Source organism: Cynocephalus volans, chromosome 1 (genome assembly GCF_027409185.1).
Source record: "Cynocephalus volans isolate mCynVol1 chromosome 1, mCynVol1.pri, whole genome shotgun sequence".
In the NCBI taxonomy this organism is placed as follows: Eukaryota; Metazoa; Chordata; class Mammalia; order Dermoptera; family Cynocephalidae; genus Cynocephalus; species Cynocephalus volans.
The window spans coordinates 124,727,854-124,799,942 of NC_084460.1; the positions used below are offsets into that span (position 1 = coordinate 124,727,854).

The following is a 72,089-nucleotide window of genomic DNA, read 5'->3' on the forward strand; positions in this document are numbered from 1 at the left end:
GTCACAGTTTTGATCAGTTTGTGGATATCAAGAAATTCAATTTTAAAAAGTATATCCTAGGACTATTGTAACAGCTCCAGAAAGAGGCTATCTCCTTCTCCCAGATGGTATAATCCAAGGATATGAGTTTATTACCCTGAGAGCATAGACCCAAGCTCCCAGGTGCCACCCCTTGCAGAATCCAGTGACGGAATGAGACTGCTGAAGTAGAGGCAAGAGATGGTAAGAAACTGGATCATTGGTGATTTTGTTTGAGCTCCAGGATGAAGGCTTACCTAAATCCAGTCCTATTCCTATACTTCTCAGTTGTAAAAGTCAATAAATTCCATTTAGTTGCATAAGCCACTAAAGTTGGTTTCTCTGTCACCTGCAACCGCAAAAATCCCTCACTGATACTGTCAACACCCTCCTGTGGTTTGATTTGGTGTTACTTTTATTTATTTCTTTTATTTTGCTTTGTTTATTGTAGAGAGTTAACGATACTCTGTAGCACAGTATTATCATCAGTACATACACAATCCCTCTATTGAATTATTTTCAAAGTAGCACAAATTAATTCTATGGTCACTATGTATGAGACACTGTTCTAAGTACTTCACATATTGACACATTTAATCTGCACAAAAACCCTATAGAATCAATACTATTATTATCCCCATTTTACAGATGAGGAAACAGATGCAGAGAGGTTAAGTAACTTGCCCAAGTTTACACAGGAAGCAGTAAAGCCAAGATTTACTACCAAAACAATTCTGAGACAAAGAAGGCTGTGTCATAAACCATGCTTTTAATTGCTACAATACACCAGGAAGACCACACTAATCACATATTAACATTTCACATTGTCTGTCTATAATTTTTGCTACTATGATGAGTGTAAAGTGATATTTACCATTTACGTATAACCTTGGACAAATTACTTACACTCTCTTCGTCAGTTTCTTCATTTGTAAAATAGAAGCAATAAAACAATACTAATTTCATAGGGTTGTTGTACAGTTTAAATAATACCACCGACTGAGCATCTTTTCTATGCTTATTGTTCATTTGGGGTTCCCTTTTTGGGAATTGCCTGTTCATACTTTTTGCCCATTTTTCTATTGTATTTCCTGTCTTTTTCTTATTGATTTGTAGAGAGAGAGAGTGTGTGTGTGTGTGTGTGTGTGTGTGTGTGTGTGTTGCAGTTATGAGTTTCATGTCAGTTTTAGATATTGATATCTCCTTCTATCATTTTGTCTATGGTGTCCTTGATTGAACAAGAATCTTTTATTTTGATATAATCAAATTCATTAATTGTGCTCCAACATTTAGATGACAAAGATAAAAAACTTTGTTTTTGCCTTTAGCAACATAAAATTTAGCTGGAGAATTAAGAACAACTATGTGAACAGGTGTTAAACATTATGTAACAGTATGCAATGAAATGACAAGTTGTAAGGCTGTATAACCAACTGTATAACCTTGAAAAAGTATTTCAATTTTTCTGAGCTTCAGTTTTCTTATTTGGAAAATGGAAGCAATAAAAAATACCTTTCAGTTTGTCGTGATAATTAAATAAAATAAGACATGTTGAATGGCTCCCATGGTACATGGCACATAGTATCAACTGCAATTTAGATGCAAAATAGATCAAGGAAACAACAATGGCTACCATTTACAGCAGTCTACTACCTGCCATGCATTTTATATAAAGCATCTGTTTAAATTTCACAAACTTGCAGTGCTGCAAGGTATTAACACTGCCATTTGTCAGATGCAGAAACCTGGGTTCAGAGAGCTTAAGTAATTTGAAGATCACCCAACTAGTAAATGGCTGTGACAGGACTGAAAGCTAAGTTGGTTTGACCTCAAACTTCATGTACTTTGTACTATGCCAAGCTGTTGTCAGAAAAGGTACTAGAGAAGCAATGAAACTTGACTTGGGTCCTGAAAACAAAAGCAAAGCCTGGAATTTCAATAGACAGAAGGAGGAAAGAAGATCATGCCAGATTCTGAGGGGGTGCAGTGCATGTGCTTGGGATGCAAAGTGTTGTGAGTCGTTAGAGGCAGAAGTCAAACTGTACATCACAGCTCCCTTTCATCCTAGCACAGTGACTGGGGCAGAGCAGCTGGCCGGGGGCCTTCTATTCCCCACTCCTCCTGCTGCCCTAACAAGGGAGCAGGAGTAAGTTGTCTTACTGGGAGCCTTGAAAGAACTCAGCAGGTATGGTTCTCTTCCCTCAGGTTTAGGAGAGCAGTCGCACCCCAAGAAGCATGTGGTTTCTGCTTTTCCATGCAGTCGGTTTTATACCAGTAGGTTTTCCAACTCTGCTTGTGACTGGGTGGCTATGTTCAATTTGGGAGCGAAGTAGTAGGATGCCCACTGTCCCTGCACATCTAAAGCCATGGCAGCCATTCCAACTTTTACCAGGGACAAAGCTGACATTTTGCTCTCCATCAGTCTGACTCCTGCGGCTATTTCAGTGGATTAAGAACTGGCATGAAGAACAACACGAGTGGTATTTTGAAGCCCCCTAAAACCACAACAGCAGGCATTCAACAAACCTTGGTAGAAGAATGAATATGACAAGTTCAGAGGACACTGAGAAGACCAGCCCGATTTGAGCAGAGGGAGTGTGTTGAAGAAGGTGAAGCGAGGTTAGGTGGATAGGGTGGACCCAGTAACGGAGGGCTTACAAGAAAAGCAGAGAGCTTGGATCTGATGTGGGAAGAAGAGTGCTGAAAGTTTCTGAGTAGAGCAAGAATGTGAGGAAGACATTGTTTAAAGCGGGTAGTGAGAGAATATGACAATGGGTTGCAGTGGAGACTAGGTGGGGAGAGCCTGGAGCCAGAGGGCAGCCAGAGGTGGTTTCCAGAGTGTCCGGGTGAGAAAGGATGAAGGCCTAGGGAAGTGGACATGTGAATGGGGATAAGGAGATGCACATGAGATCTCAAAGGGAAAAATACCAGGCCACGGTGACAAACCACCTCCGGAAAAAGGAGATAGGTTTTGGAAGCAACCACTTAAAAGAGGTGGATGAGCAGGCCAGGGAGCTGGTGGGAAGTGGGGCTCAGCCTTGGGCATGTTAAATCTGAGGGGCCAAGTGGATTTGTTCTCGGCACCAGCGACACAGGACCCAGGGCAGGAAAGAGACCATAATTAGGAGCATTTTAGGGAGTCGACACCGTCAAAGAGGTAGCACGCATTTGAAGACGGCTGGGCAGAAGTTGGTGGAGACGGGAAGCATGAACATGGAGAATACCTGGGATGACAGGCGTGGGAGCAAGGACACAGGTGAGGAGTGGGCAGAGGAGAGGAGGGGGACACCGCCCTGGACCTGAGGGGGGGACAGGATGAGGCTGTTGGCAGACGCTGGACCCAGGATCTTCTCAGCAAAGCAGGGCTGCCTCCCCCTCTCCCCAGGAAAGCCACAGTTGGACCCAAAGCAGCCTTCCCCGCACCAGCCGGTCATCGACCCCTGCGCCCACTTCCCTGCGCTGCGGTGCAGTGACACCTTGACCCCTCTGCATCCCCGGCCCTCTCCCTTTCAGCTGGGGGGGAGGGGCCGGCTTCGGCTCCTCAGGCCGCGAGGCGCCTTTTCCTCCAGGTTCTCGTCCCAGCCCGGGCCGGGGGCCCCCCGGGGCACCGCCCACCTGGCCACCGCCGCAGCCCGCGCCCGCTGCCAGCCGGGGCCGCCGCAAGCCAGTCGCCCCTCCCGGGGGTGGGGTTTCGGCTCTCTCCCCTTTCCCCCTCCCCTTTGTCGCGGCGCCCCGCGGGACACCCGGCTCGGCCCCCGCCTCCACGTCCAGGGGTCGGAGGGGTGCCGGGCGAGGGGCCGGGCGGGGAGCGGGCTCCCCGGAGCGGGGCCGGGAGGAGGGCGGGGAGCCGGAGCCGCGGGGGCCGCTGCTGCAGAAGGGGAGGAGAATGGGGAGGAGCTGGGGGGCCGGCCGGCGGGAAGGAGGGGTCTGCAGGGCGGCGAGCGCAGGTCGGATTTCCTCCGAGGCCGGCGGTCGGCAGAGCTCCCACCTTCGCTCAGAGCTCGCTGCGGCCGCCCTGCCCCGCGCCCTCCCGAGACCCGGACCCGACCAAGGTGAGCGCGCGGCGCGGGGCAGGGCGCGGTGGCCGGAGGTGCCCGGGCCGAGAGGGCGAGCCCGCGGGACCCGAAGTTTCCCGGGTCGGCGCGGGGCCCGGCGCCTTCAGTCTCGCTCTCCTCTCTTCCGCAGATGTGGAAACGCTGGCTGGCGCTCGCGCTGGTGGCCGTCGCCTGGGTCCACGGCGAGGTAGGACGGGGGCTGGGGAGCTCCGAGCTCGGGCCCCGGGGCCACTCGGTGGGCGGGCCGGGCGGGCCGGGCGTGCGTCCCGGGGATGCTCGTCCCGGGTGGGAAGGGAGTTTCCGTACTTGGGGAGGGGCGGAGCTGGGGGGACTCTCCGAGCAGAAAGGCGACTTCAGAAACTTAAATCCCCACATCCGAAGAAGTAGTTTGGGGCGTAAGCGGGAGCCCCACCGCGGCTAATATGGAGGGAGAGTGGGGAGGGGAGAGAGGACTCGCTGGGCCGATTGGGACGGAGGCGGCGACAAGAGCCGCAGCCGAGTTCAGAAAGGCGCCTGAGTTCTGTCCTTCACTTTGGAGGAAATTGAGAAGAGTTGGGGACTTTTCCCTTCCAAGTCTGTCTTCGGGGGCAGTGGGAGGGAGAGGAGGGAATCTCAAGGGATTCTTCTTTTGGGGCAAAATAAAATTTCCTTTCTTTTTTATAAAGTGAAACTGTGGTTCCCTGAAATTAAATTTTTTCTTTGTAAAGTGCCCTCGGGCTTTGTGCTATGATCTGGGCCACATAACGGCCTTTTAAAATCTCAGCTTCCCCCTAAACTAACGCAGCGCCTGTGTGAGATCCATTACCCTGCTCTTTGGGGGCTCCGCGTTTCCAGTTAGAGCAGTTCAGCGCTTATTTTGTAATGTTTTCTTTTCAACTCCGCTGACCTCCCTGAGACACTACAAACAAACCAACAAACCCTTCGCTCTCAAGCCCCTCCATTAACTCAAAGGTTTATGGACAGAAAATAAACAATTCTAAATTCCCTGGGCTCTAGTCTCCAGAAAAGTGAGGTCAGAAACTAAACATTTGATAATTATGGCAGGAAATGTGGAAGGAATTAGAAAGCATGAGGGAGAAGAAATGGAATGCACATTACAAAAGAAATAGCTCCCTGGTGGGTGGTTTATACTCCGTCTTTGAATTTTTTTTTTTCTTTCCTGTTACAGTTTAGCCCCACCCTGAGCATCACAGTTTGACTCTGCCCCCCCAAATCATAAATGCATACAAGGTCTTCACGATTTTTTTAGATACACACATTATGTTATACTGAACTTTCATTTAAGTCACTACTACATTGTTGGTTGAAGTGGAAACACAAGCTGTTTTTATTCCCGATGAAATGAAAATAGCTGGTATTTATTAGATATTTATTACGTGTTATAATAAATTTCCATTTTAGTGATAGAGAAACTGAGTCAGGGAAGGCTACATACCTGAGGCACTCAGCTATTAAATGCTAGGGGCGGGATTTGAACCACAGCAGTGTTGGCTCCAGACCCCAGGCTGGTAATCGCTGGCCTGGGCCACTTCCAAGCACAAAGACATTTACCAGGTACTTTTGTATGCCAGACATTGGGCTGTGTGCATTACCTGCATCATTTCTTTTAAAGCTCCCCAAACCCTGTAAGGTAGGTTTTGTTGTCTCCATTTTACAGAGGAGGAAACAGATTTAAGGAGATTAGGTAACTTGGCTAAGGTCATACAACTAGTTAGTTCTGAAGAAGGATCTGAACCCAGCTCCCTCTACCTTTGGAGCCCACCTTGAATTCCAGGTCTGCTTCTCATCCATTTTGTTTTCCAGCATTTGGATTTGAGAGAGTATCCCCCTTCGCTGGCTGGTTTAGCTCTAGTTAAGGAACACTCCTCTTTCATTCCCTGCTGTGGCTCTCAAAAGACAGCTGCAGTCCCATGATGGATGGGGTGAATCCCTGGTTGGTTTTACAGCAGGCTTAAAAACTGCCAGCTCCTTTGTGAAATGGCTGTGTGAACTGGAATGCAAATATGAGTTGTGAGGAGGGTGTTAGTTCACTCACCGCCAGGCTGTGTGGCCCAAGGTCTGGGGTCTGTTCTAGGCAGCCTGCAATACACACCTTTCTCCTTACCCCCTTGCGTTGCAGGGTGAAGCTTAGCCCTGATTGGAAGTTCCCCCAGCAGCAGTTTCATGCTGGAGGTAGAAGAGTATCCAGTACTCTCCCAGAATTCCCAGGCAAAATCTATAGGGAAAAGGGCAAAATGGAGAAGTACTGAGGCATGAAAACTGAGGGAGTTGGTGCAGAAACGAGGCTGTGAACTCACCGTGTGTGAAAATGATTACGATGAAAAGAGTGAGGGGTAGGTATGAGCTAGGTCACGTTTCATGACTCTAGGTTATTAATTAAGTATTGTTATCTTTTAATCAACCCAAGCTCTTGGTGTCTGGCTCAAGTAGCATTTGGCAAGTTTCTAATCCATGTGTTCATAATATACCTTTCTTAATGAAAAGGTAAAGTAACCCTCTCCATAGGAGATGTGTGATTTGGGTATTATTTTAAGCATTTTATCTTGTAGTTAATGGTGCTTGCAGCAGATATGTTTTTCCTTGTTAACTATGAGGACATTGAGCAAACAGTCAAATAATGGTATTTATAGTCTTCGTTGATATGAATCCATGTTAGTAAACTTTAAATTAGCTAAAGTTATGCAAATATTGCTGGACTTTTAAAAATGAAATTTAGAAAATAAAGTGAGGTTTTCTGGTGCTTTTTGCTTTAAAATGAATAGAAAGATTTAACTCAGCATTTTTTAAATAATGTGATTACCTTACAAGTCATGTTGATATTAGAAGAAGCCAAAGCCTTTGTAGTAAACCTTAAGAATCAGAGGTGTTCCGAGCTTGGAAATAAATGTTTGTCATCATTATTAATGCCAGTCTATGTAAATCCCATTTGGTTAGGTTCGAGGAACTGTTAACAAATCTCATTAAGAAATGTGTTATATTGTTTTGAATGTTTTTCATGGTCTCTTACATACTTTGTCACCTTGGCATTGCTTTTTTGCTTGTTTCCTTTCTTTTTTACCCACTCATTCTCTTACTACTCTATCACCAACAGATTCCTCCAGCCAGCCTCCACCTCTGCCCCATCCACCTGAGCACACACCCATGCACTCCTTAGAGCCTGCTTGAAAGAGGGTGTTGGGGGTTTGGCACATGTCTCTAGATATGCATATATTGACATCTGGATGGGACTAGGCGTGGGGGCCAGCAGCCGAGGGATGCTTCATGTAATTACACAGTTACCCCTTTTCCAGATTCTGTTGGGAGGGGTTCTGTGGGCCTGCTCATTCTCTCTCTCCAACCCCCCAATCCCCCCACCCCACCCCACATCAGGAATTACTAAAGTTGGTCGAGAAGTATTGATGACAGAGGCATGGTTTGGAGACTGGGAAAAGGCTGAGAATCCCAGGCTTTAGTGTGGGTGCCCCCTAAGTCTCAGTGCGTGGACCTCTGAGTCCACTCTAACATGGAGGGGACACTGTGGCCCAATTGCCTGCTCCAGGAAGACAGCCTTGGCAAGTACCCAAGCACACCCCCATTCTCCCTTGGTTGTCGTGTCTGCTGGCACTCTGATTCCCAGCATTCCAGGTCTAGAAATTCATTTTACAAATCATGAGTACAGGGGACTGATTTACAAATCAAAACACTCATTCCAGTTAGGGATCCGTACTTGACCTGTGAACTGTTAAGTGCATCTCCTAAGAAAATAGCAAGGAGAACAACGATACTAGGCACGCAATACTCAAAGATGGTTAGGGCTTTGTCCCTCTGAAGCCGCATTTCTCAACCTCATTTACACTCTATTATCAGCCTATACTCAACCACTGCGGGTTTCATTGGCTGATGTGGGAGCTCTTCCACATTCTTTAGAATTGTTATAGGTAGACTCAGGTAGGCCTAGAGTCTAACCCACTTCCACTGACTGCTTCTTCTTGGAGCTGCAGCTAGTATATAAGCCACCAAAATGATCTCTTGTTTGTTCTTCCTTTGGCAAATAAAGTACTTGTGATTCTAAAGACCATTGCTGGGAATTGGGATGTAAAAATATACATAGCAGGGACTCTGCTGAATAGCTAAACAGATGGGCAAGCACCCATCAAATCAAGGCCCTGGCCACTGAAAATGTCTTTAGGAGGTAAACATGTGACAATTCCTGTAGAAGTCTCTGGATTGTGCGACAGAAAGCAGGAGTCAGTTCCCAGGCTTACAGGAGAGAGTTGGGGAGTAGCCGTGAGGTGGAGAAGATCAGGGGGCATGGACTGGAGTGGATGTAATGACCCCAGAGGAAATGTCCCACAGAAGTAGAAAAGAAAGTCTTCAAGGCCAGTGAGGCAGAATGGCACACCCTTCCATGAGAACAGGAAATAAAGGAAGAGCTGTGAATACCACTGGTCACACATGAGAATTGAAAATGTCACAGTTTCTTTTTTCCTGCTCCTCTTGAAATAACTGGACATCTGGCAGAGCATTTCTAGCAGACATAAATTTTATTAGCTTAATGATATCAGATATTATAGGATCAAAAAACACTTACACTTAGATAGGTTCGTTTTTGTAAGCCAGATGATGAATGTCCTTGGGGGTCAAATGGATACTTTTCTCTAAGGTGCCCTGTTATGACTCTGGTGCCTTTGGCAATGGGTACTTTCTCCATTAGTAAGCCACTAATTCTTGGGCCTTCCCTTCACTGCCCATCAAGCAGCATTCCATGCTGCAGGCTGAGCTCACCCTGCTTGCAGGGCAGAGTCATGGATGAAGTGCAGGACATGGTCTCTGCTCTCAAGTTGCTTACAGTCTAGTCGAAGGCCACCTGCCATTAAACTGTGGCAGCTGCAATGTATATTATAACTACATGGTGAACAAGTAACTTTACATTTATTGTTGTTTTTTACGTTAACGTAGGGCCTCTTTTGATTTTTAAAATTCTTTTTCGTTAGCTTGATGAACTTTGACATCTGAATATACCCATGTAGCCAATCAAGACTGAAAGGAGGCTGCAAGTTCAGCATGTGGAAACAGTTACAATGAAAAGAGTGAGTGATAGGGACGATCGAGGGTACACTTCATGACTCCTTTCACAAAGAACATTATCTTTTAATCAATCCAGTCTCCTGGTGTCTGGCGCTAGTAACATTTGGCAAGCTTTTAATCCACGTTTTAACAATAATAAGCCTTTAGCAATTAATGAAAGGTAAATTAACCCTCTCTATATGAGACTTGCAATTTGTATATTATTTTAAGCGCTTTAACTTGTGGTTAACAGTGCTTATGGTAGAAATTGTTTTCCTTGTTAGGTACCAGCATGTACAGCAAATACAGTTAAATATAGTCTTTATTCATGTGAATCTATTTTAGAAACTTAGATCAGCTTTGGGGGAGTTTACGTGACTGTTTTGTGGATGGGTATTTGAGAGCTCACTATAATCTACACTTAAATACTAAATTAAAGAAAGAAACTCCAATCATTCTATTTGACCACTTTGCCCTGATCATTATTACTTTAAAAAAGACCCTACTTAAGATGCCAATCACGTTATTATGACAGCCAAACACTTAAAACTGACTAAATATCCAACAATAGGAACAAGGACGTAACCATATGTGCCACTAAAAATTTCATTTACAAAAAATTTTAAAGGTCTGGCAAATGATTATGATTTAATTAAAAAAGCAGAACCCCCATCCTACCGCCAATGCTTTATCCTCACAACTGTGTAAAAATTTACAGAGAAGTACAGCAGATGTGTTAGAAATTATTTGTAGGTGGTAGAATTATGGGTAGTTTTGTTCTGTGCTCTAGTCTTCTACATTCTCTAAGCTTTTTATGAGCATATTTTTGTATTTTATCAGAAAACATATTAACTTTTTTACTTTAAAATAATGACATATACTAGGATGGTAAATTCCTCTTGAAAAAGGAGTGGGTCACAAGAATCCCATGATGTCAAGGCACTGGATAGAATATCCAAGGAGCAGGACTTCCCAGGGATTGCTTAAGGAGAAGGAGGTCGGGGGGATGAGTTTCTATAGTGAACCGCTGTTACTTCCCTCCCCATCAGAGAAATTTTCAAAATAAATCAACAGATGTATGTGATGTGCCTGATAGACGTTATAGCCAATAAAAATAAGTATCTCCCAACACTTTAAGATAATGGCCTGCAAGGATGGCACAAACATGGCATACATGTAACCACTATTCTATCCATTACCCGTGACAGACATTGTTAATCAATTGTAGGATTCTTTCCTAGTGAACCTGGAGGAGGTTTGAAAATCCTACCCAGCAATGTTCTAGGTAACCATTAGCAAGTCTATCAAGAGTCTGTACGTGGGATGAAAGCTATTTGCTATTCCTGCTGGAAAGATCAATCCAATTAGACAAATCTTGACATATCTTTAGCCAAAATTAAGATAATTAGAAGGCAGAGTTCAGGACTGTGTGAAACTGATAATAACAACATGGGGTAATAGTTGACAGAACTGCGGTAGCAAATGGATGAAAATGTCAGGAAAACAGCACTTACCAGTTTCTGGCCTAAGCTTCTAAGTTTTTTAGATGAATCTGAACACCTTAAAGAAAGCCAAATGCTGTAATGTGGCCATGAACAAAATATGATAATGAAAATTTTCTTGACTGTTCTGATGAAGTAAACAGTTGCACTTGCTAAGACTCTGAGAGCTGCTGCTGTCATAGATAACAGCTTGTGCATTAGCAGCAGTCTGGCAGTAACTTGCTAATAGATGCTCTTTGGGTCATTGCAGTACAAAATATATCCTATAAATCTGCATTTTCTGCTGTGGTTGGAGGATTTTCATTTAATCTCCTCACAGACTTTTTATATGCTCATTTGGAAACCATCACCAATAAGCTATTCCTAGGATTAAGTCTGAATTTATAACCCTATTTTGTCCCCTGAACACTATTTGTGACCAACCAAGCTGTTGTGAAACACATCACATGATACATGGCAAAAGCCATGGCATGTCACAGACCCAGATGAATACGTGCGTGCGTGCGTGCGTGCGTGCGTGTGCGTGTGTGTGTGTGATGGGAGACTGGCTTGAATTGATGTAGGGAAAGTGCCTCTTTGTCTACCTCCACTTTTTATTGTTTCCAAGATTTAAAATCCTGTGTGTAAGGCAAAGTTTTTCTTTTGCACAGTCTTTCCTTCTATCCATCAGTGGTATCTAATAAGTGTAATTTGTTGATCTCCTACAGTAGTAACAGCATAGTTACAGCAGTGTTGGGCATTACACTAGTCATTCTGCACACATGCTACCACCGAGAGTACCAGGGGCTGGCCGGTTAGCTCAGCTGGTTAGAGCATGGTACCGATAACACCAAGGTCCAGGGTTTGATCCCTGTACCGTTCAGATGCCAAAAAAAAAAGTACAAGTAGTATGGGCCTAAAAAGCTGTGCCTTCCAGTTCCTTGTTCTCCCATCCAAGTACTAACCAGACCCAACCCTGCTTAGCTTCTGAGATCAGGTACTTTCAGGGTATGGCCATAGACCAGGTCCCTATTCTGAAGGAGGTGCTACCACCAGAGCTAGTGGACAGCTCAGAGGGATCTAGCCATTAGAGACCAAATCTATGGCTTTAGCAGAAATTACCATCCCCTTCCTTACCTCTTGCTGCTGGTTCAGAAAATCCTGAAATGCAGCAGTGGGATGGAGCCCCTACCTTCTCAGAATTTGAGAGGCTCCACTTGGGCAGCAGGGGCCATTTTCAGCCTGTCCACCTGATTAGTATGTCCAGTAATGGCAGCTTTTTATGTGGAACTTTGTCTGAGATGGTGTCTGTTCCTGGCGCTCTGTTGTTTTTCTCTTGCTTCCCATTTTCATGTCGCTCAAGCCTTCAACTGAGTTTCTTCCTTCATTGCCTTCTCTGTTCTTATATCTGGGGTCTCCAAGTCTGTCTTTTACATGGACCCTGTTACAGAACCTTTTCATTATTAAGAGCAACATTGTAGAATGATACAAGAATTCTTGACTTAGAAATTCTGCTGTGCACCTTTCTAGCTGGTGTCACCTTTTAGAAGTCACCTAATATCTCTGACTTTCCACTTCAGTTAAGAGCAAGGGCTTTGGGGTAGAGGACTGGGTTTGAATTCGGGCTTTGTCTAGCTGTGAGACCTTGTGCAAGTTCCTTAACCTCCCTGAGCTCACTCTTCTCATCGATAGAACAGGAATCATGCCTGTCTCTCTGCCTCTCTATTCGATTAGACAATGGAAAAAGGTTCCTCTACTCATGGTATATAGTCAACACCAAAAACAAATAACTACAAGAGATGGAGTGCCTCTTACCAGTCCCTCCTGGGCACTGAAAAAAATGTTTTTGACTCTAATGATTTCAATAAGATAATTCTTAATTTACACATAAACATCCACTAGGCATTGTCTATATTTGTACAACCTGCGCGTGACTTAGGTTAACTCCGTTTACTTAATGGTTCAGCAGTCAGGCTGTAAAGCTACATTACTTGAGTTTAAATCCTAGCACTGCCCCTACCAGCCCTGTGATCTCAAGGAAGAGACTTGAAACCTCTCTGGGCCTGTTTCCTCATCTATAAAATGGGCTTAATATAGAATATCTACCCTGTAGGTTAGGTGTGAGAATCAAATAAGCTATTTCATGTAGAGCAGTTAGAAGAATGTTTTGGTAAATGGCTATTATTATCATTCTTGCGACATCTCTATTTATGGGAAGAACTCCAGAAGCCGTGTGTGTGTGTGTACGTGTACACACGCACACACATGATCGTGGCATACAGAACTCTCCTTGCTTCTTTTACTCTCTCCAAAGGTTTAAGTATCACCTTCTCTTTTGAAAGGAGAGCTAGGATATTTATTTCAGGGAACATTTTGACACCCAGAATTTACATCAGAACCCTTCCTTCTGCTGAGCCAGTCTTGCCCTTGAACGTCTACAGAGCTTTTTCTCTGTGAAGCCACAACCCTATCATTCCTCAAGGAAAAGAATTAAGTACTTGTGGAGCACCTGTGCGTAGGCAGCAGGTGTGTAAGCCAGCATAGGTTCTCCCTAGAGACTGAGTAAATAAGGGGAAAGAACTGGAAAAAAGAGCAGTGAGAAAAGGCAACAAGAGTGGTAATAAATCTCCTTTGGAATTTTTGCACATTGAGTCGTTCTCTCTCCTGTGTCTCTCCTTCATATGTATGGAGGTGGCCACCAGATATCTTGGAGGGTCAGTTTCATATATTCTTGCTCTAGTTCCACTAGCACAGCCTGTTACCAGCCTATGAAGTCTAAATTGGGGGTTTGGAAAGTATGATCACACAAAGGAATAGGGCCCTTTGCTTTCATTGTTTTAAAGATAGATACCAACTGCTCTCAAAGACAGGTAGGAAGTGTTCCTGGAGCAAGGTGGGATTTGTCCATTTGGGAGCCACAGCTTCTGGTGCTTTGCACACAAACCTTGAGTCCTGCTCAGAGGCACCACTGCATCTAGCAGCCAGCCTTGACTCCAGCCTCACGTCCCACACCACCCCTGCTGGGCCCCGCAGCCGGGTCTCTTTGTTGCTGCCTGCGTTGCTCTTTGTCCCGTCTTCACCTTTCTCCTCTGCCTTCTTGTCTAACTTTTTCTTTCTCACCTTCCTCCTCCCACCATTAAAAGGAGGTCATCGTGAAGTGTCTGAACTGCCAGAACATCCAGGAACCTCCATGTTCACCTTTTATGTAGAGATAAGACCGCACCAAGTCTTGATACACTATTTTGCATCACTCGAATGGGATAAAGTAAAATTTCTCAAAGTCAATTCAAAGGAGGAAAGTAAAAGGTATCACAGATCTGTTCTCTGTCAGGCATGAGTTAGTGCTGGAGAATAAGACACAGACCCTGTCCCAAGGGGCTCACGGTCCAATGCGGAGGTGGACAGGAACACAGGCTCAGGGTGGTCCAATGTGAGAAGTGTTAGGACAGGGCTAGAACCTCACCCAGCACTGGCAGTCCAGAAAGACCTCCAAAAGGAAGTTACCAGAAGCTGAGCTCTGAGAAATGACTAGTAGTTAGCAGACAACAGGCAGGAAGAGAGAGAATGAGCTTTATCTTACTTAATTCTCACAACCTGACAAGTAGTTATTATAATCTTCATTTTATCAATGAAGAAACCGTAGCTCAGAAAATTCAGTCATTCCTAATCAGCCACCTAGTAGGTAGTACAACCAAGATGCAAACCCAGGACTTAAAATCCCAGGGTAAATGCTCTGTGTTCTAGGTCAACTGTGTCTTATTTCTGAAAGTGACTTTGAAAACAAACCAAAGACACATTTGCTGGGTAACATGGACTCAGCCCTGTATAGGCCAGGCCATTTAACTCTTCAAGTTGCATCAGTTGTTAAATGGCTTAAGTGACTGAATTGACACTTCAGGCCTAGTCGTTCTGGCCACATGGGCATGGTCTTGTTGGAGTATCATTGTTACATTGGAGCATTTGCAGCACAATGGTAGTGACCCAAGAGTTGTTTTAAGGTAATTTCTTTGGCCTGCAGATGTATTCATAACTGTTCCACATTAAATAAGGCCAGATTGCAAGACAGCTCAAAAACTCCAGCTGAATTGTTGGGTATGGTTGTGCAGGTTGTTTGCTGCACAAATGCGCCCAGCTGAGGGGGCAGATGGGGCTGACTGACTCCATCCTACACTCTGCTCACCAAACCAGGTGCCCTGGCACAAGGTGTCAGCCCAGCCAGAGGAAGGGACACATTTTATGTAACTGATGTGCACAGCTCCCCAGACCCAACATTATCTCTGAGTCATGTGATGCTTCTTAGACTGTGGTGGCCATTTCTACATTTGCACACTTTATAAATTGGTTTCATTCAGTGTCTTAGAATTTTCATAACAGGCTTCCGTCAAAAGCCAGTTCTGTGTATTTGTGGATTTTCCTTGTGGATAAGCTAAGAGTGTACAAGTAGAAATTTTTAAAACTTGTTCTTTTGCACCCACAGTGTGCTACTTTCAGTTGTTGCCCAGCTCAATCTAGTTTGGGAACTGCGATTCCCAGGAATTAAGAAAAGCGTTCCCAGCTTCCCTCTGATTGCTGGACTAGCAGAACTTCTCTCAGCCCACAACTGAATTCCAGCCCTTGGGAAGAAATGTCATAGACAGAGTGAACCCCCCGGCCTGGAGCCTGTCAGAGGTTGTGTCATGTGTTTGTACTAGCTGAGCAAAAATTGAGCAGGCTTTCTGGCCTGCTCCCCCTCCTCTCCCAGCACACCCCTCTGCTGGGAGAGGCCAGTGAAAGTCTAGACAGTGTCTGCTTGGCACCGTGCCTGTTCAGCACAATCTGCACAGTTCTGCAGCTCTGACTTTGGTTGCCTCTCCTTTGGTTGTTTCCCCAGTTTTCTTAGCCAATCTTGAACTGTCTCAGGGGACTGGCATGAGCTGCACATAGAAAGCAGTTGAGTGAATTTATGAGACTTGTCAAGATTCAGCTGCCTTGAAAGTTTCAGAGTTGATAAGATAGTGCTGGCTGAAGCTGTGCTGAGTTTACAGAGATCCCTGATGGGAGCTGGCTTCCAACAAGCCTCCATTTAATGGCCAGAGATGGGCTGGGGCAAATAACCTAGGACAGACAGTGGCACCCCAGGTAATGAGTGTCATGCCCTGTGGACTTGGGCAAGTCACCTGACCTCTCATCTGCAAAATATGGGGGTTGGAGTAGGGGAGCTCTAAAATACAGCTCTGAAATCCTATTCCTATAAAAGGAGGCAGACCTTCTAGGTTGGATTGCCAAAATATTCTACTTAATGGAATTAGGATATTTGATCAGCTCTTGTCTTAATTTAGGGCGTAGGGAGGAGCAGTTTGCAAAAAACGCTGGCTCAGGAATGAGAAAACAGAATGAATAAAAGCAGGAGGCATTTTGTGTCCTCTGCTTCCTCCTGCGTGCACCGAGTGCAACATAAACATTGCGGCATGTGGCACCCAAACAGTCTTCATGCCCAGGAATCCCAAGTGCTGTTTACTCTGCAGAAAGGAATCACTTGATTTTCCACTTCAGAAACCAGCTGCTCAACAACACTGGGTGAGAAATGAAGGATGCTGGGTCCCCTTAGGGTTGAGGAAGGAATCTTTAAAAAAAGAAGGAGACCCAAAATCCAAACTGTGCAATTTGAGATTTATATAAAAATAAAAACCAACAAAACTTTCTTCTGACTTTTGTAAATGTTCACATTTTCCTTTAAGGATAATGATGCAGTATAGCACATACCTTACAAAAACAGTTGTCTGAAAGTGTTACACTGCCCTAATTTTGTTTTCTGGAGTCCCTCTTGCCTTCTTATCATGTTGCCTGGTCCATGACCAGGATCCAGAGTCTCTTGAACACGTATTGATGAAGTTCTTGCCCTGGTCCCCTGGCCCTCTGGCATTGATCTCTGAAGGCTCTTATAACAGCCTATAGGTACCGGTCTTTGACCTCAGCAGTTAAATTGAGGGACTTGTTAGGGTGAACTAGGTAGGGAAGCGGAGGCCAGCGTAGATGTTTTAGTCCTGCTGAAATGCTTGTGCCTTGCCTGTCCTCCAGTTTCCAGATCCCACTATATAATCCCAGTGTGCTAACTTGTGCTGTTGGTCCTGAATGAGGGTCCAGCCCAGTGTTGCTTGTGACTTTCCTAATGAGCGTACTTGTATACGTTAGAAGTGGATTAAAATTGTGCCCCAGGCTATACTGTGTATTTTTGTGTTTGTGTATATATGTGTACATGTACAAGGGTACTTCAAAAAGTTCATGGCAAAGTTGAATTAAAAGGTAATATGAATCTTCCCATGAACTTTTTGAAGACCCCTCATACAAATATATAATACATACACATGCACACGCGTGCACGCACACGTGCACACACACACGCGCGCGCACACACACACACACACACACAATCTGACTTAAATTTCACCACTTGGAGAACATGGCCATCTACCTATAGCTCAAATAGTGAGACTTCTCTTACAAAAAACAAATTCCTACAGAAACCAATGAAGAGAAGCAAATATGTTGTTAAATTTGCCTTGATTTGACTGTTTTGTTTTCATTTTGTTTAGTGTTTGACTTCTGTTATACTGCCCTGATTTCTTTCTAAGCCTAAGCACATAGACCATGCTTATTCTTATGGTTGTGAAATTTGCCTGTTAATCAGTTTAATAAATGTATGTTACTCATTCATTCATTCATTCCCTACCTCATTCCAAAAATAAGAGATATGTTTTCCCTCTAAAGTCCCATAGTGGCATGTCCTATTAGCTTCTGTAGGGGTTAGGCTAATTAAATATATTTTCAGTTGTGGAGAGGGACCCAAGTTTGTACCATAACATTTGCAACAGAAAAAAAAAAATGGATGGAGAACCCAGGGGCAGTTGAGAGAAATTCCTGATACCCTCCCAAGCGTGCCTGGCTTGGCTAAACTTTAGGGTGAAATTGATACACATGGAATTTCTTTCAGAGCAGCTAAAAACTATTGAAGCAGAAATACAGATGCCTACATGAGCACAGACTCAGACATACCTGAGCTCTCTTTACTGTCAGGGTCCCTCTCAAGAGTGCCCCATGTGGCTTCTCTATGGCCCAGCCCAGCTCACAAAAGCTGCTGTGAGGTGGAGGCACATGTGTGTGTACCAGTCACTCACAAATGCTTGGACGACCATCTTCACTTCTCCAAGGACACGGCCACCTTTGGGTCTGCACTATGTGCTATAATTATGATGCTGTGATTAATTGGGGAGGGTGAGGCCTCCATCAGAAGCAGGAAGTTCACCTGGCTTTTCCTTAGAGCCCCAGGAATCTTTCGGGAATATGCCCATTTGCTCTCTGTTCCCCCCCGCCTCTAGTCTTTCCTTCTTGGCATTTTCTGTTTTCTTTTCCTTTCTTATCCCGTGTGACCTTTAAGATTTCCTGATTTAGCTGTTTATCTTAAGGGTAAAGCCCTTCACTTTATGCGTTATTGGTGGCTGCATCATGTTCAACAGAAGAGTAATTTTCTGCATAGCACCAAGGGTGGATAATGATCAAAGAAAACCCCAGTTCCCAAAAGGAACACCCACTCGAGGTGTGAGTTCATTTTGGGTTTCTCAGTTTCCTTCCTTGGGGGATGGGACTAGATGGGAGAATAGGACAGGGAAGTGTGTTGAGTAGAGGCCAGATATTCTAGTCTTTGATGAGTGCTGGGTATAATAAATTCAGTACTCATAGCAGACTTATTTCTTAACAAAATTCTCTAAACTACTTGTGGGTCATATTGTTTAAAGGACTGTTACAAAGTTAACAGCTTTCTCTTAGAAGTACATTTGGAAAAGGGTCTTTGTGTTTATTTTCTACCAAAAAAAAAAAAATGTGAGTATAATATAACCTGGATGATAATAAGCTATAAAAATTGGAGTTTTTTTATTGTTTGTTTATTACATGCCCTATTTTAGCACTCTTGTTTTAGACAAAAAGAAAGAAACCAATGGTAGTGACAGGAAATCCTGTAAGAACAACCAACATTTGAGGATTGTTAACCCCACTGTGTTGGTCATTTTACAGTTTAGGTAATTACGTTTTCTCTCTAAATTCCCCTTACACATTTGATCACATGGAAGGCTTTTCATTTCCTGCTTAAGTTGTTCCATAGAACACCGTGCAGATTAGAGAGCAAACGGGGCTCCTCCCCAGTGGCTGTGTTTCAGTTGGTCAATATAGGGTTTTTTTCCAGGTAATGCTATCATTATTTTGCCCACTGTAAATAGCATTGTCATTTGGTGACCATAATTACTCACGTTACACTGGCCTGGAACGTAAAGACCTTATTTCCCAGCGATTTGTTGTTTAACTCCTGGAAAAAAATTTTCTCTCTTCCTAGGCTGGTAAGGCGTGTGTGTGTGTATGTGTTTAGCTCTCAGGTAGGTGAGGGCTATTGTGGGCTCTAGACTGCCACTCTGTGGGCTCAGATATGACAATAGCCATATTCAGAAAGTCATGACATTTTCACTGAGGGAGAGACAAAAGTTAGAGATTCTAAGCCCAAGGGTGTTCAAAGAATGTGATGAACTATCCCAAGATGGTTCTTATCCTAGAAATGGGTGGAGTAAATAGGAAGTGGGAAAACAGTGAGGTGGAGAGCTGGGAGAAGAGGAGAGAGGCAGTGATGTGGGTAGGAAACTGTCCCTGTTAATTGTAGTGGGTTAAGCAAATGAAGATGGGGCGACAAAGTGAAGAATTTCTGGTCTTTATCTTAAATGCTTCATGAGGAAATACTGTGTGTGAACACTGCTGCTGTATATGATCAGAAGAGATATCTGACTGTCTTTAAGAAGTGAACATATGGTCTGTGAGTAAAACTCACAAGAGAAAATGATAATGTAAAAGCTGTAAATTAAAATTGCACCTGTATATAGTGTGTAGTAAGGGAGACGATGTATATCGAGTGCCTTACACAAGGTAAGTGCTCAATAAATAGTATTATTTATTATACTTGTTATTGTTCCTTGAATTCCAGGGGAATTAGAACTACAGGAAGAGACATAAAGAGCCTAGACCTGTATTGCTCAAACTGTATTGAGTAATGTTAATATTATGTGCTAGGTTAAATATTTTAGCTGCAGAATTTTTCAGAGTCTTACAGAGTTTATGTGAATTATTTATGACTCTAGGAAGAAAGTATAATAAGCAATGTTTCCCAAACATTTCACCACAGAACACTATTTCAAAAAAGATCATAAATATTTCAAGGCTAGAGTTCTATGGAACAGTCCGGACAGACTTTCATGAACACAGTCTATTTACATATGATCCCAGGTCTCAATGGTCTTGCTGATCTCACTTCCTAAATTAATTCAGTTTCATCAGGAAGGCATGGGACTCATCTGGACCCCAAGGCCAGCCTGAGGGAAGATCCTTCTGGGAGTCACTCCAGATGGGGCCATCAGCATGGCCATGTCCGTAACTGCCTAGAACTGTCTGGCTTTTTGGATATCACCTTGAAGTACCCAGGAATCTTCTCTTTGGATTTTCACTCGCCCTATCAATACCCACTCTATTGGCATGTCCTGTCAGCTGTACTGTCAGAATATATTGCCTCTCCATTGACTGCTCTCTGTCTCCATCACTATGCCCTAATCCAAGCCATTGTCATGTTGTGCTTGGACTATTGCAGTAGCATCCTAGCTGCTCTCCTCCCCTTTTTCCTTCTTGACACCCTGCTATCTATTTCTCTAGACGGCAGCCTCTAGTAATCTTTGTAAAACACATATCTGATCACGTCACTCCCTGTGTAAAACCTTCCAGTGGCCCCAGTTGCATTAAGAATAAAATGCCAACTTCTTATGGGTCCTTACAAGGCCCTACAGGCTCTAGCCCTTGCCTGCTTTTTCCAACTTACCTCTAGCTGCTGTCCCTGTTGAACCCCATGCAGCAGCCATACTGGCCTGTTTTCTATTCCAGGAACATAACAAATTTCACCCTGCTTCAGAACCTTTGCGCTTTTTTTTCTCTCTGTCTGACCTGCTGTCATCCTTCAGGTCTCTGCTCAAGCAAGTGTTCCTACAGTGCTGACTTTTCTCCCAGATTGTTATATATAGTCTGTTTTCCTCCAAACATATTCATCACAATCTGAAATGAACTTATTTTTGTTTGTTTATTCACTGATCTCCCTCTAGAATGTGACCTCCTCCAGAACAGAGCCTTGGTCTGTCTCATTCTTCACAGGATCTTCAGCATCTAGAACTGTGTTTAGTATATAATAGGTGCTTAGTAAATATTTGTTGAATTAATCCACTGGCCAAGTGAATTAATTAATGAGGATCATATGTAATATAAGGTGCATAGATAGTATCCTGCTTATAATCTTTGTATCCTAGTCATTATCGATGTGCCAGATTCTACAAGTGTTTTGTGCACCTGGGAAGATGATTGACAGCACTTCCCCATCAATGCTTTGCTTAACCTTGGACATGGTAGTAATGCTGGGCTTGCTTAATCAAACACCTGGACTCTAATCCTCTCAGCTCCAGGTGAAGTTGGAATTTAAGCAGAGGCTAGCTGAGTAGTAAAAATTTTTACTTTTTCCTTCTGTGATCAATTCTGAAGTAACTGGACACCATTCTCAGAGGAAGCTAATGTCCCAAGGAATATAAAATAGAGCGTTAAATTCTGTTGGTGATTCTTTGCCCAAAACTACCAGTCACTTTGTCTTCTGACCTCACCATTCATTGAGACCTTTACTTTTGGGGATCTTTCCTACTCCTGCTCTCTCCTGTTTCATTTGAATGGCAACTGGGATGTCTTCAGTGTGGGGAAAACAAAGAAAAAGAAAGGGCATTTAATATTGCTGGATTTGCACATTAAGATCTCAGAGAAGTCTTTTATTCTGGGGAAAGTTCCACTGATAGTACAGTGGCCAGCACTCGGCGGAGTCCCAGGGAGCAGACTACCCACTCTTACCTGCAGCCTTTACTCCCAAACTCTCTTACACTTGACCAATAGACCAAGTTCCCAACTTACCATATATATCACTGTCTTTTTCAGTGGAGTTGGGGGCTCCTTGGGGTACTCAAAACAGTTAAATATGTGGCATTTCTCCAGTGTTCAGTCAGTTAAAAAAAATGAAGGATATCAGAGCTTTGAGAACTATACTGTTGTTACATGACACTTGGGAGTGTTTTTACCGCAAATGAGAATCTGTCCATGGCAACTAAGCTAGTAGGTTTTTGTGTAGAGTTTCTAATACAGTCCTTGAAGGAAAACAAAATGAATAGAAAAGGAGGTTTTTGTGCATGGTTGGTACAGTTTGAGGGTCTCTTGGGATTTTTTTTAATCGTTGCAAAAATAAGGTGTTTTGCTGCAGCGGAACAGAAAACCTGGCAGTGGCTCATTGGTGGACCTCCTGTCAGCTGAGGCCTGATTGGCCAGGACAAGTGGGTTTTACAGCTCTTTCCCCCCAGCTGTGACTTCCCAACTGCTCCAAGGAAAGAATGCAAGCCAAGAATAATGTCTGGGGAAGAATAGAATGTGCATGCTTTCATTGACTTTAATCTCAAGGCACTAAAATTGTGGGGGGGGGGGGCAAGGGGCAGGGTTGTAATACTAAAAGCTGGCTGCAAAAGAGTGTAGCAGTCAAGCCAAGAAAATGAAAAGAAAAAAAAAAGTTTTGAGAACATATATCCACCTCATTGCCAAATTTGTCCATGGATTTTTATGCCCCCAAAAAAGTGTATTTAGTTAGGAGAAGGCCCCAAATATGTACAGTTTAATTAGCCCTTTTTCATTGTTTTTGAGCAAAGCCATACAAAGTCCTTAAAACAGGAGGTGGCAAGCCTTTTATCTGTCTTTTAGAGGAGACTAGAAGGGTGAAGGGACTTTTCCACGGTCATTGAAAGCAGAGCCAGAATTAGGCTGAATAGCCCATGACACCTGCTCACTTTCAAAGGACGAGGAGTTCATTACTTGTGTCGCAAGCCCAGCATGCGACCTTGCCTATCTGTTGACTTCAATTACATATACCACCTCTAAAACATCCCGAGTGAAGGAAAGTCTTACTCTTTCTACCCAAACTCTCCTCCTCTGACTCAGTAAGGTCAGAACTTACTGATCAGAGCTGTACTGTTCAGTACGGAGAGCTACTAGCCACAGTGGCCAGTGAGCACTTGAAATGTGGCCAGTCTGACTAAGATGTGCTGGAACTGTAAAATACACACCAGGTTCCAAAGACTTAGTATGCAGAAAAATGCAGAATATCTCAATAACATTGATTACATGTTAAAATGGTAGTATTTTGGATATATTGGCTTAAAAATAAATTATTAAAATTAATTTTACTCATTTTTTACTTTAAAATGTGGCTACTAGAAAATTTTAAATTATATATGAGACTGGGATTCTATTTCTGTTGGACAGTACTGCTCTAGACAGTCATCACTTAACCATACATTGCATTTAGCCACACATTGTCTTATCTCTTATTATTAGATTGTTTTATCCTGTTATTTAAAATTCCGTGTATTTATACCCCATCTCCTCACCTAAACTATGAGCTCCTTAAAGACATGGCCTGTACTTTATTCTTCTAAACTGGACCAGGAAACCTGCAGGGGGTGCCAGAACTTCCTGACACACATGCGCAGCAGAGAGCAATGGTATTAAAGTTGATGCCTACAGGTTGTAAGAAGCCCCTGTTACCACCCCAGATATCTTGGAGAAGTTCCACATTCAGCTTGGAAATTTATACCCTACTTTCCAGGACCATCTGGGTATAGGTGCAGGTAAATCAAGTATGTTGGCCCTGTGGCTCCCAACTTTAAACCAGGGGTGAGAAGAGGGTCACCACCAGCCATGGTTGCCAAGTAACTGTCAGGAACTCTTACCAGATGGCTGATTCCTAGCCTCTCTGAGAGTGCAGTCTAGGAGATACACCCTGGGTGGGCCATACCCTTTAAATACGCTACAATTTTCTAACTGAGCTTGTGGCTGAACCACATGCTCATAATATCTAGGCTCGCTATACCATGCCTAAAATACAGTCATTTCTGCTGGTCCCTTTGGAGAATCTTACCTTCTCCTGAGTTTCATGACCACAGGATCCTGAGCCACTGTTTTTGGTTCAGTTGTTAAGGAATGTGTAAGAATGCCCCCCTGGGAACCTCCCCTCTTTGGAGCAGATTTATTAGGTCTCACTGTGCTTGGAATGATCCCACTCCACTGACCAGTTTATTGCCCTAAACAATTATAGGGAACCATCTCCCTTTGGTGACAATGTGTGAAATGAGTGATTCTCTCTTTAGAGGAGTAGTTGGGAGGATTTGTAAAGACCAAGTTTTAGAAGCTAAGTGGTCCCACCTGCCCAGGTTCCCTACCTTCCCAGCAGCAGAACCACCTGAAAATCCTCATGTGGCTGTTGAATCAGGGAGATTAAAGCTAAAAAAGGCATTTCATGCCCAGAATAGTACATTCTTCAGGTTTCTCATCTTTCCTAGGTTATTTGGTTTCAGCTTGGGCTTGTGGATATCTAAATAAACAGAACTGCCACCTTGAAAAACTAGTCCTAAAATCTGTGGCTGGGTTTCTGGGGGCCCATAAGATATCAGGTTAGAATTTTCACTCTATAAAATAAAAATAACAATATTTCCCATAGGCAGCCTAATAATTAAGGTGACCATGTGTCACAGTTTATGCCCATTGTCCAGCTGTATCTATTTAAAAGGTCCCCTTTTACTCTCAAATGTCCCAGTTTGGACGATCAACTCTGTGGCTGACATCCATGTTCACTTTCCCCTCCGTGACCTGCAGCACCTATCCTCGAAGGGGAGCTGAGCTCCATAGTGATATGTAGAATAAGCTTGCAGCCTCCCTGAGTGACTCAGACCCAGACAGCCCCTGGAACTGGAGGTTGCCCAGAGAACAATACCATCTGCACAAAGTCTCCTCCAAGAGTTCCTAATTTCTTCCTTTGCATGCTGTCCACAGGGAGCTCTTGATCTGCTCCAGGTGTATGTAGATCTGGGAGGTGGGAATGGGGAATGAGGAGGAACTGGACAGAGAGTCTGGCAGTGGGCAAGCCAGAGGAGCTAGGCATGAAGCCCAAGCACGATGAACACTACCTGTCGCTGATTTCCTTGGGAGACTGTATTCCTCGGACTCCAGGTTCCCCCGCAACTTTTCTCCTAACCAGCAGTTGCCATGACAACACAGTGTCTGAGAACTTCTAATTACATCTGTCTGCTTCTTCTAGAACCCTACTGAGCCACATATATGGAGACTTCATTTAGTCTTGAGTGTCTTGCTGGGTTTTACCCCATTCTGCATCCTTGGGCCAGAGAATAATTGCCAGGATGCTGGAAATTTGACAGTAGCTTTGCAGTCACACTGGTCCAACAAATTCCCAGGGCTTTGTCCCAGTTTTTAAAGTGTACACATATACTGCTCTGCTATGCTGGGTCTGTGGCTCCATGTTGTTCCAGTCAACCCTGACCTCTCTGCTACCCTCCCCCCTCCAGCCCACTGCAAGTTCAGTGTATTAGTATGTTTCTGTTGCTTATAACAGAATACCTGAAACTCAGTAATTTATAAAGAAGTGAAATTTATTTCCCTACAGTTTTGGAGGCTGGGAAGTCCAAAGTCCAGGGGTCTGGTAAGGGCCTTCTTGTGGGTGGTAACTCTTTACAGCAAGGCAGGGTGTGTTACATGGCTAATGGCTGAGCAAGAGAGAGAGCTAACTCTTTACTTGCTCTCCTTTTAAAGGGATCAAACCATGGCTATTTCTCCATGAGTGGATCAATCCATTCACAATCTAATCACCTCTTAAAGGCCCCACCTTTTGATTACCATAATATTTCCCACCCTCTTAACACTGTTACAGTGGCGATTAAGTTTCCAATATGTGAACCTTTGGGGGACACTTTTGACCCCTAGCAGTCAGCCTAGTGGATGAGCCAGAAGGGAGTGGTGGGAGACCCCCAGAACATTCTGGAGTGGGGGAGGGGTAGAACAAGGCAAGAAGCTTCTTTTCCTGGTCTAGGGAGACCAGCCAGCCTGCCTCCCTCCACCTCAGAGGATAGCTTAGGGGTTGGGTTCCTGAGAACAGTTAACACAAAACAGCTGCATTGGATAACAAACCCATTTTCACAGTTTCTCTTGCCTTTTTCTCAATTGGTTCTCTTCATCTCTACTTCTCCCTTGTGTAGGTCACATCAGGCTGCTTTTTTGGCTGCCCTGGCCATACACTCTGAAGTCCCACCCAATTTTGCCTTGCTCCAAGAGGTATCTCATGTTCCCACACTCCCTCATCTTCCACCTTCTTTCCCCCCACCAAATTCCATGCTTGGCATGTCTCAGCTAGGTTATAGGTGCATTAATTGCAGACAAAGGAAATTAATGAAAGCCATTTCAGTCTGCCATTACTCTGCCTTTTACCTCCTCAGCACACCCCACTGTCTTTCTGTGTGTCTAACACAGTGTCCAATTTGTGAGATTCCAGGCTGAATATCTATGGTCTGGTGGAAGAGGGTGGGGTCTTTAGCCTTCTTCCCCAGAAAGACCAGTCCTGGGAGGGAGCAGCCCCAGGAGATGAGTTGGCACGGGTGCTGTACCTTTCTGCCCCCACCCCAAGTCCCTAGAACAGTGTGATTCAGTCTACCCTTTCATGCTTTCAATGAAGGTCAATTGAGTGGCTATGAGTACTATGCGAGGAGCTACAAATAGACTCTAAAGTATAGTCCTTGTCCTCTGGGAGCTTGTAGAGCAGCTGGAAAGACAGAATCTGCACAATTAAATTTTTTTTTTAATGACCAAAATGAATTCATACAAAGAGGAACTGAAGTTCAGAAAAGGAAGGAGGAATTCATACCAATCAAAGGGAAAAGGTCACTGAGGACGGAGTGGTGTGACTCGAGCTGAGCTATGAAGGACAGGAGAAATTGGGAAAGCTAGACAATAAATCAGACTTCCCAGATGGTGACGTTATTTTTTTAGCTGGTCTTGTGGGACATTCTCTATCCATCTGAAGGTTAAAGAAGCATCTAACAATATCTCATAGTGCTGACATTTTCAAAGGGTAATAAGTTCTCATTTCAAAATGTAGAACCTCAGGAGCCCTACACCGTCTTAAGTCTGCTTGTGATTTAAATCTGCTGTGGCTACCTGCTCTACTCACAGGCACCTCCCAAAGCTCTCTGTAGCCACAATCCCTGAGAAGTAGAGAGTAACTCGAGGTGAGGAGGCCAAGAATCTTGAGGCCACATAGACAACAAAGTCACCCAGAAGAGAGGGAAAAGGATGCTGAGGCACATGCCAAAGACCTGTTAAATGTCCCCAAGGGGATGCCAGTAGGTAACGGTGTTGGGCATCTGACTTGGTGTCGGGTTGTGTGAACTACCGTGGAGAACAGTGGCTTAGCTTTCAGGTTTAGGGGAGCCAGGTACAAATCAGGATAATGGAAAAGAGCTGAAAATGTGGTGGGGGACTATTCCCAGCTCAGGGAAGCTACCCATGTTCTCTGCCACAGTGGATTCCTTCTCTAGCAAGTGTGTAGTATCAGGAACCATCCAGCCGTTACCAAAATTCAGTGGCACCCAGGGCAAAGGGACGTAGAGGAGAATTCAGTACCTTTTAGGCTAAATCCATCTTTCATCTGCCTTCCACCAAATCAGGGCAATAAGCCCTACATTCCATTCAGAATTCCAAAGAATGTGTATCCTAATTGGTTCAGGGCTTGGGAAACTTGGGGAGGTGGAGGCTTGGCTTGCTTGGGTTGGAGTTATGGGAATGTGCGGGAATGTTCGTCTGGATGTGGCAGGCACTGCAGGGGACACTTCTCAAACTGGCTGTCTTGGAACTCTCCCACAGCTGCCCTAGAGCTTTATTCCCTCTTTGAGTTGAGGGTATTGGGAATTAGATATGTGGGATTTTTTAAACTTTTGATCAACCATTTTCCTTGAACTACATGTGGAAATAATTAGAGCATGAATGCTGAGTAAATGTGAGCCCTGGCAGCCCCAGACATACTTCAGTGACAGGTTCTTGGCAGGAATGAAGAATTGTGAATCTCATATGAATTTAGTTTAGCCATTCTCTCCTTTTCTTCCCTTTTTTTCTTGCAAGGCAAACACAAGTAGAATAAAAACTTTATTAATAGCATTCTAGGGGAGTAGAAGGTTCCAGCCAATTCGCTAATAGTGAAATCAAGCCACTCAAGTGGGGTCCCATTACTGCTTCCCTGATTTCCTCTGCCATGATCCAAGAGAGAATGATAAGGCATTGCTTGTGAAAATCCTTTGACTATGACAGTCAACTTTAATTCCCCCACCAAAACCCAGCAAAAACCCTGAAACACCCTCAGTGGCCTTATACATAACCATTCTCTTTAGTTTGGGCATTTAGGTTAGCTTCCTTGGGAGATTAAATTTTGATACTCAGAGACATCTGAAATGGTAGAATTCTGAGCTTTCTAGTTAATAAAATTCTAACAATTTAAGGGACTTTAGTATCATCTACAGCCCCTACATTTTATAGATGGGGAAACTGAGGCCCAGAGAGGTCAAGCACTAAGTCACAAAGGGCCTGGTCTGCCCTCTGGGTTACTGAGTCAGATTTCGACAGAGGTTTTAAAGATTTTTTTTGCTGTTTTGTCCCAGCATTTGCCAAATCATTTCTCATACAGTGGCATTCATGATCCATTTCTTGGAATTCTCTAGACTTCCTGGTTTTCCTTTTAGTTTTCTGAAAGCTCCTACTCTGCTTTCTTGGCTGCTTTGCCCTTGGGGCCCTCATATGGTTGTGCAGGCTGCTCACTGCACGAGGAGGGGAGAGGGGCTGAAATCCAAGCTGCACTCTGCTTACCAAACCTTGTGCCCTGGCCCGGTGCTGCATCTGCCCAGAGGGGAACATGCCTTTTCTGGTTTGCATGGAGACCCTGCTTGGGTTGTTGGCAGCCTGTTCTCCTTCCTGCTCTGCCTGTGCTCATCTTCCCCTTCCTCTCCCTGGCTGCCCTCAGCCTCCACTCTCACTCTTTCCTTCTGAGCTGTTTGGTCCCCTGCATCCATCTCTCACTCCTAGTCAGGTGACGTCCAGATGTGCATCTTTAGCTTTTCTTTTCAGCTGTCAGTGAAATGTTTCATAGTCCCCTGAGACCCATGTCCATAACTGACTCATCATTGCCAGCCCCACCCTCACCCAGTCCTCTTCCCAGGGCTCCATCTCTGACAGAGATACACCACCAACCCTCCAGGCCCTCAGAGCCAAAGATCATGGCAGCTCCCCGGTTCTCGCTTTCCTCACCTCTGTCCGGCATGTGGCCGGAACTCGTTGCTCTTTAGAAATTTCTCTTAGATTCCTTCCTTCTGTATCCACCACCTTACATGAGACTCTCATCACTCCAGGCCCTGTCTCATTGGTCTCCTTGTGCCCTAAATTCCTCCTCACCCATTTCTTTCCGTGTACCACTATTCAACTGTTCCTAAAACCCTCCTGCTCGAAAACCTTCAGATTTTTTAATATCCAAATCAGGGCTTGGCTCAAGTCCTATCTCTTCCATGAAGCCCCTTCTCCTGGAGTTGGCGCCATCACTGCAGGACTGCTCTGATCTGTGTGGTAGTTTCATTGCCCCGACTAGGTCAGAACCCCCCGTGAAGGCAGAGGCCACGTCCTCCACTTGTCTTGGATTTATGCCATGGAACTTGTGCTATGCTGGTCACAGACCACTATTATTCTTGTCTTGTTGTTATAGGCATTCATCAGATATGCTTTTTAATTGGTTTAAATTATTTGCCTTGGCTTTTACTAAAGACTGGAGGACTGTCCATACCCCCTATGGTGGCCTTTAAAGTGGACGAGTCTTAGGCAGATGATTGGAAAGCAAAAAATGAATACCATGCTCAAACCTAACAGGCTAACTCAGGGCAGATAAGTGATCTGAATTAGAAGGTTCCACCGAGGCATTTTAAGAAACAGAAGGGTGACATTGTGAAACTAAGGGCCTTACAAAATCACTCTTTAGAAAGACTGACAAGCATCACGCTGAGGACTATAGACAGACGTATCTGGCTTTCATTCTGGGGAGCCTGGTAGAGTCTGTCAGGATGAGTGGAGTCACTGGGTGTTCCTGTGTCAAGGCAACGTGGCTTTTCATGGGGGAGATGGCCCAACTCGTCACTGTGGCCATGACCTGAGGCACAAGAACAAAACACCTTCCTCAGGTGCTGGAGTCAGAGCCTGGGTGACTCTTATGTCAGTCACCACACAGCTCTTACAGTCACAGTCCTCTCACTGCAAACAGGGGTGAATCCTCCAGCCTCATAGATCCTTGTGAGATTATTTCCAGTCTGTATGAAGGACCTAATGTGTTTCTAATTCTGTAAATGCTTACTAAATGCTGCTATATTTCTGCTGTGACTCGCCAAGATCATTACAGAAAATCAGTACTTGTATAGAAACCAAGCATCTAGTTTGCTGTGCAGCTTCTGGGCCACCTCAAGACCTAAGCATACAGAGCAGGAGGCCTTCCCCAGATGGCAGGTGAGTGGCTGGGAGGGCGAAGGGGCTTCACTGTAAAGACAGTCTGAGCCGATTCACATTCAGCAGTCCGAAGAGGCAGACGCTTAGAAAAAGCGACAGAATTTGTGAAATAATGAAGAAAATAGTTACGGTAAATAGCATTGTCCCATTCGAAATTTGAATGCGGTAGTTTCCAGGTACACAATACATTATCACATAATGAGTAGAAACTGTCAGGAACATGCAGTATCCCATAAGCTGCGATAGAGGCAGAACACAGAAATTAATATAAAGGAGAATTAAATAATTAAACAATCCTCCTGGGGTGAAGCACCCTTATTTTGATATCATGTAGCCCAGCCATACCTTCCCAGAAACATGCTGAGTGCCCTGAGTGCCAATGTCACTGGCCAGTGACCCTAACACTAACCTAATGGACCCCAAGTGACATTTTAAAATAATTTTCATTTACTCTTAAACAGCTTTATTAAGATATCATTGACATATAAAAATTGCATATATTTAAGGTGTACCACTTGATAATTTGACATGCATATACATTGTGAAATGATCACCACAATCAAGCTAATTAACATATACATTACCTCTGCATAGTTACCATTTTGTGTGTGGGTGTTGAGTAGATTTAAGATCCCTTAGCAAATTAAAAATGTACAATACAGTATTGTTAACTCTCATTGCCATGCTGTATGCTAGATCTCCAAAAATTATTCATCTTTCATAACTGAAAACTTACACCCTCAAATGACATTTAATATAAAAACCGTTTGCTGAGCATTTTCTCAGGCAGGACATTATGGTGGGTCTGTGGGAAGCCAAAATGTGCAAGGCATTTAGGGTCTAGTGGAGATGAGCCACATGGCATAAAATATTAAATATGGCTCTGACTAACAGAATAAAGGCCCAAAAGCCATTACTGGGAAGCTCTTGTTTATGAAGAAAATAACAGGGTAAATGGATAGTTGGGTTTACTTTAAAGCTAATTAAGCTTTAGTTTCAGACCTTTTACTTGCAAGGCCCCTTCTGAGGCCATGCCCAGTTTTGCATTCATATTTGTGTATTCTTTTTCTTAAGGAGGGCCCCCAAATTGTTTAAGCTTAAAACCCCATAAAACCTGGACATGGTCCTGGGGCGTTAACCTTGAGATGAGGGATTGGCTATGAGCACACATAAGGGAGGTCACTTACAGTGGGGACTGCACAAGTGCAGTGTCTGCTGCCAAGCACATCAGAACCACTGCTAGAAACCAGCACTCTCCCTTCCTCCTCTGCCTCTAGAATATGTGAGACACACCAACACATTCCCCTTCAGAGAAAAAGTCAGAGAGACTTGAACAAGGCCATGTGATGCTCCAGCTTGATTTCCAGGTCCTGAAGTGGTTTTTCTCTTTCTCAGGCCTGTGCTACTGGGTTCTACTCCAGAACAGCTGCCTGGGAGCTGTCATCATTCCATGCTGTACGCCCCACCCCAGACCTCCCTCTGCTTTCCCCAGTTCTGTGAATTCCTTTGTCCCCTGCTCCATGGTACTCTGTTTATCTGAGGGGCCCTGGTGTTCCTGTGAAGTTTCCATGACTAATTCTGGCAAAAAGCAAGGAGAGCCTTTCTCACGTCAACAAAGCTGCTCTGTCACAGAATAGTGGCAAGTGGAGCCAAAATTCCACCTTGGCATAAGGAGGGCTGTTTTTAAAAAAAGAAAGTTGGGGAGGAGGAAAAGAATGGAAGGGACAGAGCCGACCCAGTTCACATTAGTGAAATGATGGTATATTAAGCTGACGGTTTTATGGCTTTGCTTAGAATCTTTCTCCCCTGCCAAAGCACACTGTTCTTCCTGAAATTATTTTACTTCAGAAGACTTTTTTTAAACATCCAAACTGTGTTTTATGTTCAGACTTAATGCTGGGCGGCCCAGAGACTCAGACATGTTATACCCCTACTGGTGGTTTTGCAAATAATTTGCTTTTCCATTTGCTCACAAAGGATCTTTTTCGATTGCAAAAATCATTTCTGGTTTTTAAGACCTTGGATCCAAGACAACACCTTTCGTGGCTTTGATTTGTAAAGAGGCAGAATAGTTTAGTGGAAAGAGGCTGAAATTAAAGTCAGGAGACATAGGTCCAGGACCCATTTCCGCATCTGTGAAATCTTGGGCCAGTCACGTATAGCTATGAGCCTCAGCTACATTTTCCTCATAGGATCTTAAGTCTGGAAGGGCCTTAGAGGTATCCCCTGTCTGCCTCTCTTAGAAGGTTTTGAGAATCAAAAATGATGGTGAAAATTACAAATTAATCAAAATTGCTGTAAAAGTAAAGTATCACTATTACCATGCAATGGCTGGCAGTTGTTCAGAGAGAAAGTTTCTACCTGGTAAAAGTCAGGAATGCTTCTGGTCAGTCTTTTACCAAGAGGAGTTTGCAATATGAAAATTAACCAAGAGACCAAACCCCCAGAGCCCGGTTTGCAGTTCACATAATGAAAACAGCATGGAGGCAAGTCAGGGAGGTCTTCTTCTAGCAGAGAATAAAGCTAGAAACCTGTTTCCCCATTTGGAGGCAGATATTTTGTTGATTTTTATCAATATATCTGGGTGTCCACACTTCCTTCTGCCGCTCAATCAGTCACACTCTCAGAGGTACATTCAGACTTATGGGTTTATATTTTTATAGTAATGGACCTGCCCGTGACCTCACACTCATGGAGAACATGCATGTGCCAACGTGGTTGTGTACGCATAGATGAAATTCTCATACAGCTTTGGGATCAAATTCATAAAATTGTGGTGAAGCAAGCAATTCAGTTTCATTTGTAAGAACTGCATTGTACCTTGTGACCTCACCCTGTGCCAGCCCTTGGAGCTGTCCCTTCTCCCTGCAGCTCACTCCCTTGACCAAACTCCATAAGGGAACACTGAGGCTCTGGAGTCAGGCCACCTGTGTCCCATCTCTGACACAGCCCTCGCTAGCTATGTGGCTTTATGCATCACAGAGCTTTTCTGACTCTCAAATCCTTCTGCATCTGTTACATGGGATGAAAAATACAGAAACCTGCACAGAGGTTGTGAGGACAGAGATGTCTGTATACAGCCTTACTTAGTTGTAGGTGCTCTAGTTAATATTAGCCTTGGGTCCTAGCCCTTGTCACCCCTGACTGATGGCTGCCTCAGACCTGCCAGTTTCCCTTGCTTCCAGCATCACTCCATCCGGGCTGCCCTGCCCTTTGAATCGGAACTTCAGAATTGGAAGGGACCTGACACCAAGTAACATTCCAAAGCATCCTTGATCCCAAAACTTCCAAGGTCCTTACAACCCACCAGATCCATGGAGAGCCCCTCGGATCAGCTGTCAAGACCTCCCCCCTCAGTACTACCACCTGCCGCCCTGTTTTGTCTCTCTTGCTCACCATGACCCTCCCCACCAGGCAGCCATCTCTGTGACCCATGATCATGTTCATGCCTTGCTCATCCCTCTCAGGGTGTTCTCCCCCACATGGCATCAGTCACTCAGCAGTTGGGTAAAACCAACTGCCACTCTAAGGAACTTTCTAGGAGCCTCAGGGATGCACCTGACACTCCCACTTCTAAAGAAGATGGGGCTTGCAGAAGGGCATTCAATGGCACAAAGGCCACCTCTCCAGAGACAGTTTTTGTCATTGTTGATTTCTGCATGAAAGCGTGCCTGTGAATGGGGGGAACTGGGGAGGGCTGTGAGGGCTGCAGGTGAGACATTCCTTCCTAAGTTGGCAAATCCCCCTGCCTGTGCCTATGGGGTGCGTGCCTTATTCTCCCCCCTCCTGAACCACTTTTCTCTGGGAGGACAGAGCAGGGCGGAGCTACAAGAGCAGAGGCTGTACCTCTGCATTGCAGCTCCGGGTTGTGCAAGACAAAGAGAGACATTGCCACCTATTGACAGACCTGTCACCTGCAAAGCGGACTGATTGTGTAACTGGAGGCTCCCCCCTTCTCTCTGTTTCTTCAAACAGGCCCCTGGACTTTGTTGGACTTTGTTTTTTCCATTCAGTCCTCCTACTCTCAGTGTTACAATTCCAGTGTAAGAGAAGACAGGAAAAATGGGGATATGATAGCCGTGGTGTAATGACAGCAGCTCAACAGGAAAATTGTCTGAAAATAAATTGCCCACTGTAATGAAAGCCACTTTCAGTGTGTGGCAGACACTCTGCTGCATATAGTACGTTTGATGTAATCCTCAAAGCAACCCTCTAAGGATAAGTATTCCCATTGTACACATGAGGAAACTGAGGTGTAAGAGTACCTTGCCTGCAACCATGGCAAATAAGGAACAGAGGTGGGATGTGGATAATTAAAATCTAAATCTCTGATGTACTCTTAAGCACTTTCTCCTGACACTTGCTAATTGTGCAGTTCACATCCTCATCATAATTTCCTTAACCTTAAGTCATCTGGATATGAAAATAGATCAAATATAAAAGAACTGTTTTCCCTTTGGTTGGGCAAAATCCTAGCTCTGCCACTTTCTAGTTATTTAAGGCTCAGTTCCCTCATTTGTATAATGGGGATAGTAGTGATGTCTAATTTATGGAGTTATTGTAGAGCTAAATAACACTTAATAAAAATTACTTAGCAGGATGCAGGTAGTTAGAAATGGGAGCTTGGTTATCAGTGATCTGAAGATCTGGGTTGGAATCCTAGCTCCTCATTTTTATCTTTGGGACCCTGGGCAAGTTGTTCTACCTTTCTGAGCTTCAATTTTCTCATCTATTAAAATGGGGCTAATAATAATATATATGTTCTTGCAGGGTTGTCTGCCCACTAAGATGAAACCATGTGTACGAAAACACTTTGTAAATTATAATTATAGTATTCTAATATTAGTTGTTATAATAAAAGTAAAAGATATCTGTTTCTTCAAATGGATTTTTGAGACCTTCTGAAAAGTAACTTGGGTTGAATTCAACCTATAAGAAAAAGCTTTTATTTTTAAGACTCATTAAAAGCAGTAACACCTTGATGCACTTCCAAAAATATTCTCTCATTTCATTTTCACGGGGCAGGGCTGGTATTTACCCCTATTTTACAGATGAGGAAACACGAAGCTCAAAGAATTAAAACCACTAGCTACAGACACACAGCTAGTTAGCGGAGGTTTGTGGGTGTTTGCCTGTGGAGCAGTGTGCTGGTGTGTCTTTCAGTGAGGACTTATGTCTAAGCATGCTTTATTTATGCATTTGTGTGTCTGTAACTCAGTGACACACCCACAGAGGTGCATATTTGTCTGTATCCCGTGGTTAAGAGTATCACTTTGCGGAGGGGAGAGGAAGAGGTAATTTTTTGTGAGAACAGCACTAGCCTTCTCTTCCTATTTAGCGGTGCTTCACCCTCCCAGGCACCGTTTCCACAAGAGTGCCCTGCCCGGAGAATATGCCTGATTTTTATCTCCACTCTCTGGTGAGGAAACAACAGCCATCCAGTCCCCCCAGCCTTCTGAGAATTACTTCCTCTTTTCTTCCCTGCCTGCCAGCTTTATTGAATTCGCCTTAGCAACATCCAAAAAAGAATTGGTTTAGCAACAGCGTGTGAACCAATGAAATGTGAGCTTGGGACCGATTTCTGGACCAATGGCAGCCCTGCTTGTCATCCAAGCCCGCTTAGGAGAAAATAGTAACCTGGAGTTTGCAAAACAGCCTCTGGGTGGCAGCAGACAAGCTGTATGCGGCACAGCCCTTCAGCTCTCAAGCGTCTACTTGTTTTCTACTTTTTTTTGACCTATTCTTGGATATAAACATTCACCAACTATCAGAATATCCTTTTACAAGTTTTGTGGGTGTGAGTTCTCTGTATGACATGGCAGCCATGGCCTGGAGGGTGGACTCTTGGGTTCTATCCCTGCCTTTATCACAGTCAGTCCTATGACCCCAGCACGGCTCCTGCCATCTTTGTTGGTTTTGTCACAGCTAATGTCAGCCCAGTGGGCTTGAGCCTGGAGGCCTTTAGTGACTCTGCCTGCCCAGCCAGTGAAGGAGAGGGGACGGAGAAATCACATTCTCCTTTGTTTAACCACCACTACTTCTGGGTTTAGTGGCAAATGAGGTGGGGCTGGCTTTCTGCCACCAATGAATGGGAGGGAAGGAATGTGTGACTAACAGATTAGTGCCTATCAGTACCCACATTTTCAGGTGGCATGGACTGAGGCTGCTCCCTGCCTTGTCAGTTCTGCTGCATACATCTGAACAGGAATACCTGATCAGCAAGTGGTTTGAGGGCAGTTCTCCACTATGCGCGGGGGGCGGGAGGGGGCTTCTCTTAATCTAGAAGCCAGAGGCAGTTATGGACAAGGGCTGAATAGGACCATAGCGAATAATATCAAATTCATGTTTCCAGTGGTTTAACCATCCTTCTTTTGTCCGTTGAGATGATATGCCTTGAACACCATTCACTGAGGTTTTTGGTCCTTCATATATTCAGATTTCTCTCCAATGTTTCCATTTCTGCCTGGCTTACTATTCTCATCCTTTAAGAATCATTTCAAGGCATCGTGTCTTCAGAAAGTCTCATTTGATTCCCCCCCCACCCCCACTCTGGTGGTCCTGTTGTTGTGTTTCCATATTGCTTCCTAAATGTTTCTTCATGAGTTTCCTCTGAGAGTCGTGGGGCTTCTTGAGGAGCTTCTCGAGGACAGGGACTGTCCTTTATATCTCCAGCCCTTAATGTAGTGTTGGCATATAATAGGTTCTCAATAAACATTTTTAGAGGAAAGAAAGCATTCTGGAAAAGAACTCTTGCTCTTCAAGAAACAGTCTTAGCAACTCAGAGGTACCTGAACCTGGGCTGGAGCAGTTCCTGGGGGTATGGCTGGCTGTTGGGGGCAACTTCTGGTTGTTCAGTACCCTTCAACACCAGGAGCTGTGCCTCCAGACCAAAGCCTAAGGCTGAAAGATAATTGCCACCATTGGCTAATCTCATGATGGGCTCATCCCAGTAACATGGTTTCCTTTATGATTTTGTGTTTTAGGAGGAAGTAAGAAGCAAATCCAAGATCTGTGCCAATGTGTTCTGTGGAGCCGGCCGGGAATGTGCAGTCACAGAGAAGGGAGAGCCCACCTGCCTCTGCATTGAGGTAAGACCTGAGGGCAGGAGCCAGGGGACAGTGGCCAATGCCAGTGGCCACCTTGCTGCAGCTGCCAGTCAGCAGGCCAGTGCCAATAAGCTCACCATATTTATAAAAGCACACCTTATCTTTCTGAAAGATATGTGGAATTTTTATCCCAGAGGTTAAAAAGTCAGATGCCTAAATTTTTTAAATAAAGTTTTATTTTAGAGTAGTGTTAGATTTACACAGAAATGGTAAAGAAAATGTAGAGATTTCCCATGTGGCCCCAGTCTAGTTTCCTCTCTTATTTAATGTCTCATATCCATAGTATCAAATGCCTGATTTTACTTCTTTTTGTTTTTACTGGCTGGTATAGGGATCAAACCTCGGACCTTGGTTTTATCAGCACCACACTCCAACCAATTGAGCAGATGCCTGAGTTTTAATACAGGGATATTTTTTCTTTTTTAAAAATGTGTAGCTTTATAAGATTTTTTAAATTAAGAAATTAACAATTGCTTTATATAAGCCAAATTGTACATACATTTGTGCAGACATAAAATTAATAATCTTTCCCCTTAACCCTCCAGTCCTGTTATCTGAGGTAACTAGTATTACCAGTTATATATTGTCCCATGTTTTTTTTATCCTACTATAAAACATAGGGTTTTCCCTATTTTATACGAAAATGGGATTATAGAATTTATACATAGATATATATGCAATTTTTATTTTGCACTCATTAATATATCATGGACAACATTCCAGATCAGCACATATAGTTTTAACTTATTTTTTAACAGCTGCATAATATTTAGTAATATAAAAGAACTAGATTTATTCAGTCATTTTCCCATATATGGACATTTAGGTGGTTCTGTGGATTGTTTACCACTATAGACAATAACATCCTTATGCAAATATCCTTACATGCTACTGCTTTTATTTCTGTAGGATTGATTGCCACCAAGACTTACTAGGTTAAAGGATATGAAAATTTTTTAAAAAGTAGACAGATGCAGGTTTTGCAGGTTTTTGTTTTGTTTTGTTTTGTTTTTAATGACATTTAAAAAGCAAAATAAATCTTTGAGAAATATTTCTTTGGTAGGCAAGATTCTGATAAGTCTCATTCCTAAAATGAACATAAATACCCTGGACATGTGCCTTTATTTTTTTTCCCTCTTTTCTGTCAAACCAACCCATTGCCCAGAAACACAGATCTTTCTGCAAATAAATATACCCATCTGAGTCCCCAGGTTAAAGATCCTGATCCATTGCCTCAGAAACGAAGTCTCTTAACTTGGAAACCTAAAAACCAGCTCCTGCTGGGGTTCCATTTGCCCCGGGAGGTCCTCACTAAAAGTGCATCTGGCCTCAGTGTGGTAGCTTGAGCCTGGACTCAAGATCTGGACACGTGACATCTAATCTCAGCATTGCCCCATCTAGTTGTGTGATTTTGAGCAAATTGATTCCCACTGGATACCATGAAGACAGAGCCCTTGTTTGGTTTTGCTCAGCACCCAGCATATAGAAAGCACCCATAATAAATATTGGTTAAATGAATAAGTAAAGTTTGTCTTTCTGGGCTCATCTATAAGTTAGAGAGGTTGATCTAGCTTCCAGTTCTGGTGTTCTGTATGTTTACCACATCTACTCTTTCTCATTTGAGTCCCTTTATTTGGTCTGAGCTGAACTTCTTTCTCCCTTCCCCCTTTTAAAAACCACCGAAGTGTAAAGAAACTGAACTTGCCTGTGATCTTGGCACCTCCAATAGCCGAAGCAGAACCTAGTTGCCAAATGAACTTTATTCCATTTCTCTGTCCACAGTGATTCTCTGTAGTTCTTCACAAAGATCCAGGCACCCCCACCACCAGCTTCACAATGGGTTGTGAGATTAGGAGGAAAACAAAATGGCCCCAAAATCTAAACAAAGCAAGAGATACCTATAGTTAGGCCCCAGAGTGGATATGTGTGTGTTTTTGTGTGTGTGTGTACACGCGTGTGTGTGCGTGTGTGCGTGTGTGTGCACATTCCCAGCTCTCATCTCTGGCTGTTTTGCATCATAGAATGTTGGAGTTTTAAGGGATTTAATTTCATCCAAAGACACTGAGTGACTTTTTCCAGAGTGACAGAGAATTCCCATTCCTGACTTGTAATAAAATGCCCTTTCAGATAATTGTAGGGCTGGGAGGGAGGTATCTTTGTCCATTTGTGCTGTTATAAATTACCCAGTCTCGGGTATTTTGTTATAAGTAATAGAAATTTAATTCTCACAGTTCTGGAGGGCCCAGTCTCTACTTTCCAGATGGCGTCTTGAATGCTATATCTTCACATGGTCGAAGGCAGAAGGGCCAAACCCTGTGAGAAGCCTCTTTTATAAAGGCCTTAGTCCCAATCACAAGTGAAGAGCTCTTGTGACCTAATCACCTCCCGAAGGCCTCACATCTTAATACTACTGCATTGGGATTAAGTTTCCACATGAATTTTGGAGGGGACACAGACAGTCAAACCATAGCAAAGGGTCTGTTTGTTCCCTGAATAGAAGAGATGACCCTGCACCAGGATTGGCAAGAGGGACATGGGAGTCTGGGAGGCAATGGAGTGCCTCGAACATTGAGTGGGGTAGGGCCACTGCTGGCCAGAGCTGAGGCTCCCTGTGCCCTGGTGGAATACAGGGTCCATTTCTGCTGGTGGGGAGCCCTTCGAAAGATGGCTTTGTGCATGTGTGCATGGATGTTGGTACCCATGATTGCACAAACATCCTCCCATGGGTCTGTTTCAGCAATGCAAACCTCACAAGAGGCCTGTGTGTGGCAGTAATGGCAAGACCTACCTCAATCACTGTGAGTTGCATCGAGATGCCTGCCTCACTGGATCCAAAATCCAGGTTGATTACGATGGACACTGCAAAGGTAAGGCATGCTCATGGCAACTCCAGCCATGGGAAGCCTGGGAACAGCGTGGTGTGGTCTGGCTGACCACAAGACCTTTCCATCATGACTCCAGCCACACACAGCTGTGGAGACCACCCAATTGGTTGCAGAGGCATCCTCTTGACACTCATGAACCTGCCAGGTTTTCCTTGAGTGGTCCAGGTCTCTTCCCAGGGGTTCCTGTGTCAGACCCCAAGGGAGCTTCCAGCACTGTCTGTAGCCAGATAACAGATAAGGTGACCACATCAATAATCAATGACAATAAGGAAGTCCTTAAATGTATTCCATACCTTCTTAGAAAGTAAGTAAATTTCACTTTACCCATGCCTTTTAAATGTGGGCACCTCCCAGCTCTGGTAGCATTATGTTTTCTCTACTTTGCTCTCAAACCTTTGCCATTAGAATAAGAGGGAAGGAGTCCCAAGCTTGTTGCTAATTAGACACCAGCTCCCTGCCAAGCCACATCCTTCCCTCTCCCTCTCAGCCTTGACCTTCCCTGGAGAAACAAGAAGCTGTTTCCCAGGTATTGGTCTCCACTCCATTCCCTGTTCAGAATGATTCTCTATATGAAAACTCAAAATCCCAGTGACCCCTCAACCCAATGGGAGGAGGTGTGAGACCAGCAGGGCAACTCAGTGGCCCAAAATGTCAAACAAAGCAGGAAAGGAAAGGTCCCCATAGCAGAGTTCTGGAGGAGGGAAAGGTGGCAGGGATTCAAGACAAAATGATGAAAAGGTTTCTGAGGGTCGTCTAAGAATGGGGCAGTTTTAATTCTAGAAATACACTGAAATTTTTTCTTCATTTTGCATTACAATTTTCTCCTTTTGTCTTGCAGAAAAGAAATCCGTAAGTCCATCTGCCAGCCCAGGTGAGTGCCTGTTTTTCCATAGTGTGCATCTTAGGGAGGAAATTCTCTTCATGACGGAAATGTTGTGTTTTCCCACTCCCTGTCAAGCTCATGTGATCTTCTATTGTCGGAACTTTTGACCCAGAACTTGTCACTCCTCAACACAGCTCAGAAAAGCCACAAAACTGTGTTTTTTGAGTGCTTGCCAGTTGTAGCACTGCTTGGGTCGGAATGTTGACTGTGTTTTCCATTTCTGCTGACTAGCAGTTGAGCTGCAAGGACAGGAAAGCCCCTGAGTCCTTCCTTCAGTGCCCTGTAAGACATGCTTATGTCTTGGGATTAGCAAAATCAGAAGGCATAACTCTTTGAAAGTCTTATTGGAAATGCCAGTAAGACTTCTTCCATGGTTTCTATTAGTGAGAATTAAAATTCCATCATGATTTATAGTTACAGAACCTATTAGCATATACTTAGATCCGCACAATAAACGCGTGGGGTAGATCCTACTGTAATTATGTTATAGATGAGGAAATTGAGGCCAAAAGATGTTAACTCAGTTTCCCTAAATCACACGGCAAGGAAGTGGCAGAGTGGGGAAGGGTATCCAGATTTTCGTTCCCCTGGCCCAGTCCCCTTTTCACGTCCCGACATGTATTGTCTTCCAGGAATTCCCTCCTGCAAGCCCTTCTCTCCTCTTCTTCCTCATCCATCCACCTCAGTTCCACCTCAGTTCCACTCAGTTGTTTCCATGTGGCTTACAGCAGCTGTCCAGAGCAGGGCTTCTACATGGCCCTTCCTTAGCCTTGTTTTCTGTTGTTCATAGTAAAGGATGATGCAGATGGTGTACAATTTTAAGTGGGAGAAAGTTCTGATGGGGACCCAGTTGGTGAGAAAGGGAGAAACTATAGAGAATCAGAACTCCAGCAGCATAAAGAATTGTAATGTTCTTATTTATTCGTGTATTATTTCGGTTCACCTTTGACCAAGAGAGCTGTTCTATTGGTTGATATTTTTTTCCCTTAGCTTCCTAAAGGTGGTGAAGATGGCCTTTATTTTTCTGCTCTACTTATTTCTCCCCTAAGCAACAAAATCTCTGTTTCACTATTCTCTATCTTTATAACTGCTTTAGAGCCATGAGCATGAATCCTGTGTTAGACACTTGCCAGTTGTGTACCCTGGGTATGATAACCCTGTCTTCCTGAGGCACTGTGAAGACTTAGCGGGATTACCTATGTAGAGCCTCAGGCACCGAGCCTCCCACGCAGTGGGTGCCAGATGACACTGGGGTCCTCCCCTCACCACTCAGCGGACATCCCTCCACTTTCCTGCAGTCGTTTGCTATCAGTCCAACCGTGATGAGCTCCGGCGCCGCATCATCCAGTGGCTGGAAGCTGAGACCATTCCAGATGGCTGGTTCTCTAAAGGCAGCAACTACAGTGAAATCCTAGACAAGTACTTTAAGGTAATCCAGAGTTGGGGTCAAGACTGTTCAGTCCCAGAGGAAGGGAAACTTCCTCCTTCCATTGCCAGATTACATCTTGCAAACCACAGAATCCCCGAGTGTTTCCTCATCATAGATCATTCTATGAAGCTGTGAAAGTTGCCTTCTGACCAGCTCGATTTGTGGAAGTCCAGCAGCTGGGCCTCCGGGACCTAACACACATGTGCTGCTCCCTTTGGGCAGTTAAAGCCACAAAGGTCTTAGAGAGCCTGTCAGTGAGAAATATGGTCAAGCTCTATCCCTGCCCACCTACTACATATGACACCTTATCCATTTGGCTGCTGATACAAAATACCTTCTGATCTCAGCCGGTCCCAGACCATTTCAGTCTCTTTTCTGCCCAGTTTGACATTTCTCTAAGTCATTAACTTGATTGCCCACGGCCTGCAGAGCTTCTTCACCTAAGAGTCAATGGACTGGCATTTCATGGGTAAAGAGATTCTTTATGAACCTAGATATTGCTGTTCCCTGTCACATTTAGTTGAAGAGACAACATGTTACAGTTGGGAGCAGGAGAGATGCGGCTCTCAAAAAAGAAAATGAGGGAGGAAATGGTATTTGGTGGTGAGCAAGGTCAGCATGGCATGATCTTCCAGAGCTTGAGCACTGTTAGAAGAAGCAGTTAAGTGCACTCCTCCAGCTGATTGACCAGAACACAGACACACACACGGGTACATCACACTCAGAAATAAACACACCATACACAAAAGCACAGAGAGACACACATGCCACATACAGAGATGCATACGCCACACAGAGGCACATCCTACGTAAGACGCACACATTCCCACGTGAGCACCAAAATGCCTTTCATTCACAGACACCACCTCTAGTAGATGTCTCAGGTGCTCATCCCTAGATCACTCCCTCACGTGCTTCCAGGACCCAGCCAGCCAGGACTTAGGAGCAACTCCCGACGCACGAGGGACTTCCTGGAAACTCTGGGGCCACCTAGTGTGGTCAACACCAGTCTCATCTATGGATTCCTCTTTCTAACTGACATTAAGGGCCCCACAGATGAGGAACACTGGGCTGGGTTCAAATGGGTATTTGGTCATCTGAGACTTTGCTATGTTATTGTTTTTACATAGAGGTTTCTCTCCACTATGGCAGAGATGATCTCTCTCTGGATTCTACGTTTTGAGATCCCACCTGGATGAGAAAGCAGAACCCTTCTCAACCTGTCTTCTGTCTCAACCACTCCCACATTGCAGAACCCTTGGGGCAGGGGTGGTTCCTCTTCTACAGAAACATCATGTTGCTGAGCCAAGAGAGGTGGACAAGAGCAGAAAATAACTCAAAGAAAATGAGTTTTCAGAAACTGAGCGAGCAGCATCTGCAGGGCCTATTGTTGGCAATTACTTTGCCCTGTGATTACAGATGGGAACTTGGGGCCGAGGACACTCCTTCCAAGGGGCCACTTGGGACCTTGGGACCATTATAGTGGCCCTTTGGTGGCACTTGCCTCGGGCATCACTAACACCTGCTATTAGATTTGATTCCCAAGGGCCTGTTCCTGTTGACACATCTTGCCCCCTCCAGCTGTCACTCGCTGTAACAGGCTCCCACCTGAAAACTGCAGGCCCCCTGAGGAAGTAGCTCTTCTCTAGGGGATTTTCACTCCCAACTAAGAAAGCTTGATTGTGACTGACAAACACAAAGTTCCCTCCTCCCAGGCTCTCTGGCAGTGTCTTCCAGGAGAAAATAGGGGTCTCACTTTCTAGTTTTTGATGATTATCAGAGTCCTATGCGGTGCTGTCTTCACTAGATAAACAGCTGCTTGTTGGTGAGAGTTCTCATATCTCAAAGATACTATTTCTGAACCAGCGAATTGCTCTCCAACCCAGCTGTCATTCCTTACACTGAAATTAGTTGAAAACAAATCTAATCAGAATTTGGTTAAGGCCAAAATCTGACTTTAGCTAAACTGGTGATTCAGCCACTCCTTTTCAGGTGAAAGCATAACAGAATGAAGAAGAGAAGACCCCTAGAAAGAGCCGCCCATGCCCATGTCAGTCACGCCCTGTGACTCCAGGTGCCCAGTGCTGGTACTGGAACCAGCCTCTTAAATGCCTTGCCCTGGTATCATGTCCCCCATCTCCCCAGCTGCTGCACGTGAGTGAGTGCCTGGCTCAGCCCATCTCCTCTGAACAGTCTCCAAATTTAGGATAATGAGCCTCAAGCTTGAGTCTTCTAACATACATCTTCCTGCCTTTGCACAACCCTACAGTTACATAGAAGAAAAGTGTTGTTATCTCAAATACAGAGCTGGGAAGTATAGGCAAACAGAGGTACTATGCCTTGTCACTGTTGGCCGAGTGAATTAGGTTGGTTCAGGTTCCTAGGTCATGACCCCGTAGGCATTCCAGGCTGTTTCTGGGGCATGTACCAGACTTCTGTGTTCCTGTAGATTCCACAAACTGATCTGGCCTGTCAAGGCCTAACTGGGTCCTCAGGAGATAAGATTCAGACAGGCTGGGGACTCCCCTCAGCTTCAGGCCTAGGTTCTGGTCTCACTGAACTTGAAGTGTGCGCACACAGCATTGCCTTTTGAGAACTTCCTGGAGTATAGATGCCAGGTTAAGGGGGCCCATCGGGGCCCTCTGGTACTGGGTCTGCAGTCAATGCTAGACTGTTCCCCTCCTTACACTCATTCTGTGTCAGGCCCTGATGACATTGCAGTCTCTGAGGGTTGCTTCTGCCTGCCCAGCACCTGCAACATTTGGACTCAAGAAAGTCCTATTCTACTAAGAAATGGCCCCTGGCTAACCTTATTTAATTACTCTCCATTAATTAATTAAGACCTCAGAAAGTGAACACTTAGGAAAGTTTCCTGAGGGCCAATGTATAGTGAATAAAGAACATCTGAGACCTATTTCTGGGAATTAGGGCAAGAACGATAAATAGGCATTAAGTGAGGGCCTCAGAGTTGTTTTAAATAAGCCTGTCATACATGCCATGGGAATATTTAAAGCCTTAGAGAGGAATACACGTGACACATGGCAGTCATAAAAGGAGAGTCAGTAGCTCTATCCTTCCCTTCTACCTGGAAACTGGACAGACTTTTCTTCCAGAATCCCTTGCAGCACCTGGGAAGCCACCTTGAAAGTAACATGGGGATGCCAATCATCTCCCGAGGCAGCAGCATGACACAACCGAGGGAAAGAATTGGGGGGGGGGGGCGGAAATGCTGTTGGAACTAGTTAGGAAAGCAGCAGTATCCAACTTGGAATTTGATCAGAGTATTGAAATTGACACCCTCCTCCTGCAGCTAGGGCCTGGGTATCTTGAATGGTCTCAGGTGGTTGTGGGCTCGGTTTAGCATCTTGCCATGAAGGGAACAATGCCTGAGCTCAGTGCACCCTCACTTCATGCTTGTGAGATGTCAGTGGGGTCATCAGGACAGTCCACACTGCATAGTCTGAGGACCTGTGCACATGTCTGCAGTGGGGTAGGGGCTTTGCACCATCCTGCCTGCAGCTTACTGATTTGGGGACTTTGCCTGCAAATTCTTGCTGTTATTTCCAGTTATGGGTACCAGTTTGGAAGTTTAGCACTGAACACAAGGCAGGGAAGCTGGAAGTCAAGAGCAACATATGATCCTTTGATTACAAAATGAGCTCAGAGGGTCACCTGCATTGTGGTTCCCGAACATCTGTTAGAAACACATATCTTAGGCGCCACTGCAGAGATTCTGATTCACAGCGTGCAACTTTGCACTCTGCCATTACATGTTCATCAGGGTATGAGGACATGGTGTAGTATCTGTCTGAACCCAAGGGTAAAGTCAAGAATGTCTGCAGGACAATGTCCGGGATGGGGCTACAGAGCACTCTTAAGCACTCTGGGCTTCTGGGGCAGCTCACCACTGTTCCGGCTGCCCTCCTGAGCAGGATCTGGGTTTGAAAGGCCTTTGGTGGCCTCTACCCAGGCACTGTCACTCTCTCACCTTGGGGACTAGGGCCTTCTCTGGGTGCCCCAGGAATTCAAGCTTTTGTTGCTGTAGCTGAGGCCAGGGCAGGTTAGGAATGTGTCAAGAAAGATATGAACCAGAAATGGGTTAGGCCGAAGGAGGCAGTGATGGAACTGGGGTTCTACAAAAAGTTCCTGAAAGATCTCTTCATGCCCTTTCTAGAACTTTGATAATGGCGACTCTCGCTTGGACTCCAGTGAATTCCTGAAATTTGTGGAGCAGAATGAAACTGCCATCAACATCACCACCTATGCAGATCAGGAGAACAACAAGCTGCTTAGGTGAGAGGAGTGAGGGGTCGGGGAGTGGCCCACAAGGGGAAGGCTGCCTAGGAGGGGGGATTTAAACCCCTTCCTACCTGCAAAAGAGCCACCAGTGCCAACACGAAGTCAAGAGCAAAATAGGAATTCTTTCCTATTCTGTGAACATTATGAACTAACATTGAACATCTCTGGTATCTGACCAAACAGTTATTGGGTTTGGTCAGAACTTGCAAGGAATAGAAGAATGTAATTTTAAATTAAATTGTCAAGGTCACATCAGAGCAAAGTTGTTTCTGAATGCTGTGGGTGATGTTTTAGTGGCTAACTCTCCAAAGCCATTACATTAATGTATTATTTAACTGTATATCTAAAATAGCTTTAGTTCTGATTGTTATGAATCAGTACTATTTCATGTAGATTGCCCTATTTGTTACAAATGTATGTCCCTTTTCTTTTCTGATATTCTAAAATTAATAAAAATTAACCCCTAAGAAACTTTTGGTGTAGTTCCAGTATATCAGTAAGAATTAAAAATAGGAAAAGCACCTCTTTTGTTCAGAAAAAGCACAACTGCTGGAAGGATTCTTCCTTAATAATAGTCCATGTCCTTAAAGTAGGATCTAAAAAGCCTTCATATTTTGGTAACCTGAAATCAGATGTTTTACGATTTAAACATTTGATCCCCATAACATCCCAGTGAAGGAGTGCTTCTTGTCCTCCTTTCACAGATGAGAAAACAGGCTCAGCAAGGTTGAATAACTGGCTCAAGACCATTTGGGGAGTGAATGAGCCAGGGCCCAAATCCAGGCCAAGGGGGAGTGATGGGGTGATGTTCTATAAAACTTTTCTGGAAGGTCTCTTTCTAGAATGGTGATAGTAGTGATTCTTGCTTGACTTCCATGTTCTTTCAAATCCCATATTCCTTTTATATCATCTGTCACGTGTCTTCTGTTTTGATTTTCCTAGTTTGGTTGACTTGACACATACCATGGTGAAAGGCAGTTGCTAGTGGAAGGTGTGCAGGTAGTGAAAACATTTGTCAATCAAGGTGTACGAAACCATTTACAAAACTTTAGTCTTGAGGGGAACATTTGAACAGCTTGAGTGATCTGACATCCAGTATAACAAACTAAAGGTTAAACACTTGCAGGAGTCGGGATGGATAATGGTTGTGGCAGAGCAATATAAACAGAAACTTTCTCAGTTAATAATCATCTTCTTGGCCTCCTGTGTGACCCTGATGCTTACCTCCTTTCTTTGGGAGTGAAGCTGAGGTCTTGCTGACACATTTCTCCTGTGTTTTGTTTCAGAGGACTCTGTGTCGATGCTCTCATTGAACTGTCTGATGAAAATGCTGACTGGAAACTCAGCTTCCAGGAGTTCCTCAAGTGCCTCAACCCATCTTTCAACCCTCCTGAGAAGAGTATGCCTAACCTAAGCAATAAGAGTTGTAGGGGATGGAGGCATTTTTGTGGGGCTAAGATAGAGAGGATTGGTGGACCTCTCCAGACCCAGCTGAAAAAATCCCCTTCCACGATTCTAGACTGGGCCCCAGCCTATTATCTCCATGGTGAGGTTAGGGTCCAGAAATCTTTAGGTTGATGATGGCGTTTACTCAGATATGGTGCCTCTGAGGGATGGGCAGGTCTTGTGTGGGAAAAGAGTAAGGTACACAGACTGTAGCAGAGACGCCCTGTTCTACCCTCACAGCCAAACTGTTGCCCCTTATTTCTGGTCCAACAGAGTGTGCCCTGGAGGATGAAACATATGCAGATGGAGCTGAGACCGAGGTGGACTGTAACCGCTGTGTCTGTGCCTGTGGAAACTGGGTCTGCACAGCCATGACCTGCGATGGTGAGTTGTGCCCCAGGAAGAGAGAAGGAACAGCAGGAGAGAGCTTCATGAAATCACCATGAGAGAAATCGGGGTGGGGATGATGGAGAAGAGGGCAGCACCTAAGAGAGAGGACCCCAGGAAGCAAGTGGTAGACCCAAACTTATAGTGTCAGAGCTCCCAATGGGCAGCATTGAGGGCAGAGCACTTATCCCAGATGCATTAGGTTTGAAAATCACTCTGGAAGCTTCAAATAAAAGAGGACTAAGACCCACAAGCAAGAGTAGATGTTGATATGAGACTGGAACAATAATAATGAAAGCAAATCAGTGAGAACTGTGTGCCAGGCACTCTTCTAAGTAATTTGCATATTAATGCACTTAACCCTTTTTTGACATCTTAGGAAATACTGTATGTAAAAGACTCAGGTAGTGGGAAGGCAAAAAGACTCCTCCTTGCCACACCCAGCAGAGAAAGGAAAATGTTTTTAGACCCTCTTTTGACCAACAGAATTGGATATTTCTAAAAAAGAGAGAATCGAGCTAGTAGACATGGGCAGAATGGGTTTGGGAGATAAGATAGGGATGTTACAGAGAGGTTGGGGGACGGGGAAAAATGATCAGGGTCCTGGGCTACGGTGATCCCAAAGGTCAAGAAGGACTCTTAAAGTCAAGCCCTAGCAAAGAATCAGGGACATTCAGATTGGAAGCAAGAAAGAGAAGGGTGTTGAAGCCAGGTCTGGAATGAAGAGTCATATTGGGTTTGGGAAGAAAGGTCAGTTGGAACCAGACCTAAAAGTTACGCCAGATGGGGTAAACCTAAAGTTATATCTTAAGAAGTTAACTGAGTCAAGAAAGAGTGGGCCAGTATCTAGGAACATGTTCAGGATGATCAGGTAAGATGGTAAGTGGGAGACAAAGATCAAAAACCTAGGAAGAGGTTCTTCTAGACAACAAGCCCAGAGAACACCAACAGTGCAGATGGAACCCAGTACTGCCCAGGGGATCACTGGTCTACCACTGCCAGGGACCAAGTCAGATTTCAATGTGGGAAGGCAGGAGGCCACCCTAACTCCAGGGATAGGTAAAAGAGTTGGAAGAGTCTGTTTGGAGACTAGAAATTCCTTAAAGTTGCTGGGAGTCAAGACCATACCAGGATTGCCGGACCAAACACACAGTAGCTACTTAAGCCAACAAAAAACATCCCAAGACAGTGGCCCAGCCTGCCTCAACCAGGAAGCATGTTATATTTGTCTTCCCAAAACACCCTTTAGTACTTCTCCACTCCTAACTACTCCTGTTCTGGCTTCATAAAGGTAGTCCTCCATTTCTAAGATGAAGGCAGTTGGCATGCAGCTGGTTTGCAGAAACATAAGCATGATCGTCTGGATCATAAGCCCCATCACATGTGTCAGGCAAAATCCAAATTATCATACATTTCCCATTTCCACGGCCACAGAGCTCAGGACTACTTGTCCTTCTTCCCCTGGATGCCCAAGTTCAGAGCTCTGTGTGGCTTTACAAAGTACAATCCAGACGGTGATGCCTCAGGGGTCTGAGCACGTCTTCATGTGTAGGCCGTGGATCTGAGAGGAAATTGTGGAGGGGCATCAAGATGTGAAGCCAGGTAGAGCCTGAGCTAAGGGAAACTGCTATGAGGGCCAGGTGGACATCAGGGTCTAGAAGGCATGTTCTCGCAGTGTTTCCTAATGGTAAATGCTGCGCTTCATAAACAGATTCTGGGCTCCATCCCAAGCCTTCTGAATCACAATCTGCAAAAGATCAGCTTGGGAACCTGTGTAATTTTTGTTTTTGTTTTTGTTTGTCACTGTGCAAGTTTGGGAAACATTGCTAGATAGAGTAGTTGTCTACCTCGGCTACACATCGGACTCACCTAGGGAGACTTAAAAAAAAAATACTGGTGTCCAGGCCCCACTTCACATCAATGAAATTGGAATCTCTGAAGGTGGAACCTAGGTAATTATGTTTTTAAACATTCTCCAGTACATTTTGAGGGTATGTGAATGGCTGAGAATTACCACCTCAAAGGAATTTCCTGAATCAGGATCCAGGTTTCCACCATACCTTTTTCTGCAGGGCCAGCCCCTGGCAATGATGAGCTGAGCAATTGAAAGAGACACAAGAAACAGAATCCAGAGACGAGTGGGGATAGATTGTTTTGTTCATAGTGTTACTTTGGAGGTGTCACTTACACAGGGACTCTTCATGCTTTCATGATAAGAGAAATGTGGGGTAATTCCCCTCTCTTTCCAAGGAGGAAGATGAATTGAGAACCTCTAAGGTAGATCTTGGTGGGGTCCCTCACTGGCATACCATAGCCACCAGTGCTTTGAGCTTTGGTTCTTCTTGCAGGAAAGAATCAAAAAGGGGCCCAGACCCAGACAGAAGAGGAGATGAACAGATATGTCCAGGAGCTCCAAAAGCACCAGGTGAGTGGCAGCCTACCTGCTGGTTCAGGTATAGTACTAGGCACTATTTCACTCAGACACTGCCTAATGCCCCAGAGACCAAGGCAACATGCTGTGTTCAATACAATAGGTCCTAAATGATACCCCTCACCTAAACTATCAAACTATGACACAGACATTTCCCTGATGGAATCCTCGCAGAGTCCAGCTGGTCCCAGCAGATGTAGGTTACAGCCTGAGGAGTGGCTGTACAAGTAAGAATCAGCCAGGTGGTGATTTGCAAATCAGGTGGAAGGGATTTGCAAATGAGTGTGGTCTAAAGAAGCATTCGTCCTTCCTGTCATGACCAGTGCCAAGACCCAAAGACTCTAAGCTCCTTGACAGGAGGCTCTATAACTTGCTCACCATTGTACGCTTGCATCTAGCACAGGGCCTGGTATGTAGTTGACACTCAATGAGCGTGAAATTAGTGAATTTGGACCACAGCAGAATGGATTTGGGTTAAATGCATATCTGGCTAGAAAATAGCCTGAAATTGACAAAAGATTCTCCTTCCTGGAGACCCAAAAATATAAGAATACTGTTAGGTTCTATGTCATTAAGTTGAAGGCCTCCTTAGGGAAAAGGTTCTTAACAGAATAGTGAATCTACTGACTTATTATGGAAACATTGGACTCTGGGCCCACCTTGCCACTGGCTTATCATGTGGTCTTAACAGTTATTGTATTACCAGGTCTAGTAGTACAAGCCTTCTCTCTGACGTAAGTTTGTAAGGAAAACAATGGCCACAAGAACTGCTAAACTATTGAGATAAAATATTTGACATGAGTAAAAAGAACTATTAATATTAGTAGTAATAGCTCATGTTTATTAATTGTTCTTTATGTGCATTCTGTCATTGTCACTGATAGTGCAGAAATCACATATCAGTTATTTAAGCAGAAGTTTCTACTCTTGTTTTCCGAAATTTCACTAGTCTTGAGTCCCAAATGAAGTCAGTCTCATAAAAGGAAAACAGAAAAAACTTCATAGGAATTACCTTCATGTAGGGTATAGAAATTACCAGACAGTGGGAAGTGAATTATAATAGCAAACATTCTTACCTGTCTCTGTTTTATGTGAGTTCCCTTAGAAGCAGATGCTGAGACATGGACTCAAATACAAATAGTTTATTTGGGAGGCAATCGCAGGAAACACTAGAAAGGGAGCTGGGACATGAGTCCAGGAAGAGAAGGAAACAAGAGTGTGTATCCAGGCATGTTACCACCGAAGGCAAGTGGATCTTAATCCACTTTGGGAACAGAGTTCCTGTGCCTGAGACAGGAGGGAGCTGGGGTATTTCTACAAAAACTCCCATCAACCATTGGCCAAGAGCTGCTATGAAGAAACATTAATTCCCTGGCATTTCTGGCCTGCCAGCATGTGTGGGCAGAGTGGGCTCCAGTAGCCAGAGAAAGCCCTCAGGCAAAGAGATGCAGGTGCTGGCAGTAAGATGTCATGCCAGTGTACACCAGAACACTAAACACGGGGCTACAGGGGGAGCACCAGTAGTGTCTGCTAGATACCAGGCACTGTTGTCAGGGGTGTTTTTTTTTTTCTATTTAATTTTTTTAAATTGAGATATAATTCATATACCATAAAATTCACCCCTTTTACGGGTAGTCAGAGTTTTCAGTATATTCATAAGATTGTCAACCGTCACCACCATCTAATTTCAGAACATTTTCATCAACCCCAAAAGAAACCCCATACCCGTTGGAGATCACTCCCCGTTCTCCTCTCCCTCTCAGCAGTCCTGCTAGTTATCCAGCGTCCCTCAGTGGACGTGAAGGGCTATCTCACTGTGGTTTTGATTTGCATTCCCTAGTGACTAATGATGTCGAGCATCTTATGCCCTTATTGGCCATTTGTATATATTCTTTGGAGAAATGTGCCACACACTGTTGTAAGAGCTAGTACTTTATCACCCTCATTTTGCAGTTGAAGACATTGAGACACAGAAGTTTCCATAATATGCCCAAGGTCACCCAGAAAGTAGCGCAGCCATGATTCAAGCTCAAGCACTTCACCTCCAGAGCCTGTTGCTCCTATTTCTCTGTACTTGTTGGATTCAGAACATCTTGTAGCATTTCCATTTAGTATCCTTTTCTTCTTAAAATGGGGACGATAATGTCTGATCTGTTTGTTTCATAGTTCAGATGGGTCAGCTCTTAATGACTAAGCCCCTACATGACCATTTCATGAATAGTACATGGTCCTTGCCCTTGAGGAGTTCATCATCCATGGAAGAGCCTATAGTAAATAAAACTAACATTCAGTATAACCTTTTATCTCTCAGAGCTATATAAAGTCTTGAGGACTAGATAAATGCCAACAATTTCTTAATTTTTTCACAATGCTTATTTTCTCTTGAATTTCAAAGGAAACAGCTGAAAAGACCAAGAGGGTGAGCACCAAAGAGATCTAAGGAGAAGGCAATGTAGGAACAGTGTCTGGAGCCCAGCACCTTCTCTTCCACTCCAGTGCTGAGTCCAGTATACACGAATGTCTGCTACAATCGCCAAATCACCAGTATTTGCTTATATAGCAATGAGTTTTGTTTTGTTTGTTTGTTTTGCAATAAAGGTATGGGGATGGCTGGCTAGGAGGGGAAGGGCCATAGCCTTCATTTCTAGGAGTGCTTTGAGAGAATCTGTAAATGATGCTCTGGGGCTGGAGACAAGTAAGGAAACTGCATCCAGGTTGGGAGAGGAGTGGACCCACATCAGAACCCCTTCTGAGTCCACTGCAGCTGTCAGCAGGCTGCAGGGAGTGCATGCAGTACCAGAGAGAACTTAGCAGCCTGTCCCTGGAGGAAGGGTTTGGGAAGCTCAAAGGGGAGGACCACATCCTCTTTCTGGCTCCTTCCCATTGCCATCAGCATGACAGACCTCCAGCATCTGTGCTTCTCCTCTTGGTCCCAGCCACTGCCTGTAGATACACAGCAATCCTGCTAGTTATCCAGTGTCCCTCAGACTTGGATGGAGTTTCTGGGAGACTGTGCCCAAATGATGCAGATACTTGTATACTTCAAGCCCCTTAGAGACCTAACCAAATTTTTAAAATACTTTTTACCAAAGGTGCTATTTCTCTGTAAAACACTTTTTTTTTTTTTTTTTGGCAAGTTGACTTAATTCTTCAATTATTATCATTATGTTATTGTTGTTTTTTAATATTTTATTTTCTCAACTAGATATTAAGCTTTTGTAATTATTTTTCAGTAGTCCTACCATTTCAGAGGTGGAAGGAATTTGGGGTTCCTCCTGATGCAGGGACCTCTGTAATGCAGATGCTTGTGTACTTCAAGCCCCCCACCCTGCTACATACTAGATGCAGCCCAGAGTTGGGCACCCCCTGCCTTCCAGCAGGTCAACTGTCTGCCAGACGAGTGGGGGGTACCTCAGACAGAAGCCAGGGGAAGAACAAGCATCTTCATACAAAGCTTTCAGAATCCAAAAAATTAATTTGTTTTCATTTATTCTGAGAAGTTCAGGCAAATCAATATGCCAAAGGATGGAGACGAATGCAGCTAAGCAGGGCTCAGGATATCCTAGTCTGCGTATATGCTTCTTGATCTACCACTAACTAGAAGAGTGACTTTGGCCCTGTCTCCTCCTATTTCTGGGCCTTGGTTTCCTCGGTGAGCTGGTGAGAAATGTAGTAACCTTTTGATTTGATAAATTAAAAAATCTGTGGTTCTAATAATTGGTCCAGAGGAAGACAGGGTTCCTGTGATTTTCCTTCTTCTCCTTAGGTTAAATGAAATCTTGTTATAACAAGAGGAGTCAGACAGCCAAGACAAGATGAACTAACCTGACCTCAGTCTGAATGACCCCCGCAGGTTGTGCTGTGATGTAGATAGAGCCCTCATGGGTAAAACCTGCCCCAGAAGAGAACGGGGAGAAGAAGCACCCCACTTTGTTTTCATGTTTGCGTTTCATGTTTAACCTCTTATTGGAAAGAGAAATAGCTTTCCCTTTAGAGATGAGGACAAAAGATGGTTTCAAATTCAAGAGGAGAGAAAAATGGAGATTGAATCTTAAAACTGACTTGGGGAGAAGTCAGTTGTTCACAGTCAGTCCTATGTCTTTTGGCCTCTAATTATTAACCCCACTCACTACCATGTTTAAGATGCATTTGGAGTAACAAAGATTAAGAACTTGACATAAGTCTCATTTGCAGAAATCAGATTAAAGACCATCAGAGGGAAGTTATTTAGGTTGTACTGCACAGGCAACTATGAGAAACTGTTGTACTAAAAATAGAATTTCTTCTAAATAGTTTTCCTTGTTCTCATTTGAAAGGAGAAAGTTCCACTTAGTTTAGAATTCTGAGCTTTTACGTATCACCCCATTTAAAAACTCTTTGAACCCCTCTTGTGCAGTCTGAAATGCAGCTCCCTGTCCAAGTGCCTCAGGAAACTCACAGCAGTACGCCTTAATCAAAAGAAGTTTTGCCAGCCCTTGGACACTATGGACAAGGGCAGGACTACCAGTTTGTTTAAAGCAAGAAGCCACAGTGTCTCTTCACTAGTTACTTTTAGAACAGTGGTTATCCAAGACTAGCCTATCTTGCAACATGGAATTCCCAAGAGAAAATCCACATTCCTCTTGAGTTCTGCTGCTTCTGTGTAAATAGGGCAGCTGTGTCTGTGCTATAGAATCACGTGATCTGAGGACTATTCATGGAAAGCTGCTAAATAGCCTAGTTTGGGGAGTCTTGCATAGAACTTTGCATGGAGCAAACAGGATTAAGTCGGGTTCAGTTCCTTCAGCCCTCTAAAAGCATAGGGCTTAGACTGCAAGCTTCCTTGGGCTTTCTCTGTGTCTGTAGTTTTATAAATATTATAGCATCTGTTAAGATCCAGTGTCCAGGGAAATTTCCACATGCCATGACTCTGGAGTCTATCACTGTTTTTGGAAAGCAGGGCTCCTTCACCTGCTGATAAGCCCATGTGGACCAGTCTGAATGTCTTTTATTTACACCTATGTTTTTAAATAGTCAAACTTCAAGAAGCAATTTGAACAAGTTTCTGTTGCCTATGTGTTTGTGAAAATGTACTTGTATTTAGTAGGCTTCCATATTGCATTTAACTTGTTTGTAACTCCTGATTTCTTTTTTTTTCCCAGATACTATTGACAAATAAAAAAATTAAACTAATAGTTCTATTGGTTTTCTTCCCCCCAGTTAAGGCCAAATCAAATTGTGAGAACATTAACCATTTATCTCATAAAAGTGGATTTGTGTTTCATGATCACAAAAGGGTGCTAAAGAGTTTCTTCTAAAAAAATCTCAGGATTGCAGCTCAAAGGAAAAGTTTTCTCAGAGGCCGGTAGAACAAGTTTCTTTAAAAGGATCATGAGGGCCGACCCCGTGGTGCACTCGGGAGAGTGCCGCGCTGGGAGTGCAGCAGTGCTCCCGCCGCAGGTTCGGATCCTACATAAGGATGGCCGGTGCGCTCACTGGCTGAGCACAGTGCGGCCAGTCACAAAAAGACAATCAATCAATCAATCAATCAATCAATCAATAAAATTTCTCTCTTAAAATAAAAAATAAATAAATAAATAAAATTAAAAAAATAAAAGGATCATGAATGGTGGGTCAGGTAGGGGATGATGAGAAGTCAGGGAGTGTCTTAGTGCATTCGGGCTGCTGTGACTAAATACCTTAGACTGGTTAATTATAAACAACAGAAATACATTGCTCACGGTTCTGGAGACTGGGAAGTCTAAGATCAAGATGCCAGCGGCTTTGGTTTCTGGTGAGGACTCACTGCTTCAAAGATGGCACCTTGCTGCTACATCCTCACATGGTGGAAGTGGTGAACAAACTCTCTTCAGCTTCTTTTATAAGGGCACTAATCCTGTTCATGAGGGTGAAGCTCATATGACCTAATCATCTCCCACAGTCCCTACCTCTTAATACTATTGAATTGGGGATTAGGTTTCAACACGAATTTTGGGGGGACACAAACATTCAGACCATAACAGAGAGCATTCCTGTATTGGGAGGAGGCTAAACAAAATGACTTCCATAGCCCCCATGGATCTTGAGTGTGGAATGGCATCCAGTGAGGCTGGTGGCAGGTAAACCTGTGAGAAGCCAAATCAACATGGGCAGGTGAAACAGGGAACATGGAATCATTGCCAAGGTACGGGTTGGGTAATCTTAATGGCTTTTCCTTGATACACACATCCCATGGAGATAAACATTCCCAAGTGGACTGACTGTTGGCTGATTAAGACTAAGACCATCTGTGGAGTCATGACCAATACTTGCTTTCCAACTTGCCATTTTTTATAGGTGTCATGCACTCCCTCCCTCCAATAATTCTGTCTTCAAAAAGAACATATTACAGTTGATGAAGTTTAATTTTCTTCATTTCATTCACGTATAGAAGTCTTGCTTCCCTAAAATTATAACCATGTCGCCTTGATTGGATTTGGGGTGTTATGTAAATGCCAATCAAATATTAAAAGGCAATCTCTTTGGTTATGTCATTGCTACATATTACTGATCTCATCACAGTTTAGTTCTTCAAATTTTCATTTTTGGAAGGGAATCTTTTTATTTATTTATTTATTTATTTATTTATTTATTTATTTATTTATTTATCTATCTATCTATCTATCTATCTATCTATTTATTTATTTATTAAAGATGACCAATAAGGGGATCTTAACCTTTGACTTGGTGTTCAGGACCACGCTCTCCCAAGTGAGCTAACTGGCCATCCCTATATAGGGATCCAAACCGATGGCCTTGATGTTACCAGCACCACACTCTCCCAAGTGAGCCACAGCCTGGCCCTCAAGAATCTTTTTTTAAAATTGAAACATAATTGATTATACTATTTGTGGAGTGATGGAGTTTGGATATGTTGTCCCCTCCAAAACTCATGTGAAAATTTGATCCACAATGTTGCAGTGTTGGACACTGATTGAGTCATGGGGGCAGATCCCTTATGAATGGATTAGTGCTCTCCCTAGGTGGGGGGAGTAATGAGTGAATTCTTGCTTTATTAGTTCCTGTGAGAGCTGGTTGTTTATAGGACCCTGGCACCTCCTTTCTCTCTATTGCTTCCTCTTGCCATGTGATCTGCTAGTACCCGCCAGCTGCTGCCACTTTCCACCATGAGCAGAAGCAGCCTGAGGCCCATGCCAGATGCAGCTGTCCCAGAATCATAAGCCAAATAAACCTCTGTTCTTCATAAATTACTCAGTCTCAGGTATTTCTGTTATAGCAACACAAAATGGACTAATACATGGAGTATAGAGTTGAATATCAATACCTGTGTACAGTATGCGATGATCAAATCAGGATAATTAATATACTCATCTTTACAAAACATAATCATTCTTTGTGACCCTTAACCAATTTCTCACTAATCTCCCTTCCCCTCCCCCTTTCCCACCTCTAATAACCACAATCAAAAAGGAATTTTAAACCCACTTTGAAGGGTACCCTATCCACAACCACTTTTAAATCCTAGCTGGCTTCTCCAACCTTCCACCATGCTTTGGCAACACTTTTCTTGCTGTTATAGTATGTAAGTGTCCAGGAAGTAAAAATACATTAAAACAGCCTAAATGACGCATACTCCAGGAAATAAATTTCTTATAATCAAAATTTAACATTATGAATTGTGCAAATAAGTATAAATTATTTTGATTGGCTTTAATTTTGGAGCACCTGCATCAAGTTTTCATCAGTCCTCCTTAATTATTTCTGAATTAAGGGGAAGGAAGGAGGGAAAAAAAAGAATATGAATGAGTACATAGATCTAAGCAGATGTCCTCAGAGAGCTCTGGAGTAAATCTAGTGGGGCATGAAGGCAGTAAACCCTGGGCTGTTGCTGCTGGGAGCTATTCCATGGTGTGACGTAGGGAGCAAACTGTTGCTATCTGAATGGGAGAGTCTTCCTGTCAATCGGAGTTAATTTTTTCCAATTATCTACATTTGTAATTGAAAAGTTACTATATGCACATGATGAAAAATCCAAATTGTATCGAAGAAAATACAATGAATAAAATCATTCTCTTGGAGGATGTATACATTTATAAATGTGCTTATAGATGCCAATTATCCTTCAGAGAGGTTACACCAATATACATTCCCACCAAAAGTATAAACAGTGAGCATGACTATTTCCTTAAATTTTGTAAACATTGTGCCTTCAAACTCTTTGGCCTCTGATAGAGAAAAAATGGTAATTCATTATTGCCTTATTTTTAGTTAATTTAATTATTCTTTCTATGTGATTGAGCATCATTCCATGAATTATTGGTTCCTTCTCTTTCCTTTGCTCATTTTTCTTTTGGTTGTTGGCTTTTTTCTTATCAGTGTATAATAGTTCTTCATAAGTATGTTACTAGCCTTTTGTCTATTATGAGTGTGGTAAATATATTCTCCCAGCTTCTTTTTCCTCTTTTGACTTTATTGCATTCTTTGCCTAGTAGAGAACTTCACTATTATGTAACCCAGTTTATCCATCTTTTCCTTTTTGTCTTTAAGACAAAGGAACTTAAAATATGTGCATTGTCAAAGCTAAAGGACAGAAAACAGCCAGAGCAGGACTCTAAGTCTTCAAAAAGAATGCAGAAAATGTATACTGGTGTTGAGGACAGAGCATGGCATGAGGCCGTCACTGCCAGAGTTAGGAGTGTACTGTATAAGCTAAATCTAAGGTTGTAATTAAGGAATATTCCAGAACAGAGTATCCCATTTGGAATAAGAACAGTACAGAGTGGAAGACAAACTAGACCAAAACTATTGTATGATCCATTCTATTCTACGACTGGGTCTAAGTGTGATTACCAGTTATTTTGTGAGGGAAAAGTGGAGACTAAGATCAGTACCATTTATGTTCATTTAGCAGATATTTTTTGGTCTTTACTATGTTCTAGGCATTTTCTAAGTGTTCTAAGTGTTTGGACTCATCAGTGACCAGTGAAAAGAGACAATGATCTCTTCCTCTGTGGAGTTTACATTCTAGCAGGGGAAGATAAACAATAGACATAATAAACAAGAAAATTTCATGGTATGTTCAAAGGCAATAAGGACTATGTATAAGAAGCTGAGGGGGCTTGGGAGAGTATGGGGCCAGGGAGTGTCTCAGTTTGCAATTTTAAATAGGTGGTCAGGATAGGCCTTATTGAAAAAGTGAACAAAGACTTGAAGCTGAGGGAATTAGATGTGTGATGTCTGAACAAGAGCATTCCAGAAGAGAGCGAGCCAGTGCAGGAGTGTCAGTTTAGCTGGGCTGAAGTGAACGAGGGAGAGGGGAGTAGAGTACAAGGACAAAGAAACAATGGGCAGGGTAAGGGACTGAGGGGTGAGAAAGGTATATCTTGCAGTCCTAATATGCCGTGTAAGTGCTTTGGCTTTTACTCTAAGTGAGGTAAGGAGCCTTTATAGGTTATTTGAAAATGCAAAGGGTAAACCATAGGCGATTCTCATTTCTGCATGTATGCCCAATCATTTGTGAAAATTCCTTTGATACCTCTATGACAATCTGAATTATACCATCTGTTATGCATTGGTTTATATAGCTACCTACCATGTGGGTCCTCTCAAGATTCTCATGCAGAATGATCAAAACCAGGGGTTGTTTACTATCATTCATGTTCTGGAGGAGTTTTAGGAGTGTGAATACCATTTGAATGTGTGAAAAAGAAATATGGATACTGTATTAGTCCGTTTCTGTTCCTTATAAAAAAAATATGTGGAACTGGGTGATTTATAAAGAAAATGAAATGTATTGCTTATAGTTTCAGAGGCTGGGAAGTCCAAAGTCCAGGGAACATATCTGGTGAGGGTCTTGGTGGTGGCAACAGTTACCCAGGGGTCTCACATGGCAGAAAATGGCAGAGCAGAGAAAGAGACTAACCTCTTCATACACTCTCCTTTTAAAACCCTCAGAATCACTCCCCTGACCACCATTTTTAATCCAATCACTATGGCATGGTCCTACAATCTAATCACCTCGTGAAGGCCCCACCTTTCAATTGCCAAGATAGAATTTCCCACCCTCTTAACACTGTCACAGTGGGGGTCAAGTTTTGGGGGGGACACTCAATCCAAGACAGATAGATACATACTCTGTTAACAGGTGAGACCTGGGAAGTCCAAATATATATAAAGTGAAAACGTAGAATTGAATAAACTTTTATTGAGTACTGACTAGGTGTCAGGCATTGGGAAGGGGACTAAGGTTACAAGTATAATCAAACTCAGTCCCTTCTCTCAGGGAGACAGGTCGCAGTCTGTGTGGTATCTTGTGACCCTATTATAACAAAGATAAGAGACAAGCACATGTTGTTATGGAAACAAGAAGATCAATGCTGTGGAGTCAGCAATTGTGGAAGATTTTTCTAAGCTGAAATCTGAATGAGTAGAATTAGCCTAGCCAAAGACCACTCAGAAGGAGTAGCCTATGCCGAGATTCAGGGATGGGGGAGAGTCTTTAGACTCTGTTACTTACTGTACAACCTTGGGAAAATTAGATGCTCTGTGCTTAGGTTTCCTCTTCTGTAAAATGGAGATAATAATAATTTGTATTACATAGGGTTGTTATGAGAATTCACTGAAATAAAATATATAAAAAGTTTAAAAAGTGCCTGATGCTTTAAGTATTAGCCTTCGTTGTTGTTGCTATCCTTTTCTACAGAAAGAAAGTAACAATAACACTTCCTAATGTTGCCATGCAGATGAAGTGAAATAAACATGTAAAGCCCTGGCATATAGTGATTGCTCCATTAAAAGTTATTGTTGTTAGCACTGTAACTTACATTGATAATATTTACACATGACATCTGTACAGACTATCCTGAGAACAATAGAGAGCTAATGAAGGTTTAATGGCAGGAGAAAAGCATGATCAGATGCAGTTTAAGAAAGAAAACTTCGCCTCAGATGCAGCAGATAGGAAAGGGCAAGACCTTGTAGCAGTAGATCAGTTAGGAGGCTATTTCAGGAATGAGGAATAAGAAATAATGTGAGGAATGTAAAGAATGAGAAATAATATTTGAGAAATGAGAAATCACAGTGATCTGAATTAAGATAGTGGCAATGGGGATGAACAGAAGGTTAAGGAGGTAGCATTGACAGGAGCTGGCTGTTGACTAGCTATGGGACTTAAGGTGGAAGTAATGGTGAAGAATGACTCCAGGGTTCTGGCTTGGACAACATGGTAGATAGTGGTGCTATTTTCTGAGATTGGGAAGACAGCAGGAGAAGTCATTTGGCTGGGAAAGTAAGGAAGGTATAGAAGATGATAAATTTGGTTTTGCACAGGTTGAATTCGAATTGCCATGAGACATCCAAATGGAGACGTCTTGTGAGAACTTGGATAGAAATTTCTGGAAGAGATCTGGACTGGAGATATAGATCTGTGGATAGACAATGTGGAAGTGGTATTCTTGTGTGGGGACAAGATGGCCCACAGAGAATGTATCAAGCGAGAAAAAAATTTTAAAATGTTGTTGAGCTGGGTGGGCTCACCATAAAGAAAGAAAACCCTTCTGAGAAACTCTGGGCATGCATATTTCTCCTGCTTCTTCCTGGCATCATTAACAAAAAGTATAGAAAAATGGTACAATGATACAATGTACTTTCTAATACAGATAGAAAAATGGTACAATGCTTTGGATTCATACATGAAAGCATAGCACGTAGAGAATCCAGATGAGACCTGACAGTGGATTTTATCAAGAAGTCAAAACTGATAAGACCTACCATCTACACACGGAATGAAGTAACACAACATGCTGGAAAACAGGACAAATGAACTCTGAGAAAGAAACAAGAAGTGCACGCTGATGGCTATCACTGGAATGCATAGGTCTTATCTGACCTGCTGTGGTCAGAGAAGAAACACAGAAATTTGACAATGTTAGGGCCTGTAAAAAGAATGTATTGCCAGGAAAAATAAGAAAGACAAGATTCCAGATGAAATAAGATAAAAATATTTAACCTTAAAACTTGTACAAAATTGTCAAGAGAATGAAACATGTTTGAAAGGAAATTTCCTGCAAAAGAAAAAGGACCTTACCCTTCTAGTTCCTGACCTAGTTTTAAATTACACAAGTTAGTAGAATTTGTCATTTTCCAGGGAGCTGGGACAACTTGGAAATAATCTGTTTGCTCCAAAATTCTTCCACCAGACTTCATAGCCAAAGCTGGTAAACAATCATTTTTATATCCTCCTATATTCTTTGTCTCTTATAAATGCTAGTCATTCTTAATTTCATGTTCCAACTTCTTCTAAGGGACCTATTTCAGAACATTGTTCTTATTGTGATTGATACTCCACTGAGAGACAATATAATGTAGTGTTTAACAGACTTCGTAGGTTTAAATCCTGACTCTACTTCTACCTTTTATGCTTCTGGAAGTTATTCAACCTCTCTATACCTCGGTTTCCTCCCTAAAGTGACGTAATAATAATACCTGCCTACCGCATTCTTCTTTTTTTTTTTTTTTTGGAGGATTAAATGAGCTAATATGTAAATGGTTTCCAATAGTTTCTGACACATAGAAAGAGCTATGTAAGTTGTTGATTATCATTATAATTTCCAATTATTTCCACCTATCTTGTATTCTCATACTTCTCATAACGACCCTGTGAAAAGGATTTACAGATAAGGAACATGCAGTTCATCAAGTTTAAGGAACTTGTCCAAGATGACACAGCCAGCAAGGAATAGCGTCAGGATTCAAAACTAGGTCCCTGCTTCTCACACACATTCTACCTTACATCATGTTTTCCGTTATTTTAAAGATCATCACATCAATATGAACCATTAATTCCTAATTAGTGTTCTCTATAATGTAATTGCTGAGCACATATTACTAATTTATGTTCCTTCATGTAGTTCTAATAACTGTCTGCATGTCTTCTCACTTTGGTCTCTTTTAAGTACATATGTGAGTGCAGTTCAGGCCAGGCCTCTGAAGTTCCCTGAAAAGTGATTTCCAGTCCACCTTGGTCCCCCCAGAGATGCTATATCCAGGAGTCATGCCAGCCAGTGTGAGTCCCCCAGCAACTCTCAGCACACACTTCAAAGATTTGACCTGGCAAAAACTTCCTTAGGGATACAGATATCAGATCTGTACAACTGCACAAATCTCCCTGGTGTGCCTCCTTCCTGAGAGGTCCTATGTAGAAGTTTTAGAAGCATACATATGTCTTATCCCCATCAAAATTATTTCATCATTTGAATCCAGTGATTCAAAAAACTTGGCTGCTATAACAAAATACCATGGACTGGATGGCTTATACACAACAGAAATCTATTACTCACAGTTCTTGGGAAGTCCAAGATCAAGGTACCAGCAGATTCAATGTCTGGTGAGGGTCCCCCTTCTGGTTCATAGATGGCAACTTCGCACTCCATCGTCACACGGTGAAAGGGACAAGGGACTTCTTTTGGACTCCTTTTATAAGGACACTAATCCAATTCATGAAGGCTCTGCCTAATCACCCCAGTAAGGCCCTATCTCCTAATTCCATCACTTTGGAGGCTAGGATCTCAACACGTGAATTTTGGAGAGACACAAACTTTCAGACTATAGCATACAAAAAGCATAGAGATAGGAGAGATTTGAAAGGTGGGATATAGGAATAACAAAGACTCTAAAATCAATGGGGCAAATCAGAATAGATCAAGGGTTAGTTTCACCTTCTTTGAATTTCCAAGATTTTCATAGCTTTTTTCCAGTAATGTTGAGAGAAGGCCTTAACAAATATAATAATTCCCATGTACAATTTTTAGGAAGATGTCTCTTTCAGGTTCTCCTTTGTGTCAGCAAAGTGCCCATGAAACATCATTATCAAAAACAAAAAAATCTGGCTTTGAGAAAACTTGGAGCACATTTTCCCTGTTCCAAACTCCTCGGCAAGTCATCCGTCATGAAAAACCATACTAATGAAGTAACACAAAATAGACAGTTCATCAGGCTTTTAATCTTCTTTCATTCTGCAGTGAAGAGTCTTGGATTTTACTCAGAATTTAACATGTGAGAAGCAAAAGATCAAATAAAAGTAAATTTTATAAATAAAACAAAGAAATAGAGGTAAAGAAACAAGACTTCAACATACAGACTTAAGATAAGCAAAATATGGGATCTCCTATTAGTCAACATGCAACATACTGGACCTGTTACTTCCTTACTTTTTTCTGTTTATAACAGGTAGGTGTCTAGGACAAAAAAAAAAAAAAAAGTCATCCTCAGGAGAAAACCAGGAGCTGCAGCGGCTAAAGGCAAGACCCTTGTATGGATGCTATTCAAATCTCTTAATAGTCATATGTGCGAGGATACTTTCTCCCTATAAAAAGAAAAGAAAGAAAACAAAATGGTAGGCTGGAGTTTTGTGTTAAAGGCAAACTCCGCATTCAGCTACAATGCATTTCTTAAAATCACACAGGAAAGTTGTGTGAAATGAATTTTTTGTTTTCCCTAAGAGTGGTAGCCCTCAAATAATATTCACTACTACACAGCTCTCCTTCATTTGTAAGACAAAATTCTTTTCTTATGCATTTTTATTTTTTTAATTGAAACAATTGATTTGTGGGGTACAGAGTTGACTTGATTGATATTTGTGTACAATATGTGATGATCAAATCAGAATAATTAGCATATTCATCATTGCAAAACGTAATCATTCTTCTTGTCCATTAACCAATTTTTCCCTACCCCCATCCCCCTTTCCCACCTCTAGTAACTACAGTTCTGTTCTCTCCTTCTGAAAGTTCAACAGATTATCATGATTGTTGTTTCTTTTGTAAGAAAAAATTCTGATTTACCCCTTCATTATTGATTCAACAAATATTGTTTGGGGAACAATTAGAGAAGAGAAAAGGGAAGTGAATGGAATGATAATTCCCACCAATGTTCAGAGAGAGAAGGGAAATGGAAGCGAAATAGGTGCAGGGCCTTCGCATAGCACTTCTGTGTCAGGCTTATGGGGATGAGACACACAGAAGAGGAAATGACGTCACCAGGTCAGCAAATCCCACCATATTCAGTTTGTTCTGGAAAGAAATCACTCCAGGCCAAGAAAAGACTGCAGTCTGCTTGTTAGCTTATAGGAGCCCATAGGAGTAGAAGGCGGGAGGATATTCCTGATGAACCTTTAGAAAAGGAATCAAGAGATCATGCATTTCCATTTTAAGGTTCTTAGTTATTTTGCATTTCTGGGGCCATGATGATAAGACTCAGGAGTTAAGAACTAACACCTATTCCAAGAACCCACTATATGTCAGGAGCCAGAATAGAGAGATAGGAGAATGTCATCCCTAACTCATGAGAGACTCACAGTCTTATTACAAGATGAATAATAATAAATTTCAGCAATGTAATAAGTTTGTACATATAATGTGCTTGGGGTGCCACGGAGAGTGTGTTTTTCCAGGGCAGTCAAATTGCACTCCTCCTGGAGTGCCACTCACATTGGAGCCTATATGAATGGAGCACCCTTGAGCTGTAAAAAGCACAACCTGAGCTGCTGTATGTGGCTGTCCTGCTCCTCATTCTCCAGCTCCCACACCATCATCCACAAGAATCAAAAAGGAATCCCAGAGTTCTGCTTGCTGCAGATTTAGTCTGCTCCACCCTGGCCTCTACACTTCCATCACCCAGTGAAGAGGGGATCTCAGAACCCTCTGTGGTCCTGGCAACACCATCACCTCTTTCCTCCCACAATACTGACAATTTTGCCATCATGGTGTCTTGATATCTCCATATCTAATTTCATCATGCCTTTTTCCCTATTTATGTTTAACCACAAGAAGCTCAAGACCCCAAATCTATCCTTCATCTCATGGACTCTAAGCCCCATATGGCTCTATACTTTCCCTTTTCTGACCCCATCGTCAACTCATTCCCAACTTCCGAAACTTTTCCACTGTGCCCTCTGGAACTTACTATCAATCATCAGCAAATCCCTACTATTCTCTATTTCTATTAACATTTCCATCACCTTCTTATTCTAACTGAAACCTGCTCTCCTGTGAAGACACTTCTTTTTCTACAGGACTTTCAAGTGGTGCTGGTTTTCTTTCCAACATCCTTTGTACATTAAGGGTAGTTAAGTTCCTTGCTTCTTATTATGGCTTCTGGATCATTCTCTCTTCCTTCTCTCTATAAACCTCTAGCTTAAAATCTCATGTTTTTAGACTTTGCCATTCACTATCTTTCTATACTATGGTCTTCCATTGTTCCTCTTCCCTCCCTCACCATTCCTTGATGTTAGCTGCTGGCTCTGTCAAGCTGTCCATCATTACTTCTGTCATAATTCTTGGTGTCACTATCTCAGATATGATCTATCCCTTGACCACCTTTGTACCTTTACCTCCTCTCCTCCAAGGATCTTTTCTCCATCTTATTTTAGCCACCCTTCCCGTGGTTAGAACTTAGATTGTATCATGAGCAATAATCACAACATCTCCATTATCTCCATTGCAACCATTCTACTGTCCAACCATTTCCTTCTGTCCTTCCAACTCACGCTGTCCAGTATCCCAACCTTAACAATTCTTTGGCTGCCACCAGGAGCTAAAACCCAATGATATTACTGCTGTTTCACTGTCTGTCCCTCACTTTGAATCCTTCCTCTTTCCTAACGCAGCTTAGATTCCATGGTTGATCATCATAATCACTTTCTGGCATGCATCTGTCTTCCTTTGTTATGCTTGCATGGCAAAATCCCAGCATCTGGTTAACAACTCTCCTCCCATTCTGTTTCTACACTCAAGCAGCTAAATGAGGTTGGAGAAAAACTTTCAACCATGCTGAGTGTTCTCACTTTAAATTCATGACCATGAACCTCAAAAGCGCCTTTAGTACTACCCAGGAAGGCTGTTATATTTCTTTAGTTATTCTCTCTTACTCTCCTAGATGACTATTTCATTCTTTCTCCTCAACATTGCCATCTGCAGCCTCATACTCAGCTGATGACTTGCCTCCTATTTCACTAAGAAAATTAGAAGCAAGCAGAAGAGAATTTTCACAAGCTTCCACTACCACACTATCCACCTTTCTGCATCTATGCCCACACATGCTGTCTTACTCCTCTTACATAACTGATCTAAGACAAATGCTTTTACATGTACATTAGACCCCATCCCTCTGCCTACTCATAGACATCACTAAGCAATTCTTCCCCTCCTCCTGTATCATCAAGTTTACCCTCTCCATCTGTTCACTGTCAACATGCAAACACACTGTTATTTCTCCCGTGTAAAAGAAAAAGCAAAATGAGGCCCTATAACTTCTCCAGTTAAAACATATTTTCTGCTGCCCCTCTTTGAAGCACTCCAGTGATCTATTCTCAGTTTCCAAAAGTTGTCCATATCCTTTCTTCCAAATGATCTATTCTCAGTCCTAAACTTACTTGACTCATCAGTAGCTTTCAACACAGTTGAACACTTTTCCTCCCTGAAACGCTTTCTTCATTTGGCTTCCAGGTCATGACACTCTCCTGGTTTCCCTTTTATTTTACTGTCTAGTCCTTCACTGGTTTCTCTTCATCTCCCTGACCAATGAATGTCGGAGGGCCTGGGGCTCAGAACTTGGACCTCTATTCTTCTCCACCTATGCCTACTCCCTTGGTGAGCCCATCTAGTCTCATAATTTGAAATGCCGTCTACAGGTTGACTATCTTTATGTTTCAAGCCTGGACCTTTCTTCGAAACTCCAGTTTCATGTCCAACCACGTATTTGGCCTTTCCCCTCACATGTCTCAAATAGGCATCTCTAAATTAACATGTCCCAAACCAAACTCCAGGCCTTCCTAATCAGAATAAATGGCGATTTCATTCTTCTAGTTGCTTAAGGCAAAAGCCTTAGTCATCACTGACTCCTCTCTTTCTCACACAAATCATGTAATCTGTCAGCAAATTCTATTTGCTCTACTTTCAAAAACATATATGTAATCCAATCTCTTCTCACCACTTCCACTACTAACACCTTGGATCAAGCCACCACTTTTTCTTCCCTGGATTATTATAATAATCTCCCAACTGGTAACCCTGTTCCCACCCTTGACTCTCTTGTGTCTATTCTCAAGTGTAGCCAGAAAGATCCTTATAAAATATAAGTTAAATTATTTCACACCTCTGTTCAAAACTTTCCAATAGCTTTCCATCTCTTCCCATAAGCCAAAACCCTTACAATGTCCTATAAGGCACCAAATAATGTAGCCTCGTATTATCTTTTTTATCTTACCTCCTATACTCTCTCACAAACTCTCTCCCTTCCAACCACTATCCTCAAATCCACCAGCCCTTGCCCACCTCAAGGCCTGACTCCCACACTCCTTCAAATCTTTATTAAAATTTAACCTTCCAAACCAGCCTTGGGGGGATCCTAAGATGGGGGTGGCTGCGGCAGTTGGCGCAGAGTAGCTGAGGTGGAAAAGGCGACCACTGGGCCTTAGGCAGCCGGGAAACTTGTGACCTTCCTCTTGCCATCTCTTAAGGGAGGACCACTGCTGGTGGCCGGTCGTGGGGGCTGACCACCACTTTGCCCTTGGCAGGAGAGGCTGCCTCATTTACAGGCAACAGCTTTGAAGTATGGAGCAGGAAAACAACTGTTTCTTAGCTGCAAAAGCGAGTCTCTAAACAGGGAACACGACACCAGGGCTGCTGTTGACATTGCCAGGATCCTGGAGGCTGGGGCCGCGCTGAAGGCGGCCAGCTGCCCTATTCAGGATTTGAGGTTTCAGGCCGGCAAAAAAGAAGATTCCTGGGGTCGCCCGAGCCGCGCCGCGGGACTGAGTGAGCAGCCCGAGGCAGCGGCAGCCGACAATGGGGACGGCGATGACGCAGAGGCAGAGAGGGAGCGCTCGACCTGGCACAGCCCCATGAGTGACCCCCGGCCCGGCCCTGCTCTGGGGGCAGATGCCCGCCCGGCTTCCGCCGGCCCCACCGAGCCACTCACCGGCCCTGGGGCTGCCTCCATTTTCTCAGGTGGTGGCGGCTCCGGCCCGGCTTGGCCAGGCCTGTCCTCTTCGCCCAGCTGGGCTCCTCACTGAGCCTTCCCACTTGCTTGCCCAGGTGTGGAGCTTCCCGGGGTCGGTGGGCTGGCCACCCCTCCCACACCCTGTGTGTTTCTCTGGCGGGGCTGGTGGCGTGGGGTGTCCCCAGCCAGCGTCGGGAGGCAAGGAAGTACAGCCTGGGCCGACGGTCACTCCACCACACCCTGGGCTCCAGCCCCTGGTAAACTTCCTGTTACCGGGAGGCAGATACCATCTCTGCGGCTTCCAGTTCGGAAAAACGCCTAACCGATTTCTGGTTAGGAATAATGTGGTCGGAGAGTTCCCGAGTTCGCTTGAACCTGCCGGAGAGCTGACTGCAGGCGGGCACCAGACTCGTTCCGCACCGGGGGGGATTCAAAGTTGAACCGTGTGCTGCGGGTTCCTCCCCCGAGGAGCTCACGCTCTGGTGAGGGAGATAAGACAAGTACACAAATAACCACGATACCAGGAGGAAGGTGATAAGTCCCGAGAAAGATCTACACAGTGCTACAAAGGCACCCGGAGTGACCAGTCGTCTGTGCCTAGCAGAAATCTGGTAGACTTCCTGGGCGAGGCGGTGCCGAGCAGGGTCTTGAAGGCCCAGCTGATAGACGAGGGTTCCAGCCCAGCCCAGTGTGCACAGAGTGGGGAGACGTCCGGCTAGGGAGGAGGAGACTTGACAGAAACCACACACCCTGTGGGGTCGCCACTGTGTGATCCAACAGCCCGGGCCAGAGCACAAGGAACAGGGAGAAGTCCTGCATGGGAAGTGGAAGCTCAGCAGAGACCACACACCCTGCGGTAACGCCCCGTGATCCAGCAGCCCAGCAGAGTCCAAGCTGACCAGAAAGGTGGCTCCCCGGAGAGGCCCAAGACCCGAGGCAACCACACACAAGGCACTAGAGGCCAACTGAGCAGTCACAGAGGTAGACATACCAAATTGGCAACCACAGCAACATCTTAGTCAATAGTCTCAAACCGGTGGACTGTGAAACCCCCTGCCACAATGAATAAACATCAAAAAAAAGATACCAGAAATACAAAAAATCAAGAAAATACACCACCAAAAGTTAATAAATCTCAAATTCTAGATCCTATAGAACAAGAAGCCCTTGAAATGACTGACAAGGAATTTCGAGTGATAATTCTAAGGAAACTGAATGAGATGCAAAAAAACTCAGCTAGACATCATGATGAAACGAGGAAAAGTATACAGGACCTGAAAGAGGAAATGTACAAGGAAATCAATGTCCTGAAAAAAAATGTAACAGAACTTGCTGAACTGAAGAAGTTATTCAGCGAAATAAAAAACACAGTGGAGAGTTTAATCAGCAGGCTTGTTGAAGTTGAAGAGAGAACCTCTGAACTTGAAGATGGGCTGTTTGAAATAACACAAGCAGACAAAAAGAAAGAAAAAAGAATCAAAGACATTGAAGAAAATCTGATAGAGATATCAGACAACCTTAAGCGCTCAAATACCCGGGTCATGGGTATTCCAGAAGGGAAGGAAAATGGAGATTGCATTGAAAATATATTCAACAAAATAGTGGCAGAAAACTTCCCAGGTATAGGAAAAATCACAGATCTTCAGATCCAGGAAGCTCAACGATCTCCAAACGTATTCAACCCAAAAAGGCCTTCTCCAAGACATGTTATAGTCAAATTGGCAAAACTCAGAGACAAAGAGAGAATCTTAAAAGCTGCAAGAGAGAAGCGTCAAATCACCTATAAGGGAGCCCCAATCAAGCTAACATCAGACTTCTCATCACAAACCCTAAAAGCTAGAAAGGAATGGGATGATATTTTCAAAATAGTAAAAGACAAAGATTGCCAGCCAAGAATACTCTACCCTGCAAGGCTATCCTTCCGAAATGAAGGGCAAATAGTATATTTCTCAGACAAACAAAAACTGCAGGAGTTCACTACCACACAACCACCCTTACAAGAAATCCTCAAGGGAGTACTGGGTTTGGTTCCTGAAAAATAACTACCACTGCCATAAAAACCCAAGAAAAATCAAAACCCACTAGTATAATAAAAATGGCATCCATGAAGAGAAAACAAATAAACAAAAACGCTATCTACAA

The 72,089-nt window shown here is 43.6% G+C and overlaps 1 protein-coding gene across 1 annotated transcript; it reads left to right on the forward strand.

Annotated features, from left to right (window-relative positions):
* Nucleotides 1–3,949: 3,949 nt before the first annotated feature.
* On the forward strand, nucleotides 3,950–56,118 carry FSTL1 (follistatin like 1). The gene is made up of 11 exons (XM_063094876.1): nucleotides 3,950–4,070; nucleotides 4,204–4,260; nucleotides 37,090–37,194; nucleotides 39,950–40,079; nucleotides 40,936–40,968; nucleotides 42,279–42,409; nucleotides 46,584–46,702; nucleotides 47,995–48,107; nucleotides 48,428–48,538; nucleotides 50,890–50,966; nucleotides 53,368–56,118. The coding sequence occupies exons 2-11, from the start codon at nucleotides 4,204–4,206 to the stop codon at nucleotides 53,410–53,412; spliced, it is 921 nt and encodes a 306-aa protein (XP_062950946.1). The 5' UTR covers nucleotides 3,950–4,070; the 3' UTR covers nucleotides 53,413–56,118.
* Nucleotides 56,119–72,089: the final 15,971 nt, after the last annotated feature.

Bases quoted from the DNA above. Each gene is read 5' to 3' on its own strand.
- FSTL1 (XM_063094876.1), top strand. From the start codon at position 4,204: ATGTGGAAACGCTGGCTGGCGCTCGCGCTGGTGGCCGTCGCCTGGGTC. The intron at 40,969-42,278 runs GTGAGTGCCTGT...ACTTTCCTGCAG, and splicing joins AAGTCCATCTGCCAGCCCAG to TCGTTTGCTATCAGTCCAAC. The intron at 42,410-46,583 runs GTAATCCAGAGT...TGCCCTTTCTAG, and splicing joins TCCTAGACAAGTACTTTAAG to AACTTTGATAATGGCGACTC.